General features: G+C 40.4%; 7 protein-coding genes and 1 long non-coding RNA gene across 17 annotated transcripts; 5 read left to right on the top strand and 3 right to left on the bottom strand.

The window, feature by feature from the left end:
- The first annotated feature begins 7721 nt into the window (after nucleotides 1-7721).
- On the top strand, nucleotides 7722-12906 carry LOC121970666 (pentatricopeptide repeat-containing protein At5g65560-like). Its single transcript, XM_042521509.1, has 5 exons — nucleotides 7722-11050; nucleotides 11714-11789; nucleotides 11959-12070; nucleotides 12203-12253; nucleotides 12550-12906. Exon 1 carries the CDS (start codon nucleotides 7841-7843, stop codon nucleotides 10916-10918), a length of 3078 nt encoding a protein of 1025 aa, XP_042377443.1. The 5' UTR covers nucleotides 7722-7840; the 3' UTR covers nucleotides 10919-11050; nucleotides 11714-11789; nucleotides 11959-12070; nucleotides 12203-12253; nucleotides 12550-12906.
- A 286-nt stretch (nucleotides 12907-13192) lies between these two features.
- Nucleotides 13193-13609, bottom strand: LOC121972658 (skin secretory protein xP2-like). The gene has a single exon (XM_042524309.1). It carries the CDS (start codon nucleotides 13607-13609, stop codon nucleotides 13193-13195), a length of 417 nt encoding a protein of 138 aa, XP_042380243.1.
- A 365-nt stretch (nucleotides 13610-13974) lies between these two features.
- Nucleotides 13975-20523, top strand: LOC121970667 (protease 2-like). The gene is made up of 11 exons (XM_042521510.1): nucleotides 13975-14362; nucleotides 15023-15177; nucleotides 15268-15490; nucleotides 15713-15854; nucleotides 15960-16163; nucleotides 16483-16617; nucleotides 17080-17208; nucleotides 18003-18415; nucleotides 18507-18717; nucleotides 19570-19760; nucleotides 19958-20523. The coding sequence occupies exons 1-11, from the start codon at nucleotides 14004-14006 to the stop codon at nucleotides 20157-20159; spliced, it is 2364 nt and encodes a 787-aa protein (XP_042377444.1). The 5' UTR covers nucleotides 13975-14003; the 3' UTR covers nucleotides 20160-20523.
- A 1686-nt stretch (nucleotides 20524-22209) lies between these two features.
- On the top strand, nucleotides 22210-23898 carry LOC121970669 (protein TIC 20-v, chloroplastic-like). Its single transcript, XM_042521518.1, has 2 exons — nucleotides 22210-22927; nucleotides 23562-23898. Exon 1 carries the CDS (start codon nucleotides 22272-22274, stop codon nucleotides 22914-22916), a length of 645 nt encoding a protein of 214 aa, XP_042377452.1. The 5' UTR covers nucleotides 22210-22271; the 3' UTR covers nucleotides 22917-22927; nucleotides 23562-23898.
- Nucleotides 23899-24335: 437 nt separating this feature from the next.
- Nucleotides 24336-25358, bottom strand: LOC121970670. Its single transcript, XM_042521519.1, has one exon. The coding sequence runs from the start codon at nucleotides 25218-25220 to the stop codon at nucleotides 24579-24581; it is 642 nt and encodes a 213-aa protein (XP_042377453.1). The 5' UTR covers nucleotides 25221-25358; the 3' UTR covers nucleotides 24336-24578.
- Nucleotides 25359-25767: 409 nt separating this feature from the next.
- Nucleotides 25768-30288, top strand: LOC121970671. Of its 5 annotated transcripts, none has more exons than XM_042521521.1 (3): nucleotides 25769-26089; nucleotides 26165-26866; nucleotides 29316-30288. In XM_042521521.1, exons 2-3 carry the CDS (start codon nucleotides 26416-26418, stop codon nucleotides 29450-29452), a joined length of 588 nt encoding a protein of 195 aa, XP_042377455.1. In that variant the 5' UTR covers nucleotides 25769-26089; nucleotides 26165-26415; the 3' UTR covers nucleotides 29453-30288. The 5 variants fall into 5 exon arrangements, with proteins under 5 accessions (XP_042377459.1, XP_042377455.1, XP_042377456.1 ...); XM_042521522.1 differs by having other exon boundaries at nucleotides 26234-26866; XM_042521523.1 differs by having other exon boundaries at nucleotides 26259-26866.
- Nucleotides 30289-30760: 472 nt separating this feature from the next.
- LOC121970668 (putative disease resistance protein RGA3) lies at nucleotides 30761-36761 on the bottom strand. Of its 6 annotated transcripts, none has more exons than XM_042521517.1 (5): nucleotides 36602-36757; nucleotides 34461-36051; nucleotides 31670-31763; nucleotides 31229-31278; nucleotides 30799-31115 (listed from the first exon to the last, which is right to left on the bottom strand). In XM_042521517.1, the coding sequence occupies exons 2-3, from the start codon at nucleotides 36041-36043 to the stop codon at nucleotides 31703-31705; spliced, it is 1644 nt and encodes a 547-aa protein (XP_042377451.1). In that variant the 5' UTR covers nucleotides 36044-36051; nucleotides 36602-36757; the 3' UTR covers nucleotides 30799-31115; nucleotides 31229-31278; nucleotides 31670-31702. The 6 variants fall into 6 exon arrangements, with proteins under 6 accessions (XP_042377447.1, XP_042377446.1, XP_042377451.1 ...); XM_042521516.1 differs by having other exon boundaries at nucleotides 30800-31157; XM_042521513.1 differs by lacking the exons at nucleotides 34461-36051; nucleotides 36602-36757 and adding an exon at nucleotides 31940-34201 and having other exon boundaries at nucleotides 30761-31115.
- Nucleotides 36762-41752: 4991 nt separating this feature from the next.
- On the top strand, nucleotides 41753-42860 carry LOC121973578. The gene is made up of 3 exons (XR_006109672.1): nucleotides 41753-41864; nucleotides 42085-42628; nucleotides 42708-42860. It is a non-coding gene; the product is annotated as an uncharacterized LOC121973578 (long non-coding RNA).
- Nucleotides 42861-70479: the final 27619 nt, after the last annotated feature.

A 70479-nucleotide genomic window follows, 5' to 3' on the forward strand; every position in this document is an offset into this window, starting at 1 on the left:
ACATGATCTTCTTTGTTGTGGGGACGATCTCCTTGGGCTTCACCTTGCCCTTTAGTGCCACTTGACCCTTCTTCTTGGCCAATTTGGGGCACTTGCTCTTGTAGTGTCCATGTTCCCTACACTCAAAACATATAATATGATTTTTATTCTTAATTGAAACATTTATACCTTCATGTGTAGGGATGACATCTTCTCATTTTGATCCGGATGTAGAGGCTTCTTCTTGATTCGACAATAATGATCCACATGTTGGTTGCTATTCGGAAAACCTAATGGTTCTACTGTACAAAAATTTTGTACAAAGGTCTGAACCTTTTCCTAGCTACCATGTGTTCTTTTAAATTAGACTTGGATCATCTGTGGAACTTAACATGTTTGATCCAAAGTTTAATTTATTTGTTCTTTTAGGTTTAGACTTGGATCTCCTGCGGAACTTAACACGTTCGATCCAAATCACCTAGGTTATTAATTCCATTAAATATTAATTTCCAAAATTGGCTTCCAGGACTGCATGGTGAGACACATGACCTTCTTGGATATGGGAACAACCACCATCACCTAGACAAAGCCTTTTAAGGAAAGCTAATATTTAATTTCCTTAAATAACTTTAGGTCAACCAAAAGGAACAATCAAATCACAAGAAAAAGAAAAATAAAAGAACACAACATCGAAAACTAATTCGAAATACTAGAATCGCATGCCTCTTGTATTTGATATTTTTATATGGAGATAAAACTAACATGATGCGGAAAACTATATTAGTTATACCTTACTTGGTAGATAATGACCTCTTGATCTTCTACCGTATTCCTCTTCTAATCCCGGACGTTGTGTGGGCAACGATCTTCCGAGACGAGAACCACCAAGGCACCTTCTTCTTCTTTGCAAGGTTCGGCCACCACATGACTCCAAGAAAGGATGAGGTTCGGCCACCACCACCAAGCTCCAGGGGATACAAGAGCGAAGTCTCCTTTCTCTCCTTTTCTCCAAGCTAGATCCGACCATCACAAGGACTCCAAGAGAACAAGATGGTTTGGCCACAAGAAGGAGAAGAGATAAGAGGAAGAGGCCGACCACCAAGGAAGAGAGGGAGGAAAAGAATAATAGAGTCGTTAGCCATGAAGGCACCTCTACCCCCTCTTTTATAATCCTTGATCTTGGAAAATAAGGAAATTTAAATAAAAACTTCCTTAATTCTTTTGCCATGAAAAGGAAAAATTTATTTAATTAAAAATAAATTTTCTTTTCATTATAACATGGCCTACCACTTATTTCCCCAAATCAAGGAGAGTTTTAATTAAACAAGAATTAAAACTTCCTAATTTGTTTCCGGAAATTTATAAAAATTTCTCCAATAATTTTATCCCTTCATGATTTGTTTATAAAAAGGAAATTTAATAAATTAAAATCTTTCTTTTAAACATGTGGATAAAAAGAAAGTTATCTCTAAAAATTAAAATCTCTTTTAATCTACAAATAAGGAAAGATATCAAATCTTTTCTTAATCTTTTGTAGAAACTTATAAAAGAGAATATTTAATTTTTAAACTCTCTTTTAAATCATGAACATGGTTAAAAAGGAAAGTTTTCTTAAAATTTAAAATTCACCTTTTAATCAAATAAGGAAAGATTTCAAATTTTAAACTCTCTTTTAAACATGTAGATGATTTACAAATAAGGAAAGTTTTTACCAAAAATTAAAACCATCCTTTTAATCTACAAATAAGGAAAGAGATTAATCTCTTCTCTTAATCTTTTGTAGAAAGCTATAAAAGGAAATTTTTAATTTTAAACTCTCTTTTAAAACCATGATATCCACATAAGAAATAATTTTAATTAAAATTCTTTTTAATATTTTAGTGGTCGACCACCTAAGCTTGGGACCCAAGCTTTGGCAGGCCACCAACTTGACTCATCCACTTGGTCTTGGCCGGCCCTAGCTTGGGTTCCAAGCTAGCTTGGCGGGCCCCATTGGATGGGTAAGAAGGTGGGTATGTAGTGGGTATAAATCTCTATATACAAGAGGCTACGATAGGGACCGAGAGGAGGAATTGGTTTTGGTCTCCCGATAAAATTAAGCTTCTCGTGTTCGCCCCGAACACACAACTTAATTTTATCAATAATAATTCATTCCACTAAAGAACTATTATTGAACTACCGCACCAATCCCAAATTACATTTTGGGCTCCTTCTTATTATGAGTGTGTTAGTCTCCCTGTGTTTAAGATAACAAATGTCCACTAATTAAGTAAGTTACTGACAACTCACTTAATTAATATCTAGCTCCAAGAGTAGTACCACTCAACTTCATCGTCATGTCGGACTAAGTCCACCTGCAGGGTTTAACATGACAATCCTTATAAGCTCCTCTTGGGGACATTCTCAACCTAGATTACTAGGACACAGTTTCCTTCTATAATCAACAACACACATTATAAGTGATTTCATTTCCCAACTTATCGGGCTTATTGATTTATCGAACTAAATCTCACCCATTGATAAATTAAAGAAATAAATATCAAATATATGTGCTTGTTATTATATTAGGATTAAGAGCACACACTTCCATAATAACTGAGATCTTTGTTCCTTTATAAAGTCAGTATAAAAGAAATGACCTCTAATGGTCCTACTCAATACACTCTAAGTGTATTAGTGTAATTATATAGTTAAGATAAACTAATACTTAATTACACTACGATCTTCCAATGGTTTGTTCCTTTCCATCTTGGTCGTGAGCTACTGTTTATAATTTATAAGGTACTGATAACATGATCCTCTGTGTGTGACACCACACACCATGTTATCTACAATATAAATTAATTGAACAACTACATTTATCATAAGTGTAGACATTTGACCAATGTGATTCTTATTTCTAGATAAATGTTTATACCAAAAGCTAGGCTTTTAGTATACATCCTGACACCACACTCTCCCTCAATCCTAGAGGTGGAGGCTTCTTCCTCTTCATCCTCGGATGTTGAACATCTCTCAACTTCCGAATCGTCATGCACATGAAATAAGGAGTAAACTCCTTTGTCTTTACCTTCGTGCTCTATTGAGGATGGACTTTCTTCTTCTTCCTCCAGTGTTGAGCACCTCTCAACCTCGGAGTCCTCTTCTTCTTCTTTTTGGTCTTGATTCAATGAATCACCCTCATTTGATTTTTCTTGGATTGGTACAGTGGAGGGTTCTTCATGAAGTTTTGCCAATTTGCTCCATAGCTCTTTGGCATCTTCAAATTCTCTAATTTTCTCCAAGATGTTGCTCGGCAATAGATTGACCAAGAGCTTGGTCACTTTGTCGTTAGCCTCACACCTTTGGATTTGTTCTTGGCTCCACTTGCTACTCTTGAGAATTTTGCCCTTTGAATTCTTTGGAGCTTCGAAGCCTTCCATTAGAGCAAACCATTGCTCTATCTCCATCATAAGAAAATTTTCAATTTTTGATTTCCAAGAATCGAAACTCGTGGATACATATGGTGGAGGCACCCTTGTGTCGAATCCGAGTTCATCTCGGAATTCCATCTTGAAGTTGAGCCTTTTTGATGAAGTCTTCGACTTGTAGAATTGCTCCAACCTCTTCACCCTCTAGCTTTTTTCCCCTTTCGGCGATGATTCCGGTGAAGAGAGACCTCGCTCTGATACCATTTGTTGGGATCGAAAATGGAGCTAGAGGGGGGGGTGAATAGCTTTGCGCAATCTCGTGCTCGTCGTTGCTTGTTTCTTCAAAGATATGCAGCGGAAAATACAAAGAAACAAACACACAACGCTAACTCTAAGATTTACTTGGTATCCACCTCAACAAGAGGTGACTAATCCAAGGATCCACATACTCACACACCCTCCACTATGAAAACACTCCTTCTCGGTAACTACCGAAGGCAGAGAAGCCTTACAACCTTACAATACAACAATGAGAAAGAAAGAAGCAAAATACAAATGAATCTTACAATATTACAATGAAAATCCTAGCTTCTTCTTCTTCTTGTTGCAACTCGCCTCTTGACTTGGATGAGCCTCCAAGAACCTTTAAGAACTGGCGGTGATGAAGAAAAGATCGCTGTGGAGGTTTTCTGTGATCGCCTGTGGAGAAGAGAGGATGTTGTGCGTTGAAAAACGCTCGCCAACGGCTTTATCCGCGCTAACGGTCGAATCCCAATCAATTGGATTGCTCCCAATCGATTGGGGAGGCTTTAGATCGATCAGTTGATCGATCCAGAGCGCCTCTGTGCTCTTGGAATCGCCCTGAATCGATTACCCGATCGATTCAAGGCTTCTTGAGTGATTTCCAGCGCTCCAATCGATCGGTCGATCGATTGAAGGTTTTAATCGATCAACTCATCAATTCAGAAGCTCACTGTTCGCTCAAAAACTCTCCCAATCGATTGACCGATCGATTGAGAAAGTTTCAATCGATTCAGCCCATTTCTGCACAAAATCGTGTCGCCTAATCGATTGACCAATCGATTGAACCCCCCAATCGATTGGCCAATCGATTGGAAAGCAGAAAACTGGATAGAGCATGAAATTAGCTTCGTTTCGCATCTGAGATCATCTCATTCCGATATCCGAGTCAAAAGTTATGACCTTCGGAAGCTCACTACGTCCAAACTTCCTAGTTCCATGCCAACTCCCTATTGGACTTACGACCGCTAAGAGTTCGATCAACTTTTGACCCATCTAGACTTTCTCCTTGTGCCAAGTGTTCAGTCAACCTTGACCCACTTGGACTTATCATCTCGTGTCAAATGTCCGGTTCTCCATGACCCACTTGGACTTCCTTCTACCAGATGTCGGGTCACCCTTGACCCATCTGGATTTCCTCGTGCCTAGGTTCACTCACCAGGTCTTTCCATTGCCCGACTTCACTCACCGGGACTTTCCCCTGCCTGGCTTCACTCACCAGGACTTTCACTTGCCTGGCTTCACTCACCAGGACTTCTACCTGCCTGGCTTCACTCACCAGGACTTTCCCAACTGTCCGCTTTACTCATCGGGACTTTCACCTAGCTTCACTCACTAAGACTTCTCAATTGCCCAGCTTCATTCACCGGGACTTGCACCTAGCTTCACTCACTAGGATTTTCATCTGCCTGACTTCACTCACTAGGACTTCCCACACGGACGATTGCACTTGCAATCTCCACGACCTGTCAGTTTCCATGTATTGTCAAACATCGAAACCCAAACATTAAGACTTAAGTTTGAGCCAACTCAAGCTTAGTCAACCAGGTCAACCTTGACCTAGGGAATATTGCACCAACAATGAAAACATTGAGAAATCATGGTTGGAAGGCGCCTTGTTGCGTACAAGATCACGAACAGAAAGCGTTCTATGACTGGGAGTCGTGCCTATTAGAAAAGGGGAGCCAAGTCTTGAGGAAAACAATCCACTTGGTTGCGTACTCCTCAACCTTGGCTTCCACCTCCTCTTAACTTTTGACCGTCATATGACTCTAACCATTGGTCTCTCATTGTCTTTAGGGCCACTCCTATTCGTCGCTGTATCACATGTATACAATAAGAGTGTGTTTGATTCAAGTTATTATGTATAACCTAGGTTATGTGATTATCAAATAATGTTGTTTGGTTCAATCTAGGTAATACAATAAAAATTTGTTTGTTTAAATGTTTTAATAAATAACTTAGTTTAATATTTTACTATATTACCCTTAGTTACAAAACTAATCATATATTATTATTATTATTATTTAAACTCTACGTTTCTCTTATTATTTCTTTTTCACGTTTTCTTTATTTTTATGTGTTTTTTTTTATTTTTTATTTCTTTTCGTTTCTTTATTTTTTTCATTTTTTATTTTTTTAAAAGTTTTTAAAAGTTTTTTATTACTTTTTTTATTTTTTATATTTTTAAATGTTTAATATTTTATATATATATTTTTTATTTTTTTGTTTTTTATTATTTTTTACGTTTTTTTATTTTTAAAATTTTTTTTTACGTTTTTCTATTTTTTATGCTTTTTTATTTTTCCCCATTTTTAATTATTTTTAAAATTTTTTAAATGTTTTTTCTGTTTTAAAAAAATTATGTTTTTTTTACATTTTTTTAGTTTTAAAAAGTTTTTTATTTAATTTTATTATATTTTTTTCTTTACATTTTTCATTTTTTTTATCATATTTTTCTCTTATTCGAGGGTATTTTGGGTAAAAAATTTCATTAATTCCGGAATCAAGAAAAATCTCAGTTTTCCAAGATTTTTTTTTATTCCAGGTTACATGTCTTTTTTGCTAACGTGTCGGACATGAAATATTACTAGGGAATCATCAATTACTTAAACCAAATAAGATTTTCGTTGATAACTTTAGATAGATAATCAAAGTTATTAAGGATAACTCTGAACCTAATACACCCTAAGAGACATCAAACAACTAGGTAGTTATTGTGTGATGATTCTGACTTTGTTTTTCCAAGTAAAAATTAAAAGATCATCCCAATTTTTTAAAAAAAATGTTAAATGAAAGACCCAAAAATCAAAAGGTTATTTCATTAGATTTTTTTTCAAAATATTTTTTATCTCATTGTAACAACTATAAGTAGCTACTGGAACATGTAAAAGTTATCAAGTAGTTATTATAATATTGTTCTTTATTTTAGTGCTATTGTAATATTTACAATTAGTTATTATATAAAAGTGATTATGTAGTTGTTTTAACATGTAATAATTATTATAATATTGTTATAGTATTATAGTAGTTATTTAGTAGCTTCTATAATTTTTAAAATGATTTTGATTAATTTAAAATGATTTTGATGAAATTTAAATAATTTTGATCAAGTTAATACTAAGAATATTTTGATATAATAATATTAAGTGTTTAGAATTGAGGATTTAAAATTTTAGGGGTAGATTGTAACTACAATTATTAGAGTATTATATTAGTTTTTTTATAATATCTTTAAAATTTGACGTAAACCCGTCGCTATATTAAATTTAAATAATCATTTTCACTACATAATCTAAAATTTTAATTATTTTAGTTTTTTTTTTATTATTTTCTTATCACTTTCAATTCTTTAAATTTTTTTCTCTTATCTAATATCTTTTTCCATTCCCTAAATGTAGAATATTATTATTCATAAAATTTAAGTTTAGAGAATGAATAAAATAGTTGATGCATAAAATTTTGTATATAAAATATAAAATTTAATATAAATTCTTTTGTTTAGGAAAATTGATATTAATGATACAAAAGTGAAAAAAAATATTTAATTTTAAATTCATCTTAATGAGGATCTCCTACCTATTATAGTAGCTAACTAGCTTTCATTGCTAAGGCACGTAATTAAAGGATGTTTGATTTCTGGGTTGTCCGTTGCGAGTGTTTGATTTATCTTGATGGTCAATAAGAAATTTTCATGAGATCAAGTTAATCACTCCAAACTTGATATTACTCAGCCTAATTAATTATTTTTTTAACTAGCTTTTATTGCTACAACGTTCTTAAATAAGAGGGTATGTCCATAATAAAATTATTGACGTTTTTGAAAATGTAAATGTTAGGATGTAGATTTTTGCCATTGTTTTTTTAATTAGAATCTTAACCAAAAAAGTTATTATTTCATGTAAACAAATCATACTATAAATTTTCCCAAAAAATAAAAAAAAAATCAAAATCTCACATATGGTAAATTTTGGATTAATATAATTTTAAAAATTCTTATATGTAGGAACCCTTCTGGTTCGACTCGATCTCTATCTTCTCTGTAAGACCAGAACTAAGGAAATAGACGCGGGTTTTTCTCCGACCTCTCACCGCATCCCTCGCCCTCGCTTGGCCCGCGTTCATCCTAACCCCTTAAACCCTAGCCTACCATGAGAAGGTTGTCACCGGCTATCGTCTGCGCCGGCAAGACTGTCCCATCCGTTCTTCCTCTGCCCTCTCCCAGCGAGCTTTTCTCTTCTCTCTATTGTTCCACCTCCGCCGCCGCCGCCGCCGCCGCCGCAGATGTAACCGAGACTCCTCTGGAGACGAATAATAGCTCGCATCTGATATCCTGCCTCTCTGACATCCTCTCGCGTCGGAACTGGTTCGAAAGCGGGACTTTGCGAAGCTTAGCCCCCTCTGTCACCCCGGCTGTTGTCGCCGAGCTCCTCCGCGGACGCTTCATTGATGCTGAGTCCGCCTTCGCCTTCTTCAATTGGATTGGGAGGCGTCCTGGTTTTAGCCACACCGTAGACTCTTATGCGTCTCTGGTTTATTCCCTTCTCCGATCGAAGTCTTGTTTCAACATCGAGAAAGTTGTCATCTTTATGCTCAAATCTTGCGGTTCAGCCGAAGAAGTGTGCTCTGCGTTAGAAACCTTCAAGGCCGTTAGACGAGAAGGTGGCGGTGTTGGATTCAATCCCTCAATCCGATGCTATAACTCTCTGTTGTTGTCACTTTCTAGGTTTGGGATGGTTGAGGACATGAAAGACATTTACCGAAATATAGAAGAAGATCAAATTTTGCCTGACATTGTTACTTACAATACAATGATTAAATATTACAGCAAGGAAAAGAATCTGGCTGAAGCGTACCAACTTCTTGGTGGTTTACGGAAAGCAGGTTTAGTTCCAGATACATTTACTTGGAATTCCTTGATGTTAGGTCACTGTAGACAGAAGAATTTAGGCAGAGCTTGTTGGATTTTTATGATGATGCCACAGATGGGTTGCTCTAGGAATGAATTTTCTTATACCATTCTCATCCAAGGGCTTTGTCAATGTTGTAGAGTTGGTGAATCTTTGAGCTTGTTCAGAGGCATGGGAAGTGATACTTACCAACCCAACATCCATACGTACACAGTGATGATAGACGGTCTTTGCAAGGCAGGTGAGCTTGAGTCTGCTGAAAAATTGTTCCATGCGATGTTTGATAGAGGTTTAGTTCCTAGCACTGTGACATACAATGCTCTGCTTGACGGGTACTGTAAGAGAGGGAATCTTGAAGCTGCTTTTTCAGTTTTGGAGCTAATGGAATCGAAGGGGTGTAAACCAGATGTTTGTACTTACTCACAGATCATTAATTGTCTTTGTATGGAGAACAGGCTTGATGATGCTGAGGCACTTCTGGCTGAGGTTGTTGCAAAGGGAACTGTTGCTAATGGTTTTACTTATAGTGCTCTCATAGACAAGTATTGCAAGTGCGGGAAGACCAATGATGGTTTGAGAGTTATGGAATTCATGGAACTAAATGGTTGTAAGCCAGATGCTTGGATATTTACAATGGTGATAGACGGCCTGTGCAAGGAGAGTAGACTAGAAGATGCTGAAAAAATGCTATGTCGGATGCTTGAGAAAGGATTGGTTCTGAGTGTCGTCACTTACACGGCTTTGATTGATGGACTTTGTAAAAGAGAGAAGTTGGATGAGGCACTCAAAGTGGTGGAGAAGATGGAATCAAGTGGGTGTCAACCTAATGTTTGGACTTACAATAGTCTAATTTATGGATTTTGTCAAGTGAGACATGTTCACAAGGCGATGATTTTGCTATCCAAGATGCTTGAGAGTGGGCCACCTCCCAACACAATCACATACACCAACTTAATCAATTGCCAATGCAAGGAAGGCTATATAGACGATGCTTTTAGATTACTTAATGCAATGGAGGCAAAAGGTTTGTCTGCTGATCAGCAGACATATACTATTTTGATAGATACCCTCTGCAAACATGGTAGAGTAGAAGAAGCTCATTCTCTAATTACTTCGCTGACTGTTAAATGCATAAGACCAAACAAGATCATGTACACAGCCTTAATTGATGGTCTATGCAAATCAGGAATGATTGATCTTGCTCATTCCTTGCTGGAGAAAATGATATCAGATGATTGCTTGCCAGACTACTACACCTATAGTGTCCTGATAGATGGATTTTGCAAAGAGAAAAAATTGGAAGAAGCCTTGTCATTGCTAGAGAACATGTTGGATAAAGGTATAGAACCTACGGCTGTGACTTCTACAATTCTAATAGATGAGATGCTCAAAAGAGGGGAGTACAATAGAGCCAACATGATGTTGGCTCGAATGTTTACTTCTGGTTCTAAGCCAACTGCTTTCACTTACACTGCATTCATTCGAGCCTATTGCAGCGAAGGGAGAGTACAAGAGGCAGAAAGTATTATAACAAAAATGAAAAATGAAGGAGTTCTTCCTGATGTGATAACATATCATACATTGATTAATGGGTTTGGAACTATGGGGTACCTGGATCAGGCATTTTGTACTCTAAAGCAAATGATTGATTCTGCATGTGAACCAGACTATTGGACATATTCAGTTCTCCTCAAACATTTTTTATATTGGAAACAGAATAATGTTACCTTTATTAGCAGTATTTCAGGATTGTGGACGGTAGTAGAAGTTGCAAGAGTTATGGATCTACTGGAAGAGCTACATAAATATGGTTGCACTCCTGATCTTATTACCTTTGGTTCTTTTATTTCAGGGTTCTGCAAAGTTGGCCGGTTGGAAGAAGCATGTGTTCTATTCTCTCATATGAAAAATGAAGGTTTATCTCCTACCGGAGATATCTACACTTCACTAATTAGTTGTTGCTGCAAATCAAAAATGTACACAGAGGCATCAACCTATATAAACTCAATGGTGGAAGGTGGCCATCTTCCTCTGCTGGAATCCTACCAGATTATTCTTTCTGGGCTTTGTGACGAGGAACAATTTGAGCAGGCAAAATTGTTTTTCACTGATTTACTAGGTAAAGGATACAACAGCGATGAAATTGTATGGAAGGTTCTCATTAAAGGTATACTTGAAAAAGGCTATGTGGAACTATTTAGTGAGATGTTTAACATCATGAAGGAATCAAATTGTTTACCGACTACTGAGACAAGTGATTTGATAGCAAAGTACACTGTGAAAGAAGTCAATGAGGAAATAAATGTACTAGAGTCATGACCCTTCTTTGTGTGTGTCTAACATTGTAACTAATGTTTACTTGAAGAGGAAGATTATGAAGTATGATCTGTTATGCAAACATTCATGAAATGCATATTGATTGGTGGTTGCAGTAGCCTTACATGAGAATGGGTCAGTATTGTTTTTCTTCTATTTATTTATGATTCATTTGGTTGGGTTTCCGTCTTTTAATTCTTATTATGTCAATTTCACAACAATATATGTTTCAATAGTTGCTTCCTTGAATGTTTTCAAATCCATTTGTTAATAAGTTTCCTTTTAGATTTTTTTCTTTCTTTTAGATAATCAATACATGCGCAAAGCCAGGTCTCCATGAGTAGATGAGCAACTTTCTAACTGGGTCAACATGCTTTTTGTTGCGTCATCATCATCATATTTGGAATTGGCTACAAGGGTCTTATGTTTCCATTGAACTCTATGCAAGATTATATCACTAGCTAACATACTTTGCCATGTACCTTACTATGAATGTAACGTTGAGACAAGAAATATCTGTTATATCCCAGAAAGAGCTTTCATTCTGTAGTTGTTTGTCCAGGGATTCCCCCTGTGAGTGCTAGAGATGCATGGTACAATAGTTGTGGTATCAGAGTGTGTTCCATTCATTAAGAGATTAAAATTATATACTAAATGCTAGTTTGGAATGATTAGAATAGTGTGTTTTTTCAGCTTTTGCTACTATCTGATGACTTCTTTTAAGCTCCATGATGTGCTTCGCTGATCCTACAGCCTGTCATATGTGAACTTAACAAAATTTTTTTCGTGTGAAAACAGATGCTTGGAAGGCGTACAGGTTGTGCTCATCCACTGCGGAACACAAGCAAAACCAGATCATACCACATGGACTCAGGTTTGTTGCATTTAATGCTTTAAATCAATCCAGTTATTGCTCCAAAAATGTTTAAAGTTGTGCTTTCGCATGATAATTTTGTCATTCTCATTTTTTTTTCTTTCAAAATTTCCTTTTTCTTTTCTCTGCATTTGAAGATCAACAGATATTTGATTTTTTTCTTTTGCAGTTGAAGTATCCTTTTTCAGATATCCGATGTGGTACACGTGGACTTGACTTTCTCTTTGCTATGCGAACATCCTTTTCAGTATCTTGGTGCTCAAAGTTTATTCCAGCCAAATGTTAGTTTGCTCGCTTTAGATACCATTCAGTGATAGTTTCCATTTTCCCTGTCTCATTTTTCAGCAACTCATTTACTTAAGATCATTGATTCATTATTTTGGCATTCACACTTGTACTCTGGTGGCTAACAGATTATTCTGGTTTCTGATTATGAATGGACTTTCTGGTGCAACACTTTCAAGGTAAGAACAAATCAATTGAGTTTCTAGTTTCTACAACCTTGAACTTGAAGGCTTTGTAATTTCTGTCCTCGTCTTGGTGGTGAAATGAACTCTGAAAAATTGATTCCACTCGATTGCCATCTCTGTATCGCATTGCAATACGAAACTATATGTATCCTCATGCCTGATATAGTCGTATCGTAATCCTACTATTGAAGTAGATATTGCATCATACAATGTTGGTATCGGTAGAAACATAGTAACGATGTTGATATTGCATTGTACTAATGCTGATATGAGTAAAATGGATGTGGCAGGACATAAAGATGCCACTTGAGGAGTTTCTCCATTCAATTATGCCAACCATGCAAGTACTTAGCTGCTGACTCTGGCGATGAACTTATTCTGTTGCGGGAACACGATGACGAAAAGGATAGACAACGAAAGCCCTAACCTATGTTTGAAGGTGAAGAAGAAGAAATAGGATGGATGTTCATTGTTAAAGATATTATCATTGCCTTCGCAGTCTCGGTTGCTAACAAGTTAAGTCATTTTTGAATGCGTGTAGAGGGAGGCTCTTAACTTGTAATAGGTCACTTCTTTATTTATGTAATTTATCAAAATACGCCCCTTATTTTCTAGATTTACCAAAATATGCCCCTATTGTGTTTCATTTTATTCATTTAAACACCCATGAACTATTTAGGCATCTCTAGGATTGATTTCAAGACAAGTGAAAAAATGCCCCTATTTTTTCTGATTTTTTTTTTTAATTTTAAAAATTGAGTATTTTATATGTTTTTTTTTAAAAAGATTTAATTTTCTGGATTGATTTAAATTTACTAACTGGTCGTGTATATACCGTTTAGCGTCGCTAATATTGAGCCTTCATTTGACAATTATGCAAATTCAACCTCCCTTTTCAATGATTATACGAAAAAAGATGAAAAGAAACAGCTTTTAAAAAGCAACCGCCGCCACGAATGCGACCGCAACTCCGGCGAAGGACGCTGCGGAAGCAGGGCTCGCCCAGCTGTGCTCCTCGTCGCTCGCTTCTCCTGCCGGGCCTGGTGCGGACGCCGGTGAGTCACCCTCCGGGGTAGCAGCTGGTGCGTCCGCATCCTCCGCCGGCGAGTCTGCGGAGGGGGAAATGTCAGGCGAATCGGCCACCGCTGACGGGGAAGAAGCGGGTGACTCGCCTGGCGCGGAAGCAGCTGGTGAATTCGCCGGGGAGAGAGTCTTCGCAGCAGCCGGAGCCTTGGAAGGGGTCGCAACTGCAGCCGGGGCCGAGGCCTTCGGCGCCTGCGAGGGAGCCTCAGCCATGCCAGAGCCGACGGCTGCCAGAAGCAGGACGACGAGAGCGACGGCGCGATACATATTATCCGGCGTCGCGGCGGGCGGAGAATAATAGGGAGGAGGAGGAGGAGGGGCTACGTTGACGGCGATGGAAGGGAACGGGGTGTGGGTGGAGGAATTTATAGGAGGCTACGGAAGAACCAACACCGCTGGAGGAGGAGGCGGCGGTGGTGGAGAGACAAGGAGAGGCCAAGGTTAACGGTTAGGCCGGTAATGTGGCAGTTGGGATCACCGACGAACCGCGCGTCGCGGAGTCAGTCAACGGGACTTTTTCTCGAGAGTTGGTCACGAATTTTAACTTAATTCGGGGTTTAAGTGAAAAAACGGTTATTTTTCATAAAATCGAGGGCTTCCTAGTAATTTCAACCGTTCTCTACGTCATCGGCTCTTCTCACAAGTCCAATCGCCTTCGCAAATGCTGGGGAAACGAGGGCTTCTCCCTTGCGCTCTTCGCCGCCTCCTCGCTTCCTCTCTCTTCTCCTCGCGCTCGCATTCTTCTTGTGCCAGGCAACATCCTTCTCTCCCTTCCGTAAAACCCCCGGTGGCCAAGAAGATCCCCTTCACTTTCTCCGCCCATGGCAAAACCTGGGAGGATCCGTACCGTTGGATGTCCGACACCAATGACTCGGATCTCGTGGAGTACCTCAGCAGGGAGAACGCATACGCCGAGGCCTTCATGGCCGATGCCTCCAGACTCCACCAGAGATTGGTCGGGGAGATGAGGTCCAGGATGCCGGCCAAGGTCTCGACCCCACCGGAATGCTGGGGTCCCTGGTATCTTCCAAGCAACCTGGAAGTCCTTTATTTTGTACTGCTTGAATGCGTGGTCATCGAAAAATTACGCTTTGTTCAGAAACATGTCAAAAAGATTTGATTTTTCTGCTGAGTTTTCATGATGCTAGATTAAATTTATTGAATGAACCCTGTAAGCCCTTTATTTGTACTTCTTAAATGCCCAATCATCAAAAAACCATATTTTGTTCAGAAAAAATGGAAAAAATATTTGATTTTTCAGCTGAGTCTCTGTGATGCAAAGTGCAATATTATTGGATGAGCTGCTGGCGATACATAGAGGGTGATGAATGTGTATTTCGTTTCATGCATATATAGATAATGAAGTTCATTTTTCTGAATAAACAATTGGAAAACAACTTGTCAATCCGCCTTATTGTCTTTTCCTGACTCTTTATTAAGATTTTTCTATTATATGTGAATTGATTGGAATAAGAATGAAGCTTACCCTGCATGGCATCTACCATGGAATGATATTAAGGCCAAGTCGTACTGTAATAAAGCCGGTAAAATCATCAGATTTGTTGTATAAGAGCTCATTATGAAGAGATGTTTATATAGTATTCAATGTGTTCAATGTAAGTTTATATTAACCATACTCCTGTGTTGCTACTTTAACTGGAGATAATTGTCTTGGGTTAGGTCTTACTATCAATATATTCCAGAAGGAAAGGAGTATCCAGTGCTGTGCCGGAGGCTAAGGCATCTTGACAGCTTTGCCAAAGCCATTCTAAGTTATATGAGATCTTACAGAGAGGAAATATTGCTTGATTGGAATGAAATTGCGGAACAATATGGCATGTGTGCACCCCCTCCCCCTATTTCTATACATTCATCGAGTTAACCAAAATTGAAGTAATATTTATATATATATTTGCACTTTGCAGGTTATGTTCACATAGGTGCTTGTCGCATTTCTCCTGATCACAAACTCCTTGCGTACACATTGGATATTTCAGGCAATGAATCATTTTCACTTCAAGTTAAGGATCTTGAGTCTGGGCATGTTATCCCAAGTTCAAAAGTGGAGGGAGTTGTTAGCCTTGCATGGGCTGGAGACAGTAGATGTTTACTATATACTGTTTGTGATGAAACTCAACGACCGTATAGGTAATTCATTCTTCTTGGAAATTGTCATTGCCATCATCAAGTCTTGTTTGTCCTCTATTTGGGGCTACAATCCTTGTTCATCCATTAAGCTCTGTGTAAGGCTTTATCACTACTAATATTCAAATTAATCGAATCACTTTTTCTTGGAATTTTTCATCAAAGACTGAAATGGATTTTGGTTATGCTATTTTCCTTCCTGTTGTACTTACAAATGTTTGGCAGGGTGTTCTCCATGCAGCTGGGCTCAGATTTGGTAGACAAAGTGCTTTTTACAGAAAATGATAGGAGTTGCTGTGTAGACATTACAAGCACCAAAGATGGCAACTTTATCACTATAAATTCTAATTCAAGGACATCATCTGAGGAAGGTCACTTATCCATGTGTCTATGCTATTGAGAGAATCAATCATATACATTTTGAATTTATGTCTGTTTAATTATGCATTTTCTGAAAATTATTAAATTACAGGTCTATGTTATCAACACCAAGCAAGTCAATGATGGGCTATGGTTAGTAAGGAAACGTGTTAGTGGTGTTCAGTACTTTTTGGAACATCATTATGGTTTCTTCTACATTCTTACTAATGCTCCTTTAGAAGGCAGTAATTCAACTGGTGATGGTTATTATTTAGCCAGATGCATAGCAGAAAAGTCATCACTAGCAGAATGGCAGGTATTTCTTATGATAATGATGGATGTATTGAAAACTCATGTGTACAATTTTTCTTCTTTTGGTTTATGTATATTTCTATAGGTGGAATAATTTCTAAACTTGTGAACCTGATTGTTTGATGGATCATCTGCTATCCTAAAAGTAGCATATTCTTATTGTATAAAAAAGTTCGTCCAGAAACATCACTATTTCTTGGTCTAGGTGCTCATTGTTAAGTAAATAATTTCTTCAAAATTGCTAGGAATCTATCTTTTTAAGCTTATGTTATTAAGAATCCAGACATACCTGTCTTTGTATTTGCTTGACTTTTTGTCTCTAGGTTATTGTTCTCCCTGGACAAGATACCATCTTTCAGGATATGGATATTTTCCAAGAGCATCTGGTTCTCTCTATCCAACAAAAGGGGCTTCCCTTATCTTGCTCCCTAAATATTCCGATCGATTTGGATCTTGAGGTACATCTTTAGTAATATCCTGTCCTTGTAACTGCATGAGTCTATGAGTCAGCTTATTTCTTCAAATTTCAATGTTTGTTTAATCTACTATCTACTTGAAGTGGATGTACAGCAACAATATTCTTTTTGTATTATACTTTATAATTTACAAGTTAAGGTAGTTCTATTTCTTTATATTTTTTACTTCAATACTCTCAAATTGCTTTACTAGTGTGGTTCTTTCTACTTAGTTATGAATGTGAACCTCTTAACACTTTTTTATTTCTTCATTGAATATTATCAGCTAGCAACTTTTTCATTATATATGGAAAATCAATAAATAGAGGCAGACAAAGGCCATGGAATGCCAGAATGGAATCATGCCCCTAAGAAAACTTTTGAGAGTTTTAATAATCTTGTAAATTTTGTTGAGTATTGTTTATTTTTTCCTTGTCAGTTAATTGATCCTTTTTTTTTGTGCAGCAACATGTGGAACTCAAGGATCTGAATCCATGGTTTTTCCCTGTGCCTTCATGTCTTAGCAGCATATCACCAGGATCCAACCATGATTTCTCATCTTCCATTTACCGTCTCGTGATTTCCTCACTAGTGGTAAAATTATCTACTTGGCTAGCTTATATCTTCACAAACTGATGCTACAGTGCAATTTTAAATTCCCCAACATTTTAATTCTATTTTTTTTTGCTAGTACCCAATCTACTCATAACATGCCCCTTATCAAAACAACACAAATTTATCATGTGTGCTAATTTCCTAGCAGCTCTAATTGAGCTTACAATAGTCTTGTAAAATGTCATGTATAAGAAGAATGTGAACTTTAGTGCTGTGTTTACCTCAAGGAGATTAAGTAGGATTAGAAAGTAAGTGATTTTAATTTGAAGACAAGAAAAGAAAGGAAATGTGTGACTATTTTCTCCACTAGTGTTTACTTGGAGGAAGTTTGCAGGGGAGTTAAAAACTGAATGCTTGTGGAAGTTTGCAAGTCAGTATGGTATTTGCATCCATTTTCACCATATTCGAATGGAAATTAAATTAATGAAGTTTGACCCAAATGCCCTTCAGGACCAGAATAACTCTTTCCTTCCAAGTTAACAAAGGAAGTAGTTTCCAATTTATCTCTCTCCTTTGCCTTTCAGTTTCTTTGAAGTAAAATTAGCATGCCCCAGTTCCACATTTCACTAACCCTTTCCATTTAACTCTGACTAGTAGCCTCATTGATCTCTGCTTACTAAAGTAAAAAAAAATAATTTGACTCCATGAGCTCAAGATTTTGGTTTAGCAATGAACATCCATGGCACTTCAAGAGTTTCTACCTAATCTGTTATCTGTATGCTCTGTTAAGTGCAGAAGATTAAACTTCCAGTTTCTTAATCCAACTAATGCAGATGCCAGATGTTGTAGTTGACTATGATATGGAGAAACAAGATTTTACTGTTCTTCATCAAGAAGAAGTAGTCGGTTTGAATGGCCAGGTTAAATCAAGTTCCTCTGACACGACTGTATTTCCAAATGTCGGTATCACTGAATTTCAGAAAGATCAGTATTCGGATAAGAGAAAGTGGAAGAGGTGGACTGGTCTTTCTGAAGCATTTTCATGTGAAAGAATAGAAGTTGTCTCGCATGACGGTTTCATGGTACCCCTGACTATTTTATGTGCACAGAAAACAAAACACAATGGTGAATCACCATGTCTCCTGCATGGGTATGGAGCTTATGGTGAGGTGTTGGATAAAAGCTGGTGTTCCGACCATATTAGTCTGCTATTGCGTGGCTGGATTCTTGCATATGCAGATGTGAGGTATTTTTATTTCTATACATTGAATTCTTTTATTGATCATTCAACACAATTTTTTTGGCACTATAGTACTTTGTCATTTTCATTCTTCTAGGGGTGGAGGCGAAGGTTCATCTCATCAATCTGGAACTCGAGCATTGAAGATGAACTCAATTTATGATTTTGTAGCATGTGGAACATACCTTGTGGATAAGGGCTTTGTTCATAAGAATAGGCTTGCTGCTATTGGCTGCAGTGCAGGCGGCCTACTAGTTGGTGCAGCTATTAATATGCATCAGAATCTATTTTCAGCTGCCATTTTGAAGGTAATACTTGCTTTTGTTCAAGTTCATGATCTCATTTACTTATAATATTATTGACAATTAGTATGCTATTCTGTGATTGCTTTAGTTTCTTTATTCATGCTATTTGTCGATCATGCTTATTGGCCTTGATCTGGGTTCAATTCAGGATTCTGAGATTTTGTGCTACTTTTATCTGTACCGAGTGAGTGTTAGCTGAAACAATAGGAAATAGGTGTGCTATGGAAAGATTCATCTCTGGTTTACTTTGTTTATGTAAATCATATTACTGAAAAATGGGTTTCACATTAGAATATTCTTCCTTCAAATGAGCCTGCTCATTTAAAAAAAAAAAAAAAGCTTAATAAACATGTTCCTTTCATAGTGCCGGTAAAAGAAAGAGGTTTTACTTTATCACTTGAATGATATTTCGAGAACGAACACCATGGTTTTAAAAGGCCTCCTCTTACATTAGCCACCCCTTAAAGTGGATTTCAAAAGAGACAACATAATGACCACTTATAGCATATGGATTCTATGTATGCTGTTAAAAAAAGGTTCATTTATATTAATTTAAACTAAATCAAATTGACTTTTAAGTTTTAAGCTTTCTTCTTTTTTAGCTTCTAACTTGCAAGTGTAGTTTAAGTAGTTTTTTTTTTCTTTCAACTTATAAATACTGTAGGTATTTATATAAGTGCAAACGACCTCACATACTTCATATGCACTTGCAGTGGGTCGTTGCGGATCATTCGCATACATTTTACTTTAAACCTTGAGAAACACTCAGCTGTATATTTTTATTGTGTTTGGAGTTAAGATGGCATGTAGAATTTATTTCTTTAACAAAATTTTGACTTCTGTGCTTTGAACCAGGTCCCTTTTCTTGATATTTGCAACACGTTGATGAATCCTAGTTTGCCTCTCACAATATTGGACTATGATGAGTTTGGCGATCCTAGAAACCCGTCGGAGTTCCAGATAATCAGACATTATTCTCCATATGACAACATTACACAGGGCTGTTATCCTCCAGTTCTTGTCACAGCATCCTTTCATGACTCGAGGTAAGAGTGCCAATTGGTTTTTATTTGTTTGCAACGAATGCTTATTAGATGTACTTGAATTGACAAATTGATGATCACTAGTTGTTTTACTTTCTGATGCACGGCGAACTTCAGAAAGTATAGTTTTGGTTTCGAGGTGTCTTTTAGTTTTGATTCTTTCTCGAAACATATCTTAAGGTCATGCTTTTATTATGTAGGGTAGGAGTCTGGGAAGCTGCTAAATGGGTGGCAAGAGTGAGGGAGAAGACATGTCGAACCTGTTCGCGGTCAGTGATTCTAAAAACAAACATGAATGGTGGACATTTCGGTGAAGGCGGCCGATACATCCATTGTGATGATACTTCTTTTGAATATGCATTTCTGATCAAAGCTTTCGGAATGCTGGACGATGACAAGTAGATCCTAAACTTCAGTTTTTGAATATGTGATCCAAAGGTGATATTCAAGATATGTGTTAGGATTGAAGTCCAATTCGATGTGATAATTGAGGACCAAAGTTGGACTGTTACGTTGATGCATAATTATCGCAAATGTTCAGTGTCTAGGATCGCTCAGAAAAATGACTTTGTAGAGTAGTTCTTTACATGGCACAACATGACCAATATTGGACTGATGAGTTATGTTATGTTACTGATATCACCGATTTATGTTATGTTACTGATATCATAATTATGTAGGGATGGTAATTTCATCCGAATCCGATGAATAATTTGACATCCAACCCGAATGGAGGAGGATATGGAGGGAATTTTTATATCTGATTATAGTAAATGTGTATTCGGATATGGGTATAGAGACGGATGTGATAAAATTCTATCCATATTTTACCCGACATATATATATATATATATATATATATATATATATATATATATATATATATATAAAGTCCTACTTTTTATTGAGAAAGAAAAAATTTTAGTCCACTTTTCGTCTTAGAAAAAAAAAAAAATCTTAGTTTATTTCTTTATTCAATCATCAACACATATCTCGTCTTTTTTTCCACGAAAAATGTTCTACAGATCGAAAGAGCGCGAGACGAGAAAAAGCTGACAAGTACATTGAAATATTTTTTTAAAAAATGAGAATGGTATGAAGTAATAGGATGATGAGTAGGATATGAATTCTTGAAATTTTGATAGGTATGAGGATAGGTATGAAAGTTAAATACCTAATAAGTATGAGGATGAGTATGAATATAAATATAATAAATATGAATATATACAGAAAATATGAAATTCTATCTAAATTTTATCCATTATCATCCCTATAATTATGTCATGTTTTGGTCGTCATATTTCACTCGTTTAAAAAATTTATCATCTTTTACACATCAAGAAGCAATATTTTATATTTTTTTTATGGGCAGAATGTGGGACTTAACTGATCTTATATTTGGTAAAAGGAAAAGGAAATTATTAATTTATTATCGAGCAAAGTAGATTGAACCAAAAGGCGCTAGATTGAGTCCAGGAAGAGGTGAGTGAAGTAGGGTTTTACGAGATCTGTTTGGGTTGTCTTCGCGTGGTTGGTAGACATGCAGACGCAATGTTTCACTCCCTGGTCCACTGCCATGCCCTCCCAAGTAAAGCTCATGAAAAATTTTGATTTACCTTCTCAGTCATCGTGATTTACTTTCTTCCTGTTAATTGCCACATGAACACTTTTGATTGATCGAACTCGGATTTCATTGCTGCAGTCAAGAAACATCCAATTTTTTTAAAGCTTTACAGAGTCATTGCAAGGAAAGACGGAATTTTTGGTTAAGGATGTGATGGAGATATTGAAATCTGACGGTTTATGGAAGTCGACGACTCGACAAACAAGCTACGTAGATTTTTCTCAGCATCTGGTCCAAATTTTTTGCACAAGTATGTGCTCCCTGACAAAGATAAATTACCCAAACTGCTCGAAGTCTTGTGAGTTGTAGGTTGTAGCTGAGTTTGAGTTCTTATTTCCTGGATAAGCAATGATATTGAGAAATCACTTTCCTTCTATTTAATCTATCTCATCTCTTAATATTGTTGAAAACTGAAGGAGAATAGATTTCTAGTTAGAAGCTTCTTTATTGAGCTTCATTGAAAATGTCACTCTTTTATGTGGATAGAGTCTGTCACCTACTTAAATTTCCTTATTTGTTAACACAAAAATTACAGTCTATTTCTGAATGTACGTTGTCAATTACAAATTCTTACATTATATGTGAAGTACTGTTTGCCTGAGATTCTTCTTGTATAGTGATCGTAAGTACTACACTACTACTATATATTATGGGGGTTTATGAAAACTCCAATCTGAGAATGGTATTGGATCTAGGATAGGAGAAATTGAAATGAAGTTTATTACAAATTAATTAAAAAATAATTATATTTTAATAATTATAGCTGCTGGGCCAATTGGACCTAATGTGGGCTTAGGATAAAAGGCGGCTGCTTCTTCTTCTTCTTCTTCTTCTATTATTCTATTATCCACTTCGCGCACAACAAGAGGCGAAGAAGAAGAGACGCATCCATGGCTGCTGCTTCTTCTTCTCCTCCTCCTCCATTCCTCATCTACTCTCCTCTCAACCCCCGCTCGCCCCTCCTCGTCATCCACCGCTTCCGCCTCCTCCCGAATCTGCCTCTCCGCCGCCGACCTCGCCGCCTCGCCTCCCTCTCCGTCTGCGCCGCCAAGAACGGCGACAACGACGACGCCGCCCCCCCGGACCGCCTCCTATCCGCCGCCTGCTACCTCTACCCCTTCCTCGACGGTGTCCAGTACGGCCGCTTCGTGCTCACCCAGTTCCCGGTGTTCCAGGTCGCCCTTCAGCCCCTCGTCCCGGCCATCCGCCTCTTCCACTCCTCCCCGCTCACGCCCTTCCTCCTTTTCCTTGCCCTCTACTTTGTCGTCGTCCGCAACCCTTCTAGGTTCAGCCGCTACGTCCGGTTCAACACGATGCAGGCGATCGTCCTCGACGTCCTCCTCATCTTCCCCGACCTACTGGAGCGCTCCTTCAGTCCTAGCAGCGGGATCGGGTTGGATCTGCTCCAGGTCCTCGACAGCACCGTCTTCCTCTTCCTCCTCGTCTCGCTTGTCTATGGATCGACTACTTGCCTTTTGGGGCAGGTGCCGCGGCTGCCGATCGTCGCCGAGGCCGCCGAGAGGCAGGTCATGTGATGTGATGCAATGTGAGTGGATTCAATTTCTCTCGTTTCTTATTATCCCCTTTTTTGTTGGAAAGATTAAACTCTATGCTCATTCTGCCATTTCTTCTTGCTGCTTTCTGCGATTGTGCTACGAAGTGAATTCTTGTGCACTCACTGTTTCTTTGATCTTCATACCACTCCATTCCATCCCAACAAAGATTGCGTAGTTGACTCCAATGGCCGGGAAGAGTAAAACCTGAGGGCAAAGAGCCGCCTCACATCACTTTGCCTCACACTGTACGTTCCGCATCTTCCTCATCGACACCGCACCTCCTCGTCTCTCACTGTACCACTTCACCTGCGACCTCGCATCGCCCTTTTACTGCACTGCTTCGCCACGAACCGTGTCGTCCACATCTTCTTCATCGTCTCTAGATCAAAATTGCCTAACTTTCTTATGCTTCCTTCTGCACAATTCCATCGCTCTCATTTGATTCTGTATCTTGCAACTTCAACTACAAATAGTCTGCTATCTTCGCAGAATCTTGCATGAATTTGTAATGACAAAGATTGAACCACCGTTTCAGTTCCATGTGCTTCAGTCTGTAAAGTTAGATATATACTGTGCTTATTTTGCAAATCGTTTCAACTTTTCGATCTCTGTATTCGATCGTAGGATATTCATCCATGGCGTATACAGAATACACAGCCACTAGAAGAACCACGCCGCTGTACTACTTTTATTGCACTCGCTGCGCACGAAGAACATTTCCAATTCATCTAACCTGTGTGGACCGCAGAGAGACAAGGCAGGATGCGCCTGAAGAACAAGAGCTCCTCATATGTAGAGATTGTCATACATTTTTTTGGGGGAAATGACTACTGGCATGATCCATAGAACTGAATGTACTAAATGGTTCAATACATTCAACACAAGAGGTGCATTTGATTCCCTAGTCTAGTTATTCATTCAAGTTTGTCAAAATAATATGTTGCTATTTCTTCATTGTCAAGTTCAAAAGCCTCATGGTTCCTCATGAATTGCCAATGGAATACTAGGTCTATTCAACTTAAGGGATGATGGCCTAACCTAAGCATTACTAGGTCTATTCAACTGGAAACAAAGTCGTTGCTTCTTTTGCCAGAATGGACTTGCTATGGGAATGCAGTAAATGAAACAGTTTATATGTATATACTTGGATGTCTTAGAAATGTCTTGATGTGTTCATTTCCTTAGTTCCATTAAGTAATTGGCAGACTCTGAACTCTTTTTGCTCCAAACGCTACTACCACTTCACGTTCTTGCGCATTTTTGCACAGGTTCTGTAATTTAGTAATCTAGCTACTACTTTTACCTTCTTGATTGATAATTCATGCACAGTTCATCATCCATGTCAAGAAAAATTTAACGTCAGTGAACCAAAATCATGCAGTAGGCAGAGCAACATGCTTAGCAAACCTGGGCAGAGGGCCAATGTCATCAGCCTTTGCAATCATTTAAAGCATTTAGGAAGCAACAAATGAGGTGGAGAACAACAACAAACAAGTTTAACAAGTCATCAGGGAAGCGCTTTAAAATGGTTTCAAGAATGGGAGGAACTTTGCTAACAGACAGTGAACTTACAGTTAATTCTTCATGTTCGTGCAAGATACGATTTTGATGCCCTAGTTGGGAAAGTAACGCTGGCGTATCTCAAGATTCAGAATTGCTTCCTAGAGGGAAGGAGAAGATCTCCTGGACAGGGGAGAACTCGACGAGCCCGATGTCCATGGCGTAGCCGGAGACAGGCAGCTTGAGGTCCCGAAGGACGCAGAATGCGTCGGCGATGCGGCTACGTGGCACATCCTGGGCGACGGAGCAATGTGGGACCCAGGAACCAGGGCGGAACTCTTCGGGCAGCTCGATCCCTTCCTTGCGGAGCGCGTCGCACACCTGGGAGTGGAGGTTGAGGAGGTCGGCGGAGGGGGTAGGGGCGAGGAAGAGCACGCCTCCGCCTTTGCCGGCGTCGGAGGGGGAGGAAGGGAAGGCGCCGACGGAAGAAAGTGAGAGGGGGAGCGGGTCAAGGCGGGCGGTGAGGGAGCGGAGGGGGGCCTGGAGGCGGAGGGGATCAAGGGAGGGGATGGAGAGGAGGGTGAGGTGGGGGCGGGCGGAGATCTCGATGAGTTTGGTGCTGATCTGGCGTCGGGCGAGAACGTTCCAGGCCTTGAGCACCTGATTCTCCAACGCCGGGTCGAAGTACAACTCCACCGCGTAACCCTTCTGCTGCTGCCCTATCACCGCCTCCGCCGCCGCCGCCGCCGCCGCCGCATCCGATTCGCGCTGTCCCTGAGCCATCGTGTCGAGCTCTGAAGATCTCCTCACTTCATCGCTGCTTGCGCCTTTGCAATATACAGAATGTCCATTCAACTCCTCTACTTTCTTCAAATATTAAAATTTTCCTTTAACATTTTCTTTGGATCTTGAGGAACTCTGTTACCAATAACCCTCGAGGATACCTTTCGGTCCCAGTCGCGGAACTCTCTTATGGGCCTATGGCGTCTAATCAAAGCAAGGTATTGGCAAAAAGGTAGGCAATAAGAAATGCGGGGACCACTTGGATTAGGATATCGTCCGTCTGCTCACGTGGCAGTTCCTTTCACTCAAGAATAGGCAACCATTGGACGCTACAGGTTGTGGCACCCAACAGATACTGATGGGTGACGCCGGATCGACCGTAGATACCTGAAACGTACGGTGGATTTGTTCCACCCGCGAGAAGGACTCGAGATCGCCGACGGTCCAGATCGCTTGTTGCGCGAGCTGGTCACATCGCTATTGTTGATCTGTGAGAACGTGAATCTTGCAGCAATGGCCGGTGGCTATAAAATAAAGGACGAGGAAGGCCGCGATGGGGAAGGATTGCCCGGTCGCGACCGCTGGCTTCTGCCGTCTCCGCCTTTCTCTCCGGTCACCTTTTGATTTCCTCGCGCAACCGCCGATGGCCTGAAACCCGCCGGATACGATCGTCTTTTCGGCTGTGATCTTCTTTGGGATTGAGATTTTGGATTTGCTTACTGGATCTTCGTCTTTTTTTTTTTTTGGATTTCTTGTCCGCGACGCTTCTTTTGCGGGTTCGAGGAGTTGAGCGCGGAAAGGGCTTCATTTTCCAACAATTCCACAAGGGATTTCTTTATTGGACTGTTCGGTACATCGTGGATTCATAGGTATGGTTGTTCTAACTAATATTTTCTTTTGATGATGCATATACTAATAAATATATTAATTTGTGATGATTTTAGAGGGATGCCAAATGAGAATCTGATTCTTTTTGTTACCTTTTCGTTTACCAATCATTTGACTGTGTTAAGGCAAGAACGAGTTTGATCTGTTCAGGAAAAGCGGCTGCCTTGGCTAGTGGGTTCGATGTTTTTTAATTGTTTCGGCAGATTTGCACAGGGATATTATCTTCTCGTTCACTTTTCGGTATCGAGATTGGAGCAAGTTTAGTGACCTGATTCAAACAAATCAGGGTTCCTTTTCCTAGCACAGAATGGCTGTGGCTTTTACACGTTTCTCTTTCTGGATTTGGGGTGGGAAAGATCAGGAATCCCCCAATTCACCACTGAACTCTTCTGATTTGCTTTCGGGATTCAAGGAACTTGATTGCTTGAGGTTTCCACCAGTCAATGGACCTGCAAGGTCAAACTCGAGAAGGATCAAGAAAAAGTGGCAAAGCCGTGAAGAACGGCGGATTGATAAGGAGTATGATATTGTTCTTGTGCCATCAGATGGTGGATGCATATCAGGGTCAGAGTCTGATGATTCTGATTGGTCAATTGGGTGGTTGGAGCCGCATGGCCCTGAGTTTGAGAACGATACCCAAACTGAAAACAGCTTTGCGGTCTTGGTACAATGCTACGGGCGCGGTCAGTCTGAGCAGGCAAAGAACTCCAGATCCCGTTTCCTGGGAGCAAGCCATCATATTGAGGATGATATATCTGGTAAGAAAAAGTATTTATCTCTTCTTTCACATATATGACCTTTTTTCTACATGATGCTTATACTTAAATTGATTATCTTGAGATGTCATTCCCTTGATTGTGCTCATATTTACTCTTTGATACAATTGAGCCGATAATTTCTCATTTCCTGTTCTTATATCAAACTCTACATAATTGTGCACAATAAGAAGTTCATCATTTTTTTTATATTTTAAGTGTTGATATGCGCGATTGTGGTTCTATTGTACAAAACATTCTTTCGGCTATGTTTCACTTTGGTTAACTCAGTTGATTAATGTTCAGTTCCATTTGGATGATTCTAGAGACTCTAGGGCCTATAAAGAAGGTTTCTTCATGTTCCTGGTCCTAGGCTTCTAGCTTATCTAGTTTGTCACAATCTTCAATTTTTATTTTCGCGAGCTGAAGTTAATAACCTGTTCATATTTTTCTTGGAGATTGTTTATGTCATTTCAGTAAAATGCTGTGAATTCTCACTCTTGTTGTGCCGTCTAAATGTCTCAAGAGTATGTCTCAGCCATACTCTTGGCTATGGCTATTAGTTTTTTTTATCAACAAGCCAATGGTAAGTAACTGATTCTTAGCTCAACTTATTGGATTTGTGCGAGCTCATCATGTATCACTCCTGTGTAGTCTAAATGTCTAAAATTTATGGTTCAATCACATGAATGCTGTTGGCTATTTGTTATTCTGCTTGATGGCCAGCAGATAGAAATGAATTCTGATTCCTGGTTGAACTGGCTGGTCCAGTTTGGTTTTAAGGACACTGGTTTAATATTATCGATCACACTAGTTGATTAAAATTTATTTTCCATAACATTTTGTTTGGTCTCTTTTCTTTTGTGATGCATACAATGACACAAGGTGATCTCTTAAGGTGATCTTCTGAACTTTAAACTAGTATTCACTTACGCTTGTTTTTACCGGCGTAGATGGCAACAAGCATATGGAAGAATGGCTTTCTTCTCTTTGATGGCACCTGACTTTGTAAATATTGTCTAGGCTTGTGAGGTCAGAATAAGGATCATAAACTCAGAAAAAATGGGGGAAAAAACAAAAACAATAAAATTTCAGTGTGAAAGAAGTAGAATCCTGAAGCAATGGGTTCCCTTGGCGCATAAATTTCCTACTGAAGCACATTTACTTGATGATGATGTTTTGGAAGGAAATTGTTTCTCACCCCAAGTAGGCGATCAGAAGTTAATTCCACCAAAAACAGCTTCAACCTTTTGAAGGTAGAAATCATTTTGTATTGTGATAGTTGAAGCTAGGAATTGTTCGACCACACAAAGCTTTGCAACCTTGTGAAGGTTGAGATTATTTTGCAAGGGGGTTGGTGAAGCTAGGAATTGTTTCATTCTTTTATCCCCTTACTCCCTTTAAGATTGGATTTCTTATTGCTATAAGGTTTATTTTATTATTGAATTTGTTTGGTTTTTTACTTGAACTTTTTTTCTGCATAATTCCTAGCAATTTTTTTCTTTTGAAAACATGGATCTGTTGTACAATTATGTGGATTGAGAAGCACATACAGTTATATGTCAATTGGAAGATTAAATGTGAAAGTACCACTTGTGGTTCTGCATCAATTGAGCTCATTATTGAGAAATTCTGTTCAAAATAGGATTTTTGTATATCCTTTCAATTAAGATAAATGAGCCCAGAATTTTTGTAAATTCTTTTTCTTATGCCTTCTGATTTCATTTCTTAGTATTAGGCACATATTTATTCATTTTCCTTTGATCTTCTAAGAAAGAGGTAAGAGTTGAACAAAAATAAAATTCTTATTCTTATATATTGTTTGCAAGTGAAGAAGTTTGGAAGTTTGTGCCATTTCTTTGTCTATTGAACATCAAACCTAGTCTTTACTATGGACTTTTAAGTCATCTCATTCATGTACAAAGAAATGTACAATTCGAAGAATAGAATTTATCCACTTTTATTTACTGCCAAAAGCTTCGAACCTCGGAGGCCACCGAGTTCCACCCAAACACGTATTTACAAGTAAGATATGAAAATACTTCAAATACTTAAAATGATATCTAATAAGAATAATAACATAAAATTTAAACATTATCTATGATTCAAATTCTGATGGATCATTTTCTACCTTGGAATATTTTTCATTCCTAAACGAGACTTTCATTACAATTTAATAACAACTTTATTTACCCAACTTAAATAGGCATTGAGTAAATAAAATATACCTTGTAGCTTCCTTTAATCTATGAAACAACGAAGGTATTTCGTTCTCAGGCTAATTGGACATAGAAAAATGAATCGTAGTTAATCCAAAGTAACTATTTTTTTTAAGATCAATAAACAATGATTTACCCATTCTTACCCCACCCCAAGATGGAAAACCTAATGTTTTGTGATTTGGGCAAAACCCAAGGTGAGTATTATCATTCTTTCTCTTTGTGTTTATCAGGTCCTGTGAAGAATGAGTCATCCAGAGATAGATGCATGCCTCCATTGATTGGATGTGGATTTAGATTTGGTGTTAGAAGATGCTCATATGAATTATTCTCAGCAGGGTTACTGCTTCCATCATTCCTTACTCCATGACCGATAACAGACATTTCCTTCTGCTGCGTATCGTGCATGTTACTGAAGCCCCTTTAAAATCCATTCTCAGCTCCAGTATTAATTAGTGTATCATTGTACCAACATTGTACAACTCATTATCAGAAACTCCTGGGCACAGCAATGGCTGCCTACCAATGTACATGTTCTCTGCAGCAGCATTAAGAGGGATGCTCAAATAATCAACAACCCAGATTCCAATATGAGGTATTGGCTTTGAGAAACTGTCTCTGGATGCATTGACCTTGCATTGACACAAGAGTCCTGGTTCGTATTTTGTGGATGTTGAACCAATATTGCTGTTTCTGTGCCATTCCTGTCTGGCATAGCAGTTCTTATTTTCTTTGGTCTTCCCTCATTCGACATAGACATCTGCTTATTGGTAGATGCAACAGCTTCTTGATGTCTTTTTGGATTTGCATGTTTATTTGTTTGATCTGTGCCTTGATTAAGTTGATTAGGAGTTCCGGCAGGACTAACTTCCCTCAACGTTGTTACATTCTCTATACAAGCTTGTGTGTCGCTCTGCATATTTTGTCCAGGATGAGTCCCAGCAGCAGAACAGAATAGTAGAAAGTATAGAACAGCCTTTATCAGAGCATTCTATTTCCTTAACAAGATAGCAAGTGCTGCCTGCTGGAAAGGAAAGCCCATAGCTGCAAGGAGGTGGAGTTGAATCATGCTGTCATTTTTGGTTTCATACTTCTTTTCTAGCTTTCCATAATTACTGATGCATGGCTTTTCAATCTGCAATTTTTTGATGCCATGATCAGCAATGTAATCTACTGATCTGCAACTTCAGACTGTGAGTTAAACTTCATTGATGCAAATTTTTTTTAAGCCAAATTAATTTTAGTTTAGTTTGGTTGATGGTCTGGTGTAGCATGTATCAGTTTTTTTACATTTAGTTAATATGCATTTCCAGAACTGATGGATACTTATCGAGAGAACGCCTATAAATTCTGTGCTTTGATTGAAAAGAAATTTTCAATTTTTTTCCCTTTTTGCAGGAAAGGAAAAGTGTTTAGAAAAATACGTTTAAGGATACATTAATCTAAAATCTCTTTTTTAGAGGTGAGATGAAATGAATTTAAAATTTATATGGGACAACTAATATTTCTATTGAGTGGTTTGTGTCCTTGATTTGTTGCTTTGATTCTTTGAAACTCTTTAATTTGTTCCATCATATTTGTAAGAATAAAGTGGAAGAACTCTGCCACTACTACTGAAGCATCATTGATTATATTCGACTATTGTGTGGATATGAGACACAAACAAAGAACTCCATGGGAAAAATTCTGTAGAAATTGTTACAGCAATTGAACAGCTGATGAATATGAGTAAAGTACAAGTAATCAAGAAAAAACAGATGAATGTATCATCTCAATGAGCATCACAAGATGAATGTTAAACCACACAAACATTGAACTAAATATACAAGCTTGTGAGATCAAATACATTTTGGAAATTCTTATAGATTTGTTCGAATTAGTACCGAGACAAACCAATTATCAACAAGAGGAGAGGGGAGAGCTTGAGGAAGCTGCTGATGCACTTCAGATGTAGTCTTTGTTCATATTTTTCACCAGAAGCTACAATGCTTGTAGGTTTAGCGACAAAAGTGGAAGAAAAGTTTGATCGTCACCTAATTATTGGTAGCAAAATCTGCTCACTGTTAAATGTGGATCTGATAGACACTCAAGAAAATCAGCAAATTGCATGTTTTTTGCTTAATCACATAAAAAAGATGTATATTACCTCTGGGATGGATAGTCCATATGATGTTCTTTTTAAGACTGTTAGTCACCCTGCAAACATTTCAAGAGTTCAGAAATGGGCAAGAAGATTAATTTACCATGAAAACAAATAATATAAAGTGAAAATAGATAAATATGCTCAGTACATTTTTGAAGGAAATATTCAAATAATAGAAGATGAGATTATACTATGCATAACCAACCATGACTATAACCTTAAGTCTCCCAAGAACATCATCAAATTTCAGTAATCCTTTTGCAACTTAAACAGAAGCATCAACCTCTTTAGAAATCAGTTGTGTTTTAGAAATGTGGAAACAACACCCAAGGTGAGTAATATCACGGTATTGGTTCTTTCTCTTTGTGGTTTATTTTCAAAATAAATGGAAACAAAAACTTAAAGCACAAAGATATGACCAGGTCTTGTGCCTGGTAACTTGACCTTTTGATGAATGGCCAGGTGTTATGCTTGGTATTATATATGATCATGTGGAACTCCAAAGTCTGCTGCTGACACAGTTGCAATTGACTTGAGCCTGAGGTGATACGTATAGAACACAAAATAACAACATGAAGGTTATTAAATAGATTAGAGATAAAATGGACACAAGTAATTTGAGAAAACTATGGTAAGTGATAATGAGGTAATTAAAAAAGAAAACACAAGATGCAGTATGAACAAAGTGATGATTCCTTGTTAGCATTAACACACCTCGTTCTTGTCCTCTTCATCTGTTTCAATATTAATGTCAGGGATATGGTTGATGTTAGGCCAATCCGGACCGATGTTCTCTTGGCAACGCTTCTTAAGCTTTGCACTACATCCAGAAATCGTTAGTTGCTCCAATGAGGCAGGCATCCTCGGCAGTGACTTGAGTTCTGGTGCAGAATATATTGTAAGAGCCTTGAGCGATGAAAAACTCTCCAAACTTGCAGGTAAAGATTGTAGATGAGGCATCCGCTTCAATTTTAGAACTTCCAGAGACTCCCGATATTGTAACAACCACTCCTCTCTCTCTTGAGGTACCAAGAGATTATCTTTTTGGTTTTGGATAGAAATAGTGTTTAGCCTTTCTAGAATGGGCAAAATGGGTAGATAGAAGATGTTGTCGATCTCAATCTTTTCAAGTGAAGGTAATGTTCCCTTCTTTATGTTTGTGGCACTTTGTTTTGTTTTTGTTGCAGGATTTTGTAGAGTGGAAAATGTTATAGCGAGTAATTTGGGGCAACGCTCAATATGCAATTCTCTGAGGGAGGTAAGTGTAGTCAATGACTCCAATTCACATAATTCTTTACAATCAGAAATATCCAATATCTGCAATGCTATCAGATTATGCAGATACTCTATGTTGGGAAGAGACACCAAATGATGGCAACCTGATATGTCCAACCTTTCTAGGGAGGTAAGGCCTTGAAGACATCGACCCAATGACTCTTGTGAAATATCCGAGTTTGTAAAATATAGGAATTCAAGAGAGGAGGGAAGGATGCTAGCAGCTTTATTACTTGTAGAGTGATCAAAAACTGAGGAAGATGATACTGCATGTTTCCTTGTCTTGTCTTTGAAAAATTCCAGTGACTCAACCTCAGAGAGGAATTTTGGACAATTATAAATGTCTAGATGTTTAAGAGATTTTATAATATATAAACCTCCAGGTGAAGTCAAGGCTTCACCCCTCCAAATATTTAAGCGTTGAAGTTTAGTTAGATGTTCCAACTCATTTGCTAAAGGAAGTGATGTCATGCCCCGTGAACAACTTAAAGACAAGTCAGTGAGCGAAATAAGACCTTGTAGATAACTTGCCAAATATTTGTGTTCAACAAGAATTCCTCCAAGTCCAAGTTCTTTCAGTGATGACGGAAGGAGATTATCATCCTCTTCACCAATTGATCCAATCTGTACAATCCCTGGGCACTTATAAATATCAAGGGACTCGAGGGACATCATCGACTTAAATCCTCCAAATGTCCTAGAACCATTAGAACACATGTAGGACCGTGGAAGAGCTTCTAACCCCAAATTTTGCATGTGGAGTTTCTCTATAGACAACGGAAGGTCCGGAATTTTCTTTAGTCTGGGACAGTCATGAATTTCAAATCTTTTGAGATGAGGGAACCATATATAATCATCCGCACCATTCCATTCCTCCCAGAGCGGAAGGTCATAAAATACAAGATTCTCTAAAACTGGAAAGTGTATGTCCATCTTATTGGAGAAGTGACAACCCAAACTTCTTATAACTTCCATGCCATTCAATCTTAGAAACTTAAGGCAGGGCAACTTCCATAGAGGGGGCAGCTCTTCCCAACTTGTACAAGAATCTAATTGAAGAAGTTCAAGCCGAGAAAGAGATGGAGTATCCATCCATGGTGCAAGCCTAGCACCGCTATAATGTCTAATGTAGAGTTCTCTAATCGTGGGAGGGGGTTGTAGAGCCGCGAGAACCTCCTGTTGATCAAAGTCAAGATTACTACTTATTGGCCAGTAGTCCAGTGCTAGTCTTGTCAGATAACTTTTCCTGACCAAGTTAACCTTATTGGTCTCTTCAAGACTCTGTATATTGGAAAGTTGTCTAATAATTAATTCACGGAGATTATCCATATTCCTCAACTCATCAATTCTATATTTGGGTTCTGTGCCCACCGTGAAGCATAATTCCTGAAGGGATGTTAACTTTCCTACTTTTTCCACTGAGAGAAATGCATCATTATCCACTTCATATAAATGTCTTAAGTTGGTCAACTTATTTACTTCTTTTGCCAGAATGACATTATATCCAATTAAAACTTGTAAGAAGTAGAACTTACATTTTGATATTGATGGTGGTAGCAAAAGACCTGTCATTTCAAGAAATCATAGTTTTAAAAAGTCATTGATGCTTTTCAAACACTGATAAGATGATCTGGAATAATTAGACTCCATAATCAATACCCGAATTCTTCTTGATGATTTACAAGCATATCGAATACAATCATCAAGTTTTTGTGGATCCCCGTGATAGTTTATCCAGAGGGTTCTTAAGTGCTTGAGTTTGCTCACTATTTTAGCTAGATCATGGAGTTGAGCATGGGAACTGGTAACATATATATGACGGATGGCATTATTGTCCAAAATGTGACTTGGAGTGCCATGCACAATTCTACAGCATTCATAGCGTGAGACATGACAAGCAAGACCGTTCAACATATCATGCATGGTGTAAAAATCTTCTTTGAAATCATAGAGAGAATACCTTTGGCAAAATAGCATTTGACTGTGACTCAGACTCCGACTATAGGTATGAACATCAAAGAAAGATTTGTTGCACAATATATCAAAGCAACGGTTAGCTATGTCCTCCTCATCCAAGCCATCCTCTAATTCATCCTTGTAAATTAGGCCTGCTGCCACCCACATGCACACTAGCTTTTGCTTTTTGAATTGGTAATCTTGTGGAAATATGCTGCAGTAGGAAAAGCACCGCTTCAAGCGTGGTGGAAGCATCACGTAACTGAGTCTTAGAACTGGATTGAATTCGTATTTTGAATCAATTGACATTTTCCATAATTCACTTCTTGAAATACTCGTCCAGTGATCTGCTTCTAGTTTACTGTTCAATGCTCCTCCAATTGACTTTGCTAGAAGAGGTACACCTTTCAATTTCTCTACTATTTCTTCACCAATTTCTTTAAGAAGCGGGAATTTATTTGGGTCTTCACCATAAAATGCATGCTCATAGAGGAGTGAACGACATTCATCATTTGACAAGCCCCGCAATATCATTGGCTCCATTGTGCTTCTGATTACTTTTGAGATCATTTTCGCAACTGATCTCAATCTAGTTGTTAATATTATCCAGCTTCCCTTTTGGCTATATACCAATGGAGCACATAGTTTCTCCCACTCTGTTTGGTTATTGTCATCCCAAACATCATCTAGGACAAGTAAAAATCTTTTGGAATGTAAAATCTTCTGGAGCTTCACCGGTAGCCGTTCCAATGGCCCAGATTCAGATCCGCCAGTTTGATACTCTAGAATTTTCTTTATAAGACTTGATGCATTGAGATCAGGTAAGGAGTCACATACCCAGATTTTGATGTCAAAGTGTTTTTTTTTCACGTTTTCAAAATGATGAAAGACTTGTTTAGCGAGCACAGTCTTCCCCATACCACCAATCGCTACCAAAGGCAGGCAATGCACACTCTCATTGATCCATATTTCAGATTTTTCCACTGACTCTCCTAGCAAATACTGGATGATTTTTCCTTTTTCGTCCTCACGTCCCTTGAATGATAATACAGGCAAAGGATTGGTGATTCTACTTGAATGATAATACTGCATTTGTCCAGTTCCGATGCCAGCTGTTTGCGTCACCAGTGCCAAAAAATTCTGGACATCTGAAGCAAAGGTGTTCAAGTTCTTCACGCATGCCCTTAATCTTCCAAGAACATCATCAAATTTCAGTAATCTTTTTGCAGCTTTAACAGAAGTATCAACCCTTCTAGAAAGCCTACTTTTGTCACTGTTAGCTTTCTTCTCCAGTTCAATATATTCCAGATCATCCAACACATCCTCAGCCTCATCGATCCCATTCCTGAACTGCCACAGCCACTTGATTAATGCTGGATTAGAAGATTCATACATAGTTAATCTAGGCTCGGCAAAGTCAACAACTGCTTGAATCTGAGGAAGTAAGCGTCCGAGCTTTTGCAATTCTCCTTGCAAGTCAGTTTTCCAGTAGTACTGATCTTGCACATAACCAGTGGCTGCATCAATTAGTTTATTGATGACGTAACTTGCACCTGCCTTCTCCAGTATTGGCGAGACTATGTCCATAACTCCTGCTATTGATCAATGATTTTAGATAAATTAGATATTGTTTCGTCTATTAAAAGAGACATAGTACGTAGCTGGGATCTCAGAAACAAATCTGCAATAGAAACAGTAAAGGGACAAAAGGAGAACATCTACTTGTTAACCAAAACTAAACTTGTTCAGACAACTAACTTTGGTCACCAGGAACAAAAGGTAAATGAACAAACAATGCTTCAGCTATCGATCGATGATTTAAGATAAACTAGATATTATTCGTGATCTTCAACTTCCTAAAAAAACATATATAATAACTGAGATCTTAGAGAAAAGAAAATTAGTAACACAAACAGAAAAGGGATAAAAGAGGAATATATCAGATCTGCTTGTTCACAATTAAGCTTGTTCAAATAATAAAAAGAATAATAATAAGTAGACTTGTTCAGACAACTTTCCTCTAATCTGCAGCAAGAAAAAGGTAAATTGATATCGATCATTAGACAACCGAGAGAGAAAGAGAAAGAAGCTAAAGAAAAAATTGACCAAAAACAAGGTAGAGAAGAAGAAAGTTAGCTTGATTACCTGGTTGAAGTTGTACAGAGCTCGAATGCTATCCTGTTAGATATGCAGAAAAACCAAAAAGACGAGTTGACTTTCTAGGTAGATGTTGCCTGCACTTTCATATCCATTAACCAAGAAGACGAGTTGACTTTCTGTGTAGATGTTGTCTGCACTTTCCTGTCAATTAATTGGATCTGCATTAGCATATGACCGTCGAGATCATATTCAGGAGCCATTAAGATATACATTAATTGGATCTGCATTAGAATAGGACTGTCAATTAATTTCCTGTCAACCGAGACTATTTTGGTAACTTTTAGGTTTTGACTTTTTCTACGATTGAAGTTGTTGATCATCACTAACTATATATATATATATATATATATATATATTCAAAATAGTAATTTTTTTTAGCTCATATTGTATCAATTTATATTATTCTATATATTACTCTATTTTTAAGGTATTTACTTTTCTTCAAATTCTCATTCAGTAGGAAGATTTAAGAGGGGAAGAGCTATGAATTTTAATGCCCACCTTTTAAGTTATGAGAACCAACAATCGTCATTTATTTTTAAGTCAAATATTAGGCAGAGATTAAAGTTATGTTACAATACTATTAGCTATATTTCACTCCCCATGTTGTTGACTTAAAACCCATGGTAGCACATTTTTAGGTTATAGAAGGGAGAGATAGTATCAAATTTTTGAACATTATATATATATACTCATATCTTATCTGCAATTATTATAGTTATTCAAAAATTAAAAATTTTTCACTCATAGCGTATTGATTAATTTTATTCTATATATTACTCTATTTTTTTATGGTATTTGATTTCCTCAAATTCTCGTTTAATACGAAGGTGTGAGAGTAGAGGAACTGTAAATTCTAAACAACACCTTTTAAGTTAGGAGAACCATCAACCACCATTTTATTTTTAAGACAAATACTAAGTAGAGATTAAGGGTCATGTTGGGCCTGATGTGGTTGTTGGAGCAATCTAGGTGCCCTAAGTTTTAATGTTTGGGCAAAGGTTTAAGTTAGGTTTATTGGTGTATTTGATATGCATTGTGAGTGTGCAGGATACAGGTACAACAAGGAAAGTCCAAGTGTGATCTTGGCAAAGGAGAAAAGTCCAAGGATGAGTTTTGGCGGTGTAAGTCCAAGCATGTAATCTTGGCAACGTAAGTCCAAGTGTGACTTGGCAATGGATGAAGCCCCGGAGGTGAGGAGCCTCTTGGCAAAGGAAGACCCGACAATATGGACAAGGCCGAAGGAAGCTCCAGAAGGCAATACGTGAAGGATGGGGAGACATCCGAGAGATGCGAGGCTGATGGAGGAGGCTAGAAGGCTAGGTCCAGGTTGGTCAGGCGAGGACGAGTGTTAAGTGATTGTACTCAGGGCAAAATTCTATGTGTTTTAGGATTTACTGTAGCAGTACTGTTGTGACACTGTAGCAGCACTGTAGTAGTCGACTGGTAGTCGAACGTTGGGTAACGGTCGGCTTCAAAGGACCAGTCGACTGGTGCATACACCAGTCGACTGGTAGCGGGAAAACAGCTTAGTGTTTTCCTCTCGAGCTCTATTTAATAGAGCTCGAGGTGCTTGGGCATGGTTGACGAAATAAACTTGGTTAAAGCCTATTAGAGTCTCCCAAGCCCTCATGTGATTGGTGTGCTTGTATTCAAGTGTTTGTGGCGAGGTTTCTCCACCGACAAGGAGCTTGAGCTAGTCGGAGGTTTTCCGGGGAGTCATCCACCGACGGATCGGGATCGTCCACCTTACGGACAACCATGGAGTAGGAGCTTTATCTCCGAACCACGTTAAATCAACGTGTTAGGTTTGCTTTCTCTTGTTAGTATTTGTTTTTGTATTTCCGTTGTGTACTAACATTATAGGAAGCGATCGATTTGGGTGAGATGCTATTCACCCCCCTCTAGCGGACGTCAAGATCCTCCAACAAGTGGTATCAGAGCCAGGTTGCTCTTCTACGGACTAACCACCAAGAGAGCAAGAAGCTAGAGGAAGAAGAAGATGGAGTCCGAATGACCGCTCGGATGGGATATTCGAATTCCACCTCCGTACGACAAAGAAGACTTCAATTATTGGAGGAAGCGGTTGGAGACATGATTCCAAATGGATTGAAACCAATGGATTGTCTTGAGTGGCTCATTTGAAGTTCCTACGGACAAAAAGGGGAAGCCCTTCCGACCTCAACATTGGACCGAGGAACAAAGGGAGCAAGCGGAGGCGGATAAGGAGGTAACAAAAATTTTGTTAAATCTATTACCTTCTAATATCATTGTGAGTGTAGGTGAATGCACAAGTGCATGCGATCTCTGGAAAAAGATCATTGCCTATCATGAAAACCCGTCACAATTCCAAGGAGTAGAGGAGTCCAAGGAGAAGGGCTCATTGGTCCAAGAAGAGAAGGACCAATCCGATGTTGACATAAGGTCAACATCCGAGGAAGAGAAGGAAGATGAGGAGGTATCATCCACATCTTCAAGCGAGGAAGAAGTGGAACCGTCCACATCTTCAAGTGAAGAGGAAGAAGAGCAATCCAAGGAAGAGGAGATCTTGGAAGCTCAACCCTCCACCTCAACTACCAAGAATAGCACAAATGACCACATCAAATGTTTTGAGTGTGATAAGATGGGGCACTACAAGAGTAGGTGTCCTTCGCTCAAAAAGGTAAAGGAGGTAAACCCTAAACTCACTAAATTTAATTTAGAAACTAATGTGAGTTGTAGGAAGAAGAATAAGGAGAAGAAGCACATTAGGTGCTTTACATGTGGTGAGTGGGGTCACTACCACACAAAGTGTCCCAAATTGGCTAAGAAGAAGAGTCAAATGACACTAAAGGCTAAGGAGAAGCCTAAAGTGGTTGGTCCCACGGAACATAAGAGCAAGAAGCATATTGTGTGCTTCTCATGTAATCAAAGAGGACATTATAGAAGTCAATGTCCTAAAGGGAAGAAGTCAACTAAAGTCAAAGGAGGAAGCACAAGTCTAGGGAGAGCTTCCAAGGTAAAAACCAAGGTATCATTCAATGAACCTATTCCTTTGACATATGATAAAAAGCATGCTAGAAATAATTCTTATCATTTTAATGCTAATTATCATGAAAGTAGGAAGCATGATGGCACTAAGGATAAATTTATTCCTCCTCATGCTAGATTTATCACACCTAAGGCTAGGAAGGTAGATAACAATTTAGGCAATAACTTTAAGGATTATAGATATATGCCTAGATATAGAGATGCTCATAGGGGTCAAGAAAAATCCAAGTCTATGGATTTAATGACAGAAAATCAAGTCTTGAAGTCAAGACTTGATAATTTAGAAAGAACCCTAGCAAGAATGGAAAATATTTTTAGGGGTCAAAATGAGCATAACCTAGGAAAAGCTAGACAAGAACCATCCAATGGGTATAGAGGTTTGGGATACAAACCTAAAGCCAAGAAGGATGTGACTTCCTTTCATAGGGTTCCATATAGTTATGAGACTAACCCTAGGTTTAGAGGTCAAGTCAAAGATATTAGGGAAAGAATCCCTAAAAGTACTTTTGGCAAGACCAATGTGACTAAGACTTATAAGAAGTCTAACAAAGTCACAAAAAAGGTTACAAGGGAAGTTATTCCTAGAAGTGACCTAGTAGAAGTGACCAAGACTTCTAAGAAACCTAGAAAGGTCCTTAGGAATGTATATATGGAAGTCGTCCCTAGTGAGTACTTAGAGCATCCAAGAAGCATCAATAGGTTTTGGGTTCCTAGGAGCATATTCTCTACACTCTAGATAGGTTTAAAGAGTGTCAACTCAAATTGGAAGGGTAGTTAGCCCAACCTTGTTAAAGTTGACACTTGAGAGCATTTTCAAGGTTATTGTTAACTTTTGAAAATGAAAAGGATTATGGGGTTACTCTTTGAAAGAGTAATATATGCGTCAAAATTTGAAGAGTTGAACTTAATCTAAATTGTCACACTTAAGAAAAGTATAAGAAAAATCAAGTTAGAACTTTGATACTTTCTTAAGGAATTAAGAAAAAATCCATGCTTCAATTAAATGTAATTACTCCTTGGAAGAGTAAGTTGTACCAAATCTTAAGGAATTATGTGAATTAAATTGGCACAATTTGGAGAATCATATGAACTACCAAGTTGGGATTTTGGTATGTTCCTAGGGAACCAAGGGCAAATCCGGGGTTCAAAATATAAGGTGATTGCCTCTTTGGAAGGATAAATATGCCAAAATTTGAGGAATGTGCTTAATTTTAATTGGCATAAATAAATCAAGAGATTAAAGAAATGTCAAGTTGGGGTTTGACATTTTCTTGATGAAATTGGGCAATCTAGGGTTAAATTTTGAGTTAGCTAGGGTTAAGAATACTTAGATAGGTAATTTAGGTAAATTTTATTTATGGTAACATGCCATGATTGTTTGCCCATCATATGCCATGACATCATATTTAACATTCACATTTTATTATGAAATATACAAAAATATCATGTCATGTCATACATACATCATGTAGCTATAGCATGCTTTCACTACAAGAAAATTGGGCTTTTACAACACTTAAAAGACAACGCTTTTTTTAAAAAGCGTTGTCGTTTTTTTTAACAACGCTTTTAGTGAAAAATGTTGTCTATTTCTTTATTTTCTTACTGATAGACAACGTTTTTTTAAAAATCGTTGTCTTTTAGTGATTTTTATGGGTCAACGACAACACTTCTTGAAAAGTATTGTCTATTACCATTTTTTAAGTGTTGTCTATTATCAAGTTCTTATCTAAATTAAATCTAAAATGATACAAACCGTTGGATCAAATAAGGAGTTGAAAAACCCTAGGTTTCACTCGCTCGCACCCACCAATCTTCCGAAAACCTCCCGAACCCCTCTCACAACTTCTCATCTCTCGCCTTCTCCATCCAACTCCTCCTCTCACGCCCTCTCGCCTCCATCTCGCCTGCCACCGCTGCCCTCGTTTCCGCGCAAGGGCAACTCACGTACGACTCCACCTCCTCCTCTGCGTCCGCTCGACAGCTAAAGTGGTTCAACATTGGAGAGGGTTGTCTTGTATTTGAAGGCCTCTTCGAGTTCTACCAGGCCTCCGTTGACGGCTCCATCGGCGCCGCCGTGAAGATCAACCACGAAGATGTCGACATTGCCATCAACTGGGCCGGCGGACTACACCACGCCAAGAAGTGCGAGGCCTCCGACTTCTGCTACATCAACGACATTGTCCTCGACATCCTTGAGCTCCTTAAGTACCACAGGGTAAGCCGACTGTACATTTCCTTCGGTTACTCTTCCATCATAGATTTTGTTCTTGCTTCACTGTTGGCGATCATGTTTAGCGTTGATTATTTTTTGCTTCTATGCAACTTACAAGATTTAGTAGTAATTAGAGGCAATTACAGTTTTATTTAATTTAGTTGATTTTCATTTGTTTTCCTGGTCTTAGGAAAGCCATTTCATTTATTTTATGTTCACACAGAAGCTCCATCGACATGAGGACGTTCTCACAAGGCGGCGACGAGCTTTTTGTTAGCCTTGTTGTAGCTCCTGACATCTGTAAGCACACATCAAAATCTCTCCTTTCCTCTTGTTTTTATCAGAATCAAAAGGTTTCAGAACAACAAATTCCGAAAAGTAATCTAAGAGGTTCGTGAAGATCATAGTCATTGCTACAACTTTGGGCATCCTTTTGTTCTTGATCGTGTCTGTGTTCATTTGGTGGAGAAGGAAAAGAATCAAAAGTATGTATGCTCAACCACTCATGTTAAATATTGCCGACTAGGTGTATGATGAAATGTCCTTATGAGTTATACTTGTTGATTGGTATTTATTTTTCACATTTAACTACTACATTTAGATGTAAGTTTGTTCAATGACACATACTCATTTGCAACACAAAGCAAAGTCATCGAGGTGAACAAGAAAAAAAACATCACCTGGCAAAGTGACAAAGATCACAAATTTGGCAGTGATGTCTACCCTATATACTTCCAGCAGGGAGGTCTCATATGAGGTGCCAAGCTGTAAGTGTTTTTCTGTCTTTCATTTCTATATCATATGTTGTATTCAAGTTGGTAGCAATCATTGTAATAAAATTTGCAGTTGAGCGAGCAAGAATATCTCATTGTTTGGATGAGGACAGCTGCCTTGCCATAGTTTAGAAAACTCTATGGGAGAATTGAGAGAGACCTCGCAGCCAATGAACAAATCTCAATGATAATAGAGAACAACTACAACACTTACAATTTTGAAGTGGAGAAGAGGTTGGTACTTTCTACTACCTCATGGATAGGTGGGAAGAATGGTTTCATTGGTGTTGCATATCTTACAATCGGTAGCCTTTGCATATTTCTTGTGGTAGCCTTCATGGTTCTTTATCTGCTCAAGCCTTGGTAAGTATCTTGCTCGTCGTTAGCATTTATGGTACGCAGTACAATGAATACATTTTTCTATAGTTGATAAGCAAAAATCAGGTTAACAAGGTTTGACTTGGAACTAATAGACTTGTTGCTCCGATTGATTTCAACTTCGATGTTACCTAGTGACAACTCATGCAAATTGGTTCACTTGTTCTTGTAGGACCCTTGGAGATCCATCGTACTTATCTTGGAACAGAAACCCAGATGGATATTAGTGAAACTTTAACCTCAAGTTGCATTCAAAAGTTGGTAAAGTTACACATTTAGTTGCTCTAAATCAAAGTCTGCCAATCATGTGCAAACAATTTTCTTTGAGAATTTTGTAATCTGTAACTTCAATAGAAACCAAAGGAAGTACAATGTTAGATCGTTGTGTAAATTGAACAGTCACGTCATGTTGACAATAGTATCATCATTTTGAGAATTATGTACCTAGTTTTTATGTACACTGTGTATCTATCTCTATTATATATAGTGTACTTGATTTTGATGTGTCATGACTCTGTTCTTTTTGTTAACTTATGGTTGATTTCATTTCTATGGTAGGGTCAAAGAAACATAATGGTTTTGAAAATATAAAAACAATGATTTTGTAAATAAAAAATTAAATATAATTTTTATTTTTTTATTTTAAAAAGACAACGCGTTTAAAGCGTTGCAATAATGATGTTTTTGTAAAAAATACACAACGTTTTTAAAGCGTTGCAAAAGTGTTGTCTTTGCTACAAACGACAATGTATTAAAAGCGTTGTCGTTGAGCAGACTTTTAACAACAGTGCCTTTAACAATATTTTTTCAGACACAAAGACAACGCTTCAAAAGCGTTGTCTATTAGCTTTTTTATTGTAGTGTTTGCTTTTGAAAATTGTTTATTTTGATGTATGCCATTAATCATCATGCTGTATGTCAATTTCCTTGTAATTAAGGACAAAAGGCATTTATTATGTATGGAAGTGTCCCAACAAGAGGGATCATATCAAGTGACATCTTAGATGGATGATCATGATTTTTACAATGTCTAGATAGAGATTCATGATCCCTTAGTTTAGGGTAAGACCAAATATACATCTCACAAAAAACTATAAGGTAACTTATATGTGTCTTAATACATGTTAGATACAAGTGAGATGTTAAGATGGTGAACTAAACTCAAGATGTTGATCTAGTGCATCTTGTTGAGTTTTAGGTTCATCAAAACACATAGTTATGTGTCTTCCAATCATTGGGAAAGCTAATGTACAAGTCATGTGCATTGAGCCCAAAGAACGTGGTTGGATATTGGTTTTGAAAAAGATTTCAAAATATTTTTGAAAAACCTTAGTGAAGACTATCTTTTGATAGTAATCATCATTGGAAAGTTAGACACAAACTAGGAGAAAACATTGAAGTTTTCAAGAGTTTTCAAATTTGTGTCAATCTTTGAAAATAGGAAGTATTTTCATAGAAAACTATTTTTCCCTGATAAAGTACCCTAAATAATGTCTACATGAGTTTTCATGATGAAAACAAGTATGGATTGGTTAAGAAAAATCAAAGTGAAGTTTCGGTTGAGGTTTAGTTTCATTATTGAATTTTGAACCTCAAAACTTCGAGTTTTGGGTTTCCTAATTATTTAGAAATCCCAAGTCATTGTTGGTGCAATGATAGAAGTTTGACCATATTTTTAGGGGGAGTTACTCTTTGAAAACATAAAAATCTTTTCAAAGACCAAAAGGAGGTCAAGTGTTAAGGTAGCACATGATATTGGTATGGGAGGTGTTCCAAGAACAAGGGAGAGTCATCCAAAGCCAATAAGAAGAAATATGCTAGGGTAGCATATAATTATAGCAAGGATAAGGTGTCCAAGATTAAGGACAAGAAGAAATTAACCAAAGACAAGGTGTCTAAGGTTAAGAAGAAGAGTTTTATAGGCCAAGTGTCACCTAAGGTGCACCTAAGTGGCCTAGTCATAGTAAATGAGTCACCTAGGGAGGTGGCTAAAATTAAGAGCTCAAGGGGGAGCTCAAAGAGTCTTTGGGACATATGGTAAATGATCTTAAGTGAACCAAGATGTGCCAAAGGGATTAGAGATGGATTTGAGTCTCTATTATACTTGGTTGACACAATTGGGTTGAGTTTCATGCATGAAAATATGACATTGGGGTTATATTACATGAAAATTAGTTTTTGATGTATATATACCTTATAAACTAATGCTAGGGATGTATTATGATTTAGTATGGGCAGATACATCAAGAGGAAGCCAAAACTAGGACTTTAGGTCAAGGTTCAATTGAACCATTTAACTAGTTTTGAATTTTGTGTCAATCTTGGGATTTGTGATAAATATATTTATATATATATTTTTCCCAAGTAGACATAGATAAGATAGACCTCTCCATAAAATTTGAGATTTTTTAGAAGTCTGTGAAATTTTTGGTGCATTTCTGAAAGTGGATAAAAGGATGATTTTTGCCCCAAAAGAGTACCAGTCGACTGGTACAGTTACCAGTCGACTGGTAACAATGTTTTTTAGCACAGAATGTCTCTGCAAGCTCATTTTGATGAGGGCAGTCGATTGGTTCCGATACCAGTCGACTGGTAACAGTGTATTTCGAACACAGAAGGTTATGTGAGTAGAAATCGAAGGGGTCAGTCGACTGGTACCTAGTTCAGTCGACTGATACCAGCCTAAAAGTGTTTTTCAACGTTGTTCTTGACCGTGTCAACTCGTTTAAATGTATGAGATCCATGGGGGATAAATACATGAGTTTAGGGTCAATTTGGATGATATGTTTTCAACAATTGGGATATTGTTGGAGCTCTTTTTGATGTATGGCAAAGGGGGAGAAGTCTAGGTTTAAGTGGGAAACCTATACACCTTTGCAAAAAATCCTAACTCGAGGGAGAGCTTAGGTGAAGGGGGAGCGATTGTTTAGGCAAAGGGGGAGAAGTTTACCTTTGCGGGAAATCCTAGCTCAAGGGGGAGCTTAGGTGAAGGGGGAGCCTAGGGATTTAGGTTCCATTATTTATGCATGAGTTGATTTGCATATTTATTTGCATATGTATTGCATTTATGTTTCCCTAACTTAAACAGGTTGCCAAACATCAAAAAGGGGGAGATTGTTGGAGCAATCTAGGTGCCCTAAGTTTTGATGTTTGGGCAAAAGTTTAAGTTAGGTTTATTGGTGTATTTGATATGCATTGTGAGTGTGCAGAATACAGGTACAACAAGGAAAGTTCAAGTGTGATCTTGGCAAAGGAGAAAGTCCAAGGATGAATCTTGGCGGTGTAAGTCCAAGCATGTAGTATTGACAACGTAAGTCTAAGTGTGACTTGGCAATGGATGAAGCCCCGGAGGTGAGGAGCCTCTTGGAAAAGGAAGACCCGACAATATGGACAAGGTCGAAGGAAGCTCCAGAAGGCAAGACGTGAAGGATGGGGAGACATCCGAGGGACGCGAGGCTGATGGAGGAGGCTAGAAGGCTAGGTCTAGGTTGGTCGGGCGAGGACAAGTGCTGAGTGATTGTACTCAGGGCAAAATTCTATGTATTTTAGGATTTACTGTAGCAGTACTGTATCGACACTGTAGCAGTACTGTTGTGACACTGTAGCAGTCGACTGGTTGTTGTAGCAGTCGACTGGTAGTCGAATGTTGGGTAACGGACGACTTCAAAGGACCAGTCGACTGGTGCATACACCAGTCGACTGGTAGCGGGAAAACAGCTTAGTGTTTTCCTCTCGAGCTCTATTTAATAGAGCTCGAGGTGCTTGGGCATGGTTGACGAAATAGACTTGGTTAAAGCCTATTAGAGTCTCCCAAGCCCTCGTGTGATTGGTGTGCTTGTATTCAAGTGTTTGTGGCGAGGTTTCTCCACCGACAAGGAGCTTGAGCTAGCCGGAGGTTTTCCGGGAGCCACCGACGGATCGGGATCGTCCACCTTACGGACAGCCGTGGAGTAGGAGCTTTATCTCCGAACCACGTTAAATCAACGTGTTAGGTTTGCTTTCTTTTGTTAGTATTTGTTTTTGTATTTCCGCTGTGCACTAACATTATAGGAATCGATCGATTTGGGTGAGACGCTATTCACCCCCTCTAGCGGACGTCAAGATCCTCCAACAATGGTCTCATATCAGGCCTAACAGAAGCTGATTTTTTTTCAAAACTTGCTACCACCCCTAGAGAGCTGTAAATCAGGTTTTGCTAGCACCGTTGGAGTCCTTGAAACTCCAGAATCCCACTCGAACTGAAATGGGTCCAATCAGAAGTGTCTAGGTCCATCAGTGGATTTTGGTCTGATGGCCCTATCCTACTTGGATTTTCTTGAAATCAGCTTCCCTGTGAAGGTTTGAGAGGGGAGGAGCTATATATGGTGTCAAAACTTATTTATACACCCTGGATTAAAAGTTCTTGCTCCGTGCCATTTGGCACAGAACATGTGAAGCTTGGAGTTACCAGGATAACAAATTTTTTTTTTTTACTCAAACCATATTTACTTTGGATTTGCATATTTACATGCCTAATTTAAATTTCGATGCAAACATTGTACCACTGTATTATTCTTGTGACAGTTTAGTATACTCTTCTCATATCATACATACCACTGTATTAAACCACATAGACTACATACACACATATAAAACTACAAACACTAAGTAATTGTACCTTTACATTGCCCACCAACTTTTTGCCTTACAACACTAAGGCTATTTAATCCAATGTTTTACAAAACTTATCCCTCAAAATTGATTTCATGTCTCATTGCTTGAAGTCCATCTTCATTCCGTACAAAAGACATCGAATGTATTGGATCACAAAGAAACCACAGTCAAGGTTGTAATATAACATCACCAATTTAATGTTCCATATTTTAAATCAATATTTTCTATTCACACTATTTGCTCGACTTACCTGGCTTCTTGTTGTGGGTATTCTATTGTACAAGACATCCATTGATCGAATGGACAATGCCTTTCAAATTTTGGATCAATAGCAGCAAGATGCTCACGACTATACAGTTTTAAATCTAATACCTGTAAGATTGAGGAGGAAATTTAAATTCGACATTAACCAGCATTTATACTACAATACAAACATACACATGAATATTAGATGTTCACCGCTCATCAAATTAATAGCTATATTTTTTTCCACTTGCTAGAGAATTGTAATGATTAAACATCAATGAATAGGTGTCGACCACCAACAAGTGGAAGTGTGCATTATCACTGCACAATGGTATAAAAACATACTTAACCTCTTCATCTTATGTATCTGTCTTTATCAGTTGTTGGAAGGCAACATTGCTTGAGAATTTTATTAATGACTACAAAAATGCAAATTCATACATACTTAACCATAATATAATGTATTCAAATTTGAACTATTCTCAAATAAATTTCTTACTGTGAAGAAGGTTGAACAATAAATAAACTTGTTGTATGTCCTACCAGACGAGGATACCCCTCTAAATAGAATCTTACAATATGTGTCTATTACCTCCCCATTTGTCAACATCTCTCCATTCACACCAGATAAGAGGAAATACACATTTAAAGCAAAAGGTGACTCCTCCCAAACGAATTCATTTGTAAACCTATAAATTAGAGCAATGATTATAATTCACAGAATTTAATTATAGAACCATATAATCATCGAAATTAGAAAAACATATAATTGTCTTGACTTACAAATTAATTACATCAACTATGTAATTCACATACTTTAGTTTCTCCAACACTTTTAACAAGTACGTCATATCTTGATCTTGTTTTTTTTTCTTCGAAGTCTTAAATTGCTTCTTCACAAACTATGTCCATCAACATAAAAGAATTTTAAATAGTGAATTAAATCAAACAAATTACTATAAATTTAGCAAATATCTACTTACAGCAATGGCTTGTTTCGTCATTTGGTTTTGTGAATCAATCCTATTTGCATCATTCTCTACCTCTTCTTCAGATTCATCTTCCTTCAATTCTACAATCTCTCTTTCTTCTTCTATATCATCGACATTAATTTTTTCTTTCCCCTACTCCAGCACATCATGTTCCTTTAAACTTTTTTCCCCTCTCCTTGTCTTGAAACGTTCTCCGCAGGCTCACATATTTGTATATTTCTCCGCTGCCTCTTAGATAAAATTTGGAGCCACAATGGACTATCAATTGGAGTATCTCAGTAATCATAGCGACTTCTGTCACGTCCTCTCCTACTTCCAGTTGCAAAAGCTACTGGTTCGCATTAAGGATCGTCTACAAACTCGCTATATTGTGATTGCATGTCTTTATTTTATAATATTTTAAGTAAGTCTTTCACCCCTATCATTCAAATGCATGTTCTCTATTGTTAGCTCCTTAATTCTGTTTGATTGAATAATGCAATTACAACATTCCTTATTACTCTACTTTCCTTCTTCATTTTCTTCAAACTGTGATGTGACCATTTCACGTGTAATGTCATCAACGCCAACAAGGTTCTCAATCAATAATTTCTCATATTGGGTAGTGATCCAGCGGATAGAACATGGGATCCCCATTTTGAGGGGTCAACGCCACGTGGAAGTCAAAAGGCCAGGTGGTCGACCGGAGAAGGACGGACCGAGCGGCTGACCGGAGAAGGATGGGCCGACCTCCCGGCCGGCCGACCGATGAATAACTGATGGCAAAAGGCGCCCCGACAGGAGTCGGGGTTCCGGCGCTCGATTGAACAGTAACGAGGGGCCGAGCGGAAGTCATGCTTGGCCGAAGGCATAAGGCCGGACGTGATGTGAGTGACGTCCGGCCGGACGGCGCGTAAGATGAGTGCCGGCCGGACGAACTCCCCGTCTAGCCGGCCGGACGGACGCCCCGGCGGGTGTTAGGTAGAGAAGGACAAGGAACATCTTATGACAGCTGTCAAGTCCTATGGCTAGGCCATACTCCAAGTCTGGCGATGAGGTGTTCCGTTGTCCCATCGAAGACGTGCCGGGACTGTAGCAGTATGGTGTCAGGTAAGCCTTCTGACAAACACATACCGAGGTATGGGCTAAGGACACGTGTTTGCCTCGATAGGAGTGTGTGAGCTCTTTCACCGCCCTATATAAGGAGCCTTATACTTCGCCGGAGGTACGCATTCTGATATTTTTTGGAGTCACTTTTTTCACTGCTAGCTTGCCTGACTTGAGCGTCGGAGGGTCGCCGCCGGGAACCCCTTCCCGACCCGACTTCTGTGCAGGTTCGCTGGAGGTTGGTGCAACCAGTCGAAGACCCACGTCAGCAACCGGAGAGCGCCACGTGCCCAGCGTCCGTTGATTCAGCATTCGGACAGGATCAATTTGGCGCCGTCTGTGGGAACGCTCCTGCATCCGAATGGAAATAATGGACGAGGTTGGACGACAACACACGGTGACACTTTCCACGGAGGAACTCGACGCTCTGATCGAGTTGAGGGCATCCAAGCTTGTGGAGCAAAAACAGAAAGCAACAGCCGAGCGGCCGGAGCAGCAAGCAACGTCAGCGTCTGGTGGCCGAGCGGAAGCACCACAGGCCACCGTTGCATTTCATCGGGCCCTATTCCGCACCCCCGAAGCCGTAGCAACTAATAGAGATCAGGGATCTTCTTCGGATGAAATGCCTAGACGAGACGACAGAAAAGGAAAAGCCCCCCGAGCGGACTCATCGCCCGAGCGGATTAATCGCCAATTTTCAGAGGCTATTCTACGAGACCCTCTGCCCAAGCACTACGTGCCTCCGACGATCGGCGAATACAATGGAACCACCGATCCGGATGATCATTTGGGCAATTTTGATAACACGGTAACCCTGCATCAATACACAGATGGGGTGAAGTGTCGGGTTTTCCTCACCACCCTCTCTGGGTCGGCTCAACGGTGGTTTCGGAGATTGCCGGACGGATCTATCTCAAGCTTCAAAGACTTCCGAACGGCCTTCCTCCACCATTTCGCAAGCAGTCGGCGCTATCAAAAAACCAGTGTTAGTCTGTTTGCCATCAAGCAGGAAGCCCGCGAATCGCTCCGAGCTTACATCCAGCAGTTCAACAGAGTGGCCATAGACATTCCAACGGCCACCTCGGAGACCATGATGAATGCCTTCACACAAGGCCTCGTGGATAGGGATTTCTTCTGGTCACTCATTCGGAAGCCGGCCCGAGACTACGACCACATGCTGTACCGGGCCAACGAATACATCAACGTGGAAGAAGCGCAAGCGGCCCGAAAAAAAGAAACTCCAGCCGAGCGGGCCCCTCCCGCCGAACGGAAGCCGCACGCTGCTCATCAGCCACCCAGAGGACCAAGGGCTGAAGCAATCCGCTCCCCCCATGCTAGGTCCCACGTGCAAGAGGTAGCTGCCGCGCGGCCCAGGCCAAAGAAGAGATGGACCCCGATGTTCTGCTCCTTCCATCGGACGGACACACATAACACCAGGGATTGCCGTAGTCTTCCACTAATCGCCCACCCCGTTCCCAGAGGTGGCGGTCGTCGGTCGCCATCAGCCAACAGACGACAGAAGCCTAGTGAACCCGATCGGACGGTAGCCGACAGACGACAACAACAGACTCCCGAGCGGCATCGCTCTCCGAGGCGGGAGAATCTCCGGATGTCTAGGGAACGTCCCCGACCGTCCGCTCAGGAAGAAGAAAATAGAAGCAATACTTCCCGAGGTGAGATTAACATCATAGCTGGTGGGCCGACCGGAGGAGACTCTAACCGAGCAAGAAAGGCGAGCGTCCGGCAGCTCCAGATCCATGCAGTTGGCTGCAGTCGAGAACGGGCGAGTGGACCCGAAATCAGTTTCGGGCCCGGGGACTTGGAAGGAGTTGAAGTGCCCCACGACGACGCTCTGCTCATCAAAGCGGTAATAGCCAACTACACTATTCACTGCGTTTTTATTGACACAGGAAGCTCGGTCAACTTCATATTCAAAAAGGTGTTCGATCAACTACAAATTGACCGAGCCGAGCTGTTGCCCATGACAACCCCCCTCTACGGATTCACGGGCAATGAAGTCCTGCCGGTCGGACAAATACGGCTGGCTATCTCACTGGGAGAGGAGTCGCTCAGGAGGACGCGGACAGCAAACTTCGTGGTGGTGGACTCTCCCTCATCATACAACGTCATTTTGGGACGACCGGTGCTCAGCGAGTTCCGGGTGGCCGTCTCCACCTTCCACCAGAAGATCAAGTTCCCCGTCGAAGACAAAGTGGGAGAAGTATGGGGAAATCAACTGGCAGCTCGGCGATGCTACGTCGAAATGGTCCGAGCAGAAGCAAATTCTGCTCGGAAGTCGCCACGGATCGAGGTGAATGCTATAACTGAAAAGCCTCCCTCTTTAGTTTATGAAGAAAAAGAGGAAGTGCAGATACACCCGACCCGATCGAAGGCCACGACATTCATCGCGTCCGACCTGGAGGCGAATCAGAAAGAGGAGGTGATCCAATGCCTCCGGAGAAACCATGATGTCTTCGTCTGGTCGACACATGAGCTGCCTGGAATTTCACCAAGTATAGCGCAGCATGAGCTCCACGTCCGACCGGACGCTCGACCAGTAAAGCAAAGAAAAAGGGACTTCAGCGCCGAACAGAATGCCATCATCCGAGCGGAGGTGGAGAAACTCTTGGAGGCCGGCCATATACGCGAGGTCCAGTTCTCGAGCTGGCTGGCGAACGTGGTGCTAGTTTCCAAGCCCGGTAACAAGTGGAGAATGTGCATCGATTTCCGGGACCTTAACAAGGCGTGCCCAAAGGACTTTTACCCCGTGCCCCGAATCGATCAACTGGTGGATTCTATGGCCGGCTGCGAGTTGATATGCATGCTCGACGCCTATCAGGGATATCATCAAGTGCCGCTCGCTCGGCAAGATCAAGAAAAAGTTAGCTTCGTGACGGCCGACGGCACCTACTGCTATAATGTGATGCCGTTCGGATTGAAGAACGCGGGAGCCACTTATCAACGCTTGATGAACAAAGTGTTCAAGGAGCAGATCGGGCGGAATCTGGAAGTTTATGTGGACGATATCCTTATCAAGTCCGTCCGAGCGGCCGATCTCTTCAAAGACATGGAGGAAACCTTCCGAACGCTACAAAAATATGGAGTCAGGCTAAATCCCCAGAAGTGCCTGTTCGGAGCAAAAGGAGGGCGTTTCTTAGGTTACATAGTGACCGAGCGGGGTATCGAAGCAAATCCCAGCAAGGTGAAAGCTCTACAAGACATGCCGCCTCCGCGAAATACGAGGGAAGTGCAGCGTTTGACCGGTCGGATAACTGCTTTGTCCAGATTCATATCCAAAACCGCCGATCGGAGCCTTCCTTTTTTCAAAATCTTGCGCAAGGCCACTAAGTTTCACTGGGACGAAGAATGCGATCGGGCGTTCGAAGATTTGAAGGCATATCTGAACTCTCTCCCGGTGTTAGCCAAGTCGACTGCGGGTGAGCCACTTTGTATCTACTTGTCTTCAACCGAGCAAGCAATCGGCTCGGCACTAGTGAGGGCGAGCGGAGAAGAGCCTGTGTATTTTCTTAGTCATATTTTAAAAGATGCTGAATCTCGCTACACTGGGCTCGAGAAGCTGGCTTTCGCTCTGGTCCTCACCGCTCGGCGCCTTCGTCCATACTTCTTGGCGCATACCATCATTGTCAAAACCAATAGCCTGCTCGGACGAGTATTACTGAATCCAGAAGCGTCCGGGCGGCTCATCAAATGGACGACGGAGTTAAGTGAATTCGACATCCAATACCAGCCCCGCTCGGCAATCAAAGTGCAGTCCTTGGCAGATTTCGTGACTGAGGTGCAGAATTTAGAGCCAGAAGCTATGTGGAAAATATTTGTGGACGGATCATCCACTCGGCTCGGAAGCGGGATTGGAATACTGTTGCTCTCCCCTCAAGAAGAAAAGATGCACTTATCCGTCCGGCTGGATTATAAAGCTACAAACAATGAAGCAGAGTATGAGGCCCTCATAGCCGGCTTGCAGGCAACACGGCATGTGGGAGCCGGTCGGGTAACGCTTCATTCGGATTCGCAGTTGGCCGCTCAGCAGCTCTCTGGCACCTTTGAAATCAACAGCGCTCGGCTCAAGCTCTACGCTGAAGCCTTTGAGAAGCTTAAGCCAATTTTAGAGAAGTCATTGTCCAGAAGATACCCAGAGCGAAAAATCAAGCGGTCGATGAGTTAGCCAAACTCGCGAGCTCAATAACGCCGGTCGCCATTTAGTAGCCGATTGAACAAGTATTGTTGGTGGCGCACGTCGACCGTATGGAGGGTCTCACGTTTCCGAGTGACTGGAGGACACCCATCATGGAGTTTCTCCGCTCGGGTGAGGGGCCGGCCGATCGGGATGAGGCCCAGCTACTAAGGAGGAGAGCCGGTCAGTTCACGCTCATTGGAGATCAATTATACAAGAAGGCTTTCTCCCGCCCGCTTCTGAAATGCGTGAGTTCAGAAGATGCAGCATACATCCTCCAAGAAGTGCATCAAGGGTCGTGCGGGGGACATCCGGGCGGGCGATCACTAGCTAAAAAGATACTGCTGGCCGGATACTTCTGGCCAACTTTACAAGTAGACGCCGCTCGGACCGTCGCGACATGCCTTTCTTGTCAAAGGTATCATAATTTCTCCCACCGATCGGCAGAAGAAATGAAGGCCGCTACTGTGTCTTGTCCATTCGACCAATGGGGAATGGATACTATGGGTCCGTTTCCTATGGCGACAGGACAGCGGAAATTTTTATTGGTGGCGGTTGATTATTTTTCCAAGTGGGTGGAGGCCGAGCCGCTAGCCAAGATCACCGAGCAGATGGTCAAGAAATTTATTTGGCAGAACATCATCTGTCGGTTCGGCATCCCCCGTCGACTTATCTCCGATAATGGGCGGTAATTCACAGGAAAGTTGCTCGAAGATTGGTGCAAAAGTTATGGCATCGAACAACATTTCACGTCCGTGGCATATCCCCAAAGCAATGGTCAAGCCGAAGTAGCCAATCGGGAAATTCTTCGTATTTTGCGCACTCGGCTCGACCATATGGGAGGAAACTGGGTGGATGAAGTGCCAGGCGTCTTATGGGTCATCCGAACGACCTCGAAAGAAGGAACTGGCGTCACGCCCTTCCATCTGGTGTATGGCGGCGAAGCGGTTATTCCTGTCGAAGTTGGAGTTGAGTCTACTTGGATCCAGAATTATGATGAGGACAACGCCGAGCGGAGGAACATGGAGCTAGATTTGGTCGAAGAAGAGAGAGCCAAGGCGTCCATCCGGCTGATGGCGTACCGTCAAAGAATGAAGCAGAATTACAACCGGCGCGTAATCCCCAGATCATTCCAGGTTGGCGATCTTGTCTGGAAGATAGTGAAGCCGATCGGTGACGTCGGCAAGCTAGAAGCTCCTTGGGCGGGCCCCTTCAAAATCATCGAAAAGCTCCGCTCGGGCGCTTACTATTTGGAGGATGAAGACGGGCGGCAGCTGTACCGACCTTGGAGCGCGAATCATCTCCAGCCTTATCAAGCCGGCGTCTATAAATCCTCCGAGCGGAAGACCGTCGAGCTCCGACGTTAAAAATTGAGAGACGAGCCGGCGTCTATAAACCCTCTGAGCGGAAGACCGTCGAGCTCCGACGTTAAAAATCGAGAGACGAGCCGGCGTCTATAAACCCTCCGAGCGGAAGACCGTCGACCTCCGACGTTAAATATCGAGAGACGAGCCGGCGTCTATAAACCCTCCGAGCGGAAGACCGTCGAGCTCCGACGTTAAATATCGAGAGACGAGCCGGCGTCTATAAACCCTCCGAGCGGAAGACCGTCGAGCTCCGATGTTGAAAATCGAGAGACGAGCCGGCGTCTATAAACCCTCCGAGCGGAAGACCGTCGAGCTCCGACGTTAAATATCGAGAGACGAGCCGGCGTCTATAAACCCTCCGAGCGGAAGACCGTCGAGCTCCGACGTTAAAAATCGAGAGACGAGCCGGCGTCTATAAACCCTCCGAGCGGAAGACCGTCGAGCTCCGACGTTAAAAATCGAGAGACGAGCCGGCGTCTATAAACCTTCCGAGCGGAAGACCGTCGAGCTCCGACGTTAAAAATTGAGAGACGAGCCGGCGTCTATAAACCCTCCGAGCGGAAGACCGTCGAGCTCCGACGTTAAAAATCGAGAGACGAGTCGGCGTCTATAAACCCTCCGAGCGGAAGACCGTCGAGCTCCGACGTTAAAAATCGAGAGACGAGCCAGCGTCTATAAACTCCCGAGCAGAAGACCGTCGAGCTCCGACGTTAAAAATTGAGAGACGAGACGGCGTCTATAAATTCCCGAGCGGAAGACCGTCGAGCTCCGACGTTAAATCTCGAGCGACGGATCAGCGCCTATAAACCTTCCGACCGAAAAGTAGTCGAGTTCCGATGATAAAATTAGATGTTAAAAGACGAGCAACCGGAGCCTGTAAGGCCGTCGGACGAATGACTCTATGCGTGGTCTTTGGTTGAAAGGGCCGAACGGTGATCGGGCCGGCTGTAATAGCGAGAATGAAGCCATCGTATGGCCGGGCCGCTCCTTTACAAAATTTACTTTGACGCAGGGAAATTATGACCGAGACGAGAGTTAGAGATTGGACTCTGGTCAAGCAAACAAATAACAAAAGAAAAAATTCATTCACGCCGAGCGGCGGACAGACAAAATTTATGACATTTGTCCCGAGCGGCCAGCATACAAAAGATACTTGAAAGAAACTTCACAGACCCTCATTCACAGTCATCGAAATTAAAAAGAGAGTCGGGGATGGAGCCCATCATGGTCGCTAAATCTTCGGGGGGGACAGACAGCTCGGCGGGTATGTGGCCCTTGGTCTTCATGTAGTCCACCGCCACTTTGATCGCCTCTTCAAAAGTCAAGGACAGCTTGTCGCTGAACTTTTCACCAAATTCATCCGAGCGGACGAATGCTTTGCACGCTTCCGTTAACCGACCGGGCTCCCCATCTTGATATTCTTTAAGAATAGCTCCGGAAGTGTCAAGGGCCGCCTGGAGATCTGCCAGAGCCCCTTCCGCTTTAGCCTGGTCGGCCATCCCGTTCGGTCTTCAGCAGGGCGTCCAGGTCTTTCACGCGCTGCTCTAACCCCCGGTTCTCTACCTTCATCATATCCATGTCCTCAATGGCTTTAAGCTTCTGGGTGGTCGCAGTCTTTACTTCCTTGTCCCGCTGCTTGACTAAGGCTTCGAGGCGGGCAACTTCGCTCGTCAAGCCGGAAGACTTACCCCGTTCGGCTTCCAGCAACCTTTTGGCCTTCTCCAGAGCGGCCGTCGATTGTCTGTTGTCCCCCGCAGCTTTGAGTTTTTTCAACTCGTCCTCCAGCTCGGCTAATCGATTGTTGATGGCAATCTGCTCCACCCAGTTCTGCGAACAGTATGAACAACTTAGAAATTCGATCCACAATAACCAACAAAGCAAAAGAACATACCCCGGTCGCCTGTTGTAAATTGCTGTCGTCGAGCTGCCCAGGAGTCAGCATGGCAATTCTGAGCCGAGCATCCTCCCAAGCCTTGGCAAGAGGACCCGTGAGTGTGATTTGCTGCTCGGGGACCACCGGCCGATCAGCGGCCGCCATGTATTCTTCCGAAGGGAGGCGCAGGACGGTTTTTATCAACTTTGGGCCGCTCGGATCGCCCTGAGAAGCAGTGGCCTTACCGGACGGCCCACCGGTGGAGGAAGAAGGACGTTCGCCCAACCGCTTAAGACGCCGCAGTGTTCGGGGAGGACTGGAGGGCGGCACCTCAGAGGTAGCCCTTGGTGAGCTGCGCGGCGTCGGGGTACTCTCTATAGAAACTGTCCCGGATAACATTGGAGCTAGACCCGACCCCGGGCCGGGTCTGGCCCGGACCCGGCCTGGGCCCGTAACCGGGTCAACGAGCCGGTTTCCCGTTGACCCGGTTCGCCGGGTCGAACCGGAACCGGCCCGACAAGTTACCGGGCCGGTTCCGGTTCATTGGGTGTAAAAATCGGCGAACCGCCGGTTAACCGGCGGGTTGAACCGGCGGTTCAGCCGTAAAATATATATATATTTTTTTAAACGGCTTGAACCGCCGGTTAACCGGCGGTTCATAGCTGTTGGAACCGCCGGTTAACCAGCGGTTCGTAGCCGTTGGGAGGGGTTTTTAGGTATTTTTTTTCAACGGTTAGGATCATTTGATCGTTTTTTGATCAATGGCTATGATTTAGTGTCTGTTACTATCAAAACTCTATAAATAGAGAGCTCATTTCTTCATTTTTCACACACATCTTCTCTACTCTTAATCTCATTTTCGTATTCTCTAATCTCTACACACTTTCGTTTTCAATTTTCAATTACAATGGAAGGAGGCCGCGGAGGTGCATCATCTCGAGCTCGGAAGGGAAAGCAAATAATGAATCCGCGAGAGGAGGACCCCAACCCCAACATTCAATCCACCGATGATGAGATCGAGCATCTTCCTAATCCGACACCCGAAACACAAGGAAGTACCGATGCAATTACTTCTAAGGTTCGGAAACTTCCTCCTCTAAAGTCTTCTATTTTTACTAAACATTTTGAGAAGGTCACTCTTCCGTCGGGAGAAATGCGTGCAAAATGTAAGCACTGCAATGCTTCCTACAAATTCCAAGCCGGCGTGGGTCGTTGAAACGACATGTAGAAACGAAGCACCCGACGGAATATGGACTCGACCGTTCTCAAACACAATTATCAAGATTTTCTTCAACTAGCGGTAGTACCGATTCCGGTTTATTTTTATATTCGGATAATAAATTAAGAGAATCATTAGCTAAATTTGTTTCATAGAACATCTTTCTTTTAGTTTTGGATCTAAATGCACATTTGAAGATTTTTGTAAAGAATCTCTTAATCCATGTGCTAAACGTGTTCCTAGGACTACACTTACTCGTACAATTAAAAAATTAGTAAAACAAGGAAAAAAGAATTTAATTGTTGAATTTAGTAAATTAGATAATAAAGTTTCTTTATGTTCCGATATTTGGAGTGATCATTGGCAAACACATTCGTATATGGGTGTGACTTGCCATTGGATCGATAACTCTTGGAACCTCCAAAAAAGATTATTAGCTTATAGAGTTTTTGATGAATCACATAATGCTCATAAGATCACACAATTATTATGTTTAATTTTAGAAGAATATGGTTTAACTCATAAAATATTTTCAATATATTAGATAATGCTAGTTCTAATACCGCTTGTATAGATGATCTAAAATTTGTTTGTCAACCTATTATTGGAGGTTTATTTTTTCATATTCGTTGTGTATGCCATGTTTTAAATTTATGTGTTCAAGATGGTTTAAAAATTTTAGAAAGTTATATTAAACCAATTAGAATTGCAATTTCTTATTTATGGTCTCATCCATCTATAATGAAACAATGGGGTAGGTTTTGTAAAATTAATGGAATGAGACCTAAAAAATTTCCACGTGATGTACCAACACGTTGGAATTCAACATACCAATTATTACAAGATTCATTTCAATATAAAGAATTATTATGTTCATTTTTTGCACAAAACACTAATACTAATATATATTTATTTTCACAACAATGGAATATTTGTAGTAGTATTTGTGAAATTTTAAAAGTATTTAATGATGCAACCGAACAACTTTCCGGTGTTTATTATCCCACTGCTCAATTAGTTTTAGAAATTTTTTCTAATATAGTATTAGTTTTAAATGAACATATTAATAATAAATCTTTATCTCCTTGCATCTTAGCTATGAAAACTAAATGGGAAAAATATTTTTATTTAATTCCTGAAATTTATTTAATTGCATTTGCTTTAGATCCTAGATTTAAATTAGAAGTTTTACAAGAAATGTTAACTTTATATTATGATGCTTTAATTCCAATTAAAGATTCTTCTTCCCCGATCCCGGCTAATATTATATATAATGTTAGAATTTATTTATATGATATTTATAATCAATATTATGCAAAATATGGAACACAAATTAATATTTTTGAAATTCAACAAACTACTAGTAGTAATTTAAAACTTACAAAAGCACAACTCTTATTAAAAGAACGGACAAAACGTCCACGGGGATCCTCAAGTTCCACACAGGAACTTGAGAATTATTTTATGACTTCTTTTGATTTTAATGAAGCAGATAGCGAAAACTTCGATATCTTAAAGTGGTGGTCACAGAAGGCTCAAAGCTTTCCCGTTCTCTCCGTGATCGTAAAAGAAATTTTAGCTTGTCCAGTGTCAACTGTTGCTGTGGAGCAGACGTCGCGGCAACATATTAGATGAACGACGATCAACTTTGTCTCCCGACTCATTGGAAGCCCAAGCATTACTGGACGATTGGACCAGAGCGGAGAAAAGAATCCAAGGAATGCAACTTTCAGATGACGAAGTTGAAGATTTTGATACTGAAGGAACAAATACGACAGGAACAGGAAATGGAAGTGAATGAAAATGTAAAAGGATAAAAATGTAAAAGAACTACGTGGGCTTTGATTCCCCTAAACGGATACGTAGGCAACTTAAATAAGTGCAAGCCCTTTTTTTAATAAATTTTAATTTCTAATTTTTAATGTTTAATGTTTAATTTTTAATTTTTCTTAACATATTAATCTTGAACCGTGACGAACCGTGAACCGGCGGTTCTGAACCGTGAACCGTAACCGTCTTGGGCGGTTAAGGTTAAGGGTCGACCTGCCTGGAACCGTTGAACCGGCGGTTCCGAACCGTCGAACCGTCTGTTCCGAACCGTGGTCAGGTCTAATTGGAGCTTCATCGCCCCGCTTGGACTGTGGCTCATCAGATGGAGTTGGTGTAGATGCTGACTCTGGCCGTCTGCGCTTCTGAGTTGCCAGGGGAACGTCGTCGGCCGAACGGCCCTCTACCTCGACTTGAGTAGAGGGTTCTATGTCACCCGCGACCTCGTCGTGAGAGGCAGGAGCGTCTAAGGCTTCGGGGACACCCTGAGTCCCCTCACCTTCTTCGCCGGCCGGATCAGCTGAAGCCAAGACCCGCTCGGCGACCTCCTTATTCTTGGTCGCCTCGATCTCAGTGGCTCTCAGTTTTAGCCGCTCGGTAGCCTTGGCGCGCCACATGACTTCAGCTGTAGAAGCAAAGAATAAATCAGTTAGAACAAAAGAAACGGGAAGATAAGAGAACTTACTCATGCTGCAAGGCAGATCGGCTGGGATGGAAGACAAGCCAAATAGATGCAATACTCCCGGAAGGAGCAGCTTGTCGATGTGATATCGTTGGCCGACCAGCCTGTCGGCTGCATGAAGGTAGGCCGGATCGCCCCTGAACTTGCCGAGCTCCGGTTGCGCTGGCATCGCCGTTTGCCACTTGATACGAAAGGCAGGTGGCTCGGGGAAACGCACGTAGAAAAAGTGCTCCTTCCAATGTTTGTTGGAGCTCGGCATGTTATCAAAAAGGACGAAACCTATCCTAGATTGGAAAACAAAAGTTCCCCACTCGGCTTGCTTGGGGTAGTAGAAGTAATGGAACACTTTGGGGTCTAATGGGATGTTGTTCAATTTAAAGAGAACTACCACCCCGCTCAGCAGCCTAATGGAGTTCAGAACCAGTTGGCCGAGCGGGATGCGAAAATAATTGCAAACTTGCAAGAAAAACTTATGGGGTGGAAAGCGTAGCCCGGCCAAAAATTGGTCTCAGAAGAAAAGAACGGTGCCGGGCGGCGGTTCATGTGGCCGGTCGGCGGGTGTGGCTATTACTATATGGTGGTCGGAAGGGATGTCATAAGTCTGAGCGAGGCGCAGTGCGTCCTCCTCGTCAAACCGGCTCTCCATGGTCGTGTACCATAGACCAGGAGCGCCACCGGTCGACTGTGAGGTACTAGTCATGGTATAGGGCCGGGAATGAACGCGGAATGAAAGGAAAAAGAAATAAAGCCAGGAAAGAAGGGGGCAGAATGATAGAGGTGACTAACAGGAAGAAAAGGAGCGAGGAATCGAGGAAAAGAAAGGCTTACAAGCAAAAAGATAGTCGCAGGGGGCTTTGAGGTCGTCGGAGAAGCAAGGTCGCCGGAGAAGAAAGGAACAGTGAGGCGTCTGGGATCGATGAAGCCAAAGTGCGGCGAAGAGCAGAAGTCGGGAGCTTTATAATGACGACCACGATCAACTTTCACCGTCCGATTCAGGTCGTGAAAAACGAGGCCATCATCTGGCCGTTCATTTCAAACGGCGGATGTCCCATTGGAGGTGACGCCACTGCCATACGCTGACAAAAGCAGGATCGCCACGTGTCAGCAGGATACGGGTCACATTTAATGAGCACCCCTTACCGTGCGCAACGCACGTGATTGGCAGTAAAGGAAAGGATTTGGTAGGGATTTCAAGGGAATAAAAGGCACGAGCAAGACACCGCCGATCGGATGAGCATCTCTATGCCTGGCCGAGCGGACTAGTGTAGCGGCCGTTACTCAGTCAGATCGGCAGTCCAGTCAGTCGGACTTCGCTTCCTTCGACTAGACTTGAGGGGGAGGCAAGTGATCCAGCGGATAGAACAGGGGATCCCCATTTTGAGGGGTCAACGCCACGTGGAAGTCAAAAGGCCAGGTGGTCGACCGGAGAAGGACGGACCGAGCGGCCGACCGGAGAAGGATGGGCCGACCTCCCGGCCGGCCGACCGATGAATAACCGATGGCAAAAGGCGCCCCGACAGAAGTCGGGGTTCCGGCACTCGATTGAACAGTAACGAGGGGCCGAGCGGAAGTCATGCTTGGCCGAAGGCATAAGGCCGGACGTGATGTGAGTGTCGTCCGGCCGGACGGCGCGTAAGATGAGTGCCGGCCGGACGAACTCCCCGTCTAGCCGGCCGGACGGACGCCCCGGCGAGTGGTAGGTAGAGAAGGACAAGGAACATCTTATGACAGCTGTCAAGTCCTATGGCTAGGTCATACTCCAAGTCTGGCGATGAGGTGTTCCGTTGTCCCATCGAAGACGTGCCGGGACTGTAGCAGTATGGTGTCAAGTAAGTCTTCTGACAAACACATACCGAGGTATGGGCTAAGGACACGTGTTTGCCTCGATAGGAGTGCGTGAGCTCTTTCACCGCCCTATATAAGGAGCCTTATACTTCGCCGGAGGTACGCATTCTGATATTTTTTGGAGCCACTTTTTTCACTGCTAGCTTGCCTGACTTGAGCGTCGGAGGGTCGCCGCCGGGAACCCCTTCCCGGCCCGACTTCTGTGCAGGTTCACTGGAGGTTCGTGCAACCAGTCGAAGACCCACGTCAGCAACCGGAGAGCGCCACGTGCCCAGCGTCCGTTGATTCAGCATTCGGACAGGATCAGGTAGGGATTAGGTCGATCAGAATCTGTCAAAATATTTTAACACATGTTTAAAAAATTCCTTTTAACCAAACTAAGGTCATAGTAATTAAAATTTACCTCTTCAGATGAGACTCGATCGAACAAATCCCTCACCTTACTAATATGTGAAGGAATATTCCTCCACTTATTTATTCTTGCTCCTTCTATTTTGTATGATTTTTGGATTGGAACATGCTCCAAAAACCATGCCTGATTCACCATCACAAGTGTTAACTATTCATACATGTCCGCTAATTTTTGTTAAATTTACCATCATTGTTAAACTTACTGCCAAAAAACCAACAAAACTCTTTAGGTAATAGAGGTTAGTGTTAGAATGTGTTGTCCAAGTTGAAGAAAATATGTCCCCAATCTTAGGTAATTATGGAGCCATAAATTCATGGATAACTTCAACCCAGTTGAATCTAGCAAAATTCTCAAAATCATCTACTATATCTATAAGACATAACGGGACCTTTATGTACTAGAAGAAAATAAGACACAAACAAATATATACAAAATATAGAATTTGCAAAATAATAAAACATCATCTTCTCGTTCAACGCGATTGCCATAAAACTTAAGCAACTCCTCAATTCTTGATCTAGTAAGTTCTTTTTTGTTTGAGAAGTATGTTAGAAAGAGGTCACCGCATGCTTTATTTGAATTGATCGGAATCGAAGCTCCTCGGTCTGCAATACCAAGCAACAATGAAACGTCTCTTCTTGTCAAGGCAACCGGAACGTCTGACCAAGTTAAATGATTAGTTGACATCTACCAACATATACTTAAATATTCGCCACACGATGGGTCTGATACGATATCGTATCAGGCCTAAAGCCCCTCATTTGCAATATAAACCCACTATCAGTGCCATTAGCTGACAAAAATATTCACCTTTATAAAATATTGGATTTTACTATACAACTACTTTGTAATAAAATTACATTGTACCTGAGAATCTGAAGGCTTGAGTACTTGAATCCCAATTTTGAAATATATTGGCCAAAATATCACGGATATGCTGCATATCTTGTATGTCCAAAAAAATACTAAAGGGTGACTGTTTGATCACTGCTATATGTCGGTCATGTAAAATCACAGATCCATGATGCCTTCCTTTTTTTGTGGATGTTTGAAAAAAACTTTTAAAGTGACCTAATACACTGTTCCAATGCAGCTTCTGTCCAACATCCATTGAATCCTAAATTATGAAAAATTAAAAATTTTAAAATCATTTTTGTTGAGCTTTTCAAAATCACAGAGTTTTAGATTAACAGAGTTTAGAAAGACAATACCTTTACAGATAATTCAAGTGGAGAGGACGATACACCCAACCCCCTTCTTTACGCCATTATGAAAGAATATTATTGACGAAAACCCTAAAACCCTACACCCGAGCCTCGCAAACATTGGATTTTTAGGTCTAAATGCTAGATGTCGCTTGATCAAGGTACAAAGACATTACGTAGGGTTTTACTCGGGGACGATTTCGCCACAATATTGGAGTTGCAATTGGAGACTTACGAAGAACACCCAGGCATGCTCGAGTTGACAGACGGAGGGAGAAAAATGATCGCACTATTATTTTTAAATCAAAATAATTTAAAATGTGGTTCAGATGCCTGAAAAATCACAACGAAGGAGGGGAGGTTGGAGGGAGGGTTAAAATGTGAATTCCACATGATTTGACTGCGTCCTTTAGTAAATACAAAATTACGATATGCCTTTTAGTAAATATAATATTCAAGGAACGTCTTTTGATAAATTATCGAAAACTTAAAGCACAAAGATATATATATATATATATATATATATATATATATATATATATATATATATATATATATATATATATATATATATGTGATCAAGTGAAACTCCAAAGCCTGCTGCTGACACACTTACAATTGACTTGAGCCTGAGGTGATGAATATAGAACACAACATAAGTAACATGAATATTTTTAAATAGCCCAGAGAAACTCCAAAGCCTGCTGCTGACACAGTTACAATTGACTTGAGCCTGAGGTGTATATATATATATATATATATATATATGATCAAGTGAAACTCCAAAGCCTGCTGCTGACACACTTACAATTGACTTGAGCCTGAGGTGATGAATATAGAACACAACATAAGTAACATGAAGATTTTTAAATAGCCCAGAGAAACTCCAAAGCCTGCTGCTGACACAGTTACAATTGACTTGAGCCTGAGGTGATGAATATAAAACACAACATAAGTAACATGAAGATTTTTAAATAGCCCAGAGAATAAAATGGACACAAACAAGTTGTGAAAACTTAGTCCATGGCATGGTAAGTGATAATGAAGATTTTTAAACACAAGATGCAGTATGAACAAAGTGATGATTCCTTGTTAGCATTAACACACCTCGTCCTTGTCCTCTTCATCCGTTTCAATATTAATGTGAGAGATGCGGTTGATGTTAGGCTAGTCCAGACCGATGTTCTTTTGGCAACGCTTCTTGAGCTTTGCACTGCATCCAGAAATCGTCAGTCGCTCTAGTGAGGCAGGCATCCTGGGCAGTGACTTGAGTTCTAGAGCATAGAATATGCTAAGATGCTTGAGCGATGAAAAGCTCTCCAAACTTGTCGGTAAAAATTGCAGATGAGTCATCCGTACCAATTGTAAATCTTCCAGAGACTCTTGACATTGCAACAACCACTCCTCTATCTCAGAAGAGAAACAAGCAGTTTTGTTTCGGATAGATAGAAATAGGTAAAATTGGTAGATAGAAGATGTTGCCGATATAAATATTTTCAAGTGAAGGTAATGTTCCCTTCTTTTGTAGAGTGGAAAATGTTGTAGCGAGTAATTTGGGACAGCGCTTAATATACAATTCTCTGAGGGAGGTAAGTGCCGTCAATGACTCCAATTCACATAATTCTTTACAATCATAAATATGCAATGTCTGCAACGCTGTCAGATTATACCGATAGTCTTTGTTGGGAAGAGACACCAAATGATGACAATATGATACGTCCAACCTTTCGAGGAAGGTAAGGCCTCGAAGGCATCGACCCAATGACTCTTGCGAAATATCAGAGTTTTTTATTAGTAGGTCTTCAAGGGAGGGAAGGATCATGATTCCTTGTATCGTCTTTAAAAATTCCTGTGGCTCAACCTTATAAGAGAGGAATTTTGGACAATTAAAAATCTCTAGATATTTAAGAGATTTTATAATATATAAACCTCCATGTGAAGTCAAAGCTTCACCATCCCAAATACTCAAGTATTGGAGTGCAGTTAGATGTTCCAGCTCATTTGCGGAAGGAAGTGATTCCATGCCCGATGAACAATATAAAAACAAATTAGAAAGTGAAGTAAGATCTCGTAGATAACATGTCAAATCTTTGTGTTCAACAAGAATTCCTCCAAGTATAAGTTCTTTCAGTGATGACGGAAGGAGATTATTATCCTCTTCCATTGATCCAATCTGTACAATCCCTGGGCAATTATAAATTTGAAGGGATTTGAGCGACATCAGTTGTTGAAATCCTCCAAATGTTCTAAAACCATTAGAACACTTGTAGGACCGTGGAAGAGCTTCTAACTCCAAATTTCGCATGTGGAGTTTCTCTATAGACAACGGAAGGTTAGGAATTTTCTTGAGTTTTGAACATTTTTTAATTTTAAAACTTTTGAGATGAGGGAATCATATATAGTCATTCGCACCATTCCATTCCTCCCAAAGGGGAAGGTCACTAAATTCAAGTTCCTCTAAAACTGGAAACTACATGGTGACCTGGCCGGAGAAGTGAGGATCCAAACTTCTTATAGCTTTCATGTGATTCAATCTTAGAAACTTAAGGCATGACAACTTCCATAGAAGGGGCAACTTTTCCAAACTTGTTTAAGCATATAGTTTAAGAGATTCGAGCCAAGAAAGAGATTGAGTATCCATCCATGGTGCAGGCCTACCACCTTCATACCCTGTAATTATGAGTTTTCTAATTGTGGGAGGGGTTGTAGAGCCACCAGAACCTCTTGATGATCAATGTCAAAATTACTTACTCTATTCGAACAGAGTTCCAATCTTGTCAGATCTTTTTTCCTGACCAAGTTGACCATATTGACCTCCTTATGACTTTGCACATTGAAAAGTTGTGTAATAATTAATTCATGGAGATTATCCATATTCATCAACTCATCAATTCTATATCCGGATTATGTACCCACATGGGAAGCATAATTTCTGGAGGGACGTCAATTTTCCTACTTTAGCCACTGAGAGAAGTGCATCCTGAGGTACTTGGTATAAATATCTTAAGTTGGTCAACTTGTTTTCATCAGTTGCTAGACTACAGTTTTGGTGACCAATTAGAACCGGTAAGAAGTAAAACTTATGCATTGATGGCAATGGTCAAAGACTCGGAATTTCAAGAAACCGTATTTTTACAAAGTCATTGATGTTTTTCAAACACGGACCGGACTTCATAATCAATACTCAAATTCTTCTTGGTGATTTACATGTATCTCAAACATGTTTTTAGAATCCTCATCACATTGTATCCAGAGGGTTCTCAAGTGCTTCAGTTTGCACATCATTTAGCTATATCATGGAGTTGAGCATCAGTACAGCTGGCAATAGATATATGACGGATGGTATTATAATCCATAATGCTACTTCGAGTGTCATACACAATTCTACAACATTCATACCGTGAGACATGACAAGCAAGACCGTTCATCATATCATGCATGGTGTAAAAATCTTCTTCTAAATCATAGAGAGAATATATTTTCCAAGTGTTATTGTAAACATCAAAGAAAGATTTTTTACACAACATATCAAAGCAGCAGTTATCTATGTCCTCATCCGAGCCCTCCTCTGATTCATCCGAGTAAATTAGGCCTACTGCCACCCACATGCACACTAGCTTTTGCTTATGGAATATGCAATCTTGAGGAAATATGCTACAATAGGAAAAATACTGCTTCAAGCGTGGTGGGAGCACCATATAACTGACTGTTAGAGCTGGAATGAAATTATATTTTGAATCTGGTGGTATTTTTCATAATTCACTTCTTGAAATGCTCATCCAGTGATCTGGTTTCAGTTTACCATTCAACGCTCCTCCAATTGACTTTGCTATAAGAGGTACACCATCCTGATAGGATCGAGTAGCGCGATAGAGGGGGGGGGGTGAATATCGCTTCTTTTTAAAAGCTATTCTTTTCGTATTTAAATCAAAGTTGTGCACAGCGGAAAGTAAATAGAGACACAAATGTTTTACTTCGTTCGGATCCTAGCTCGACTCCTACTCGAAGGCCCGCGGTCCTTGACCGCACCGATGGGCAATCACTATATTTCTTCTTTCCGAAATCCTTCGAAAAGAAGCAAATCGTACAAGTATGAACAAGATAGTAACACCCTACTATCTTGCTTAAGTTAAATACAATGCAAGCAAAAAGTAAAGTTATACTGACAAGAAGATTGAAAGACAAAGCTTGTGGTCAGCACTTTCGGGCAATGTGGCTTGCTGAATTAACGAAGACGTGTAGCTCAAATTGCTTGCAGAACAGAGTTTTGGTTTTTCAGAAAAATTATTTTTGCTTCTGTCTTCGAGCCTGGTTTTATAGGTGGACTGAGGTTCGGTCGACCGAACCAGCTCCGATCACCCACAGCTGGAATCTGACACTGGCTCGTAAATTCTGCATTAACTGGCCTTCAATGGTTCGGTCGACCGAACCCTTTTATCGGTCGACCGAACAAGCTTTTACCTTGTTCGTCGAAGTCTGCCAGAATCATGAATTAATGGGCAATTAATGTTGATTGGATCGGTCGACCGATCCCCAGGTTCGGTCGACCGATCAACTTATTTCCTTTGCTTGCTGATCGGTGCTGGTGAGCTGACTTTGCTATGTCATCAAGTTCGGTCGACCGATCTTACTATTCGGTCGACCGATCAAGCTTTGATCGAACTTTGACTTTGATCTGTTCTGAACTGTTTGCTTTCTGTTATGCTCATGTTCGATCGACTGAACTGCTGGTTTGGTCGACCGATCCAGTCTGTCCTGCAACACAGTGTTAGAACAAAATTTCCTGCAACACAGATGTTAGCACACAGCATAATAATGAATAAAAGACAGCATAATGAGTAATATAAAAGACAGCAATAGAACTGTCTTGATCTCAACTTGGAAACCTTCCCGGTTTCTTCAGTTGGATCAGCGACCTAAGGTTGTTCCCTCCTGGAACTCGACCTCACTGTCGCTCCTCCAGTTTGCTTACCTCAACCTACCTGCCAAATTTTGATCCTCCAGATCTAGTTTGGACTTCTCACTCAGCCTTGATCGGCTCCCCAGGACTTTTCCTTTGATCTTTGGTCCTTCAGACCTCTCGATCACACTGCCAAGCTTCGTCTCCCCTCGACCTACTTAGACTTTCACCTGGGTTCCACAATCTGCTAAGATTTCTCCTGCCTAGCCTCCAACTAGGTCTTTCCCGGTTGAGTAAATATTCTGCACACTCAGTAAACTTGTTAGATCATAACTAGACTTAACTTGAACATTTGACAACATCAAAACTCAGGTTTGATTCTGGTGCATCTTGCACCAACAATCTCCCCCTTTTTGATGTTTGGCAACCAAGGTTCAAAGTTAAGTTAAACATATGCAACTAGTAAATAAACAAGCAATTTTCAATTCTTATTTCTCCCCCTGAAATAATCATCTCCCCCTGAATTCACTATTTCTCCCCCTTTGACACACATCAAAATTAGGGGAAGTCAAAAAAAAAAATAGAACACAAGAAAGTTTAACATTATTGAAAATGAGGAAAGATTAAACAAGAAAGAGAAGTAAAACTCTTTAGTAAAGGAAAACTAATTGTTTTAAAAAAATATATACTAAGTTTTGAAATGATATCACATTCGTCTAAGTTTCAAAATCATAATTTTACTAAGTGATCACAATTTGAAAAAAAAAGTTTAATGATAAAATGATTTGAAAAGAGTTAAAGAAGAAAGAAAATCAATCTTGATTTTTTTTTTTTAAATGTTAGAGAAAATAATTTCGAAAATAAATAGACTAAGGAAAAAACAGATAATATGTTTTCGGTCGACCGATAATATGGTCCGGTCGACCGAATAATTGAACAGTCTCATATGGCATAATAAACGTGGCATA

The sequence above is a fragment of the Zingiber officinale genome, chromosome 4A (genome assembly GCF_018446385.1).
Source record: "Zingiber officinale cultivar Zhangliang chromosome 4A, Zo_v1.1, whole genome shotgun sequence".
Lineage (NCBI taxonomy): Eukaryota > Viridiplantae > Streptophyta > Magnoliopsida > Zingiberales > Zingiberaceae > Zingiber > Zingiber officinale.

What these genes read in the sequence shown, in the direction of transcription:
- LOC121970669 (XM_042521518.1), top strand. Translation starts at nt 22,272, where the DNA reads ATGGCTGCTGCTTCTTCTTCTCCTCCTCCTCCATTCCTCATCTACTCT.
- LOC121970668 (XM_042521513.1), bottom strand. Translation starts at nt 34,072, where the DNA reads ATGACAGGTCTTTTGCTACCACCATCAATATCAAAATGTAAGTTCTAC. An exon ending in ATGAAGAGGACAAGAACGAG is followed by an intron (nt 31,764 to 31,939) that starts GTGTGTTAATGC and finishes GTATCACCTCAG; the next exon opens with GCTCAAGTCAATTGCAACTG.
- LOC121970666 (XM_042521509.1), top strand. Translation starts at nt 7,841, where the DNA reads ATGAGAAGGTTGTCACCGGCTATCGTCTGCGCCGGCAAGACTGTCCCA.
- LOC121972658 (XM_042524309.1), bottom strand. Translation starts at nt 13,609, where the DNA reads ATGTATCGCGCCGTCGCTCTCGTCGTCCTGCTTCTGGCAGCCGTCGGC.
- LOC121970670 (XM_042521519.1), bottom strand. Translation starts at nt 25,220, where the DNA reads ATGGCTCAGGGACAGCGCGAATCGGATGCGGCGGCGGCGGCGGCGGCG.
- LOC121970667 (XM_042521510.1), top strand. Translation starts at nt 14,004, where the DNA reads ATGCTGGGGAAACGAGGGCTTCTCCCTTGCGCTCTTCGCCGCCTCCTC. An exon ending in CGATCGATTTGGATCTTGAG is followed by an intron (nt 16,618 to 17,079) that starts GTACATCTTTAG and finishes TTTTTTGTGCAG; the next exon opens with CAACATGTGGAACTCAAGGA. An exon ending in TTTCAGCTGCCATTTTGAAG is followed by an intron (nt 18,718 to 19,569) that starts GTAATACTTGCT and finishes GCTTTGAACCAG; the next exon opens with GTCCCTTTTCTTGATATTTG.
- LOC121970671 (XM_042521521.1), top strand. Translation starts at nt 26,416, where the DNA reads ATGGCTGTGGCTTTTACACGTTTCTCTTTCTGGATTTGGGGTGGGAAA. An exon ending in TATTGAGGATGATATATCTG is followed by an intron (nt 26,867 to 29,315) that starts GTAAGAAAAAGT and finishes TGTGTTTATCAG; the next exon opens with GTCCTGTGAAGAATGAGTCA.